This window comes from Antechinus flavipes, chromosome 3 (assembly GCF_016432865.1).
Source record: "Antechinus flavipes isolate AdamAnt ecotype Samford, QLD, Australia chromosome 3, AdamAnt_v2, whole genome shotgun sequence".
NCBI classification, from domain to species: Eukaryota; Metazoa; Chordata; class Mammalia; order Dasyuromorphia; family Dasyuridae; genus Antechinus; species Antechinus flavipes.
Genome location: NC_067400.1, coordinates 523687892 through 523759980, shown reverse-complemented (window position 1 = coordinate 523759980; position 72089 = coordinate 523687892). Strand labels below are relative to the sequence as shown.

Below are 72089 nucleotides of genomic sequence, written 5' to 3'. Positions count from 1 at the left end.
ATATAGTCTGGACAACCATAAATATGATGTGGTCTTCAACAATGAAAGAAATGCTCACATCTATTTGAGTATTTGACTGTTTTTATTTTATTTGAGCAAAGTTTAGTGAGAAATACTACCAGAGGACTTAGCACAGAAAATGGGGGTTAATAATGGTAGATATAGATATAGATATAGATATAGATATAGATATGGATATATCAAAGCTTTCTCTTAACTTAGTGAAAGAGAATCTTGGGGTTGAAGTTTATCTCAGTAGAAGAATGTCCTCTGTAAAAGAGTTCCTTAACAATAAGCCTTTCCTATATATGTCCCTCCCTGGGTATTCCCTGGTCACATATGTTCTCTACATATGCACTCTTCCCCATTGATAGTATAGTACCCATGGGAGAGTATATCCACATGTGCAAGAAAGGAAATACTTTCAAAGAAAGTCTTTTGTTTCTAATTAGCATATCTTCTGGTTAGCAAGCTAAAGTAAACACAGAGGTTGGGGGCTTATGATAGATAGTGAATAATTGCTCTTTGGCCAACTATCTACTATCAGTCAGCAACAAACATTATTAAGCCCTTACTGTTTTCCATGTGCTAAGCTTTGGGGGATACAAACAAAGACAAAAACAGGAACGGAATCAAAATGGTAGAGAAAAGGCAGGAATATGTCTTATCTATCTCCTAAACTCCTTCCAACAATGAAGTTGTTTTAACTTTTAAATAATTCAGAGTAGGACTCACAAAAGGATGGGGTGAAGCAATTTTCCAGCCTGAGACAACTAAGAAAGTGGCAGGAAAGGTATGTTGCACTGCAGAGAGAAGGGAGCACAGTCTAACACAGGCTGAGTCCCAGCAAAATTATAGGAGTGGCTAAATCGATGGTGGCAATGGTGGTTTCCAGACTCTTCAACCCATACATTGTAGGGTCACAGCCCACACATATGGAGTCAGACAACTTGTCAGAAAGAGATCACAGGGATCCCTATGTTAACACCACAGGCAAGTCTCTGTGGCACTATCTATACTCAGATGTAGATCATAATCCTGGATCACTCCTGGGCTGGGTGGGTGAGGAGGAGCACTAGCCCACCAGAACTTGGGTTACAGAGGAACAGAAAAGAGTGCTTGTGCTCACTCACAGACCAGAGCATAGGCCAGGAGAGTGGTAAACATAACTCCTCCAAGGTTGTAATACTTCAAAAGAAGCAAAATCTTACAGGTTCCCAGAATGATCTCTGAAATAGCTGCACAAACAACAACAAAACCCTGAAGCTTAGGGCATTGTCACCCCCACACCAGAAGCAGAGCCCCGTTTTAGCATAAAGTTGAAAGTCAAGAAATAGCCTGGAAAAATGAGTAAATAGCAAGAAAAAAATCCTAACTAGAGAAAGTTATTATGGTTACAGGGGAAATCAAAAGACAAATTGAGAAGGTGACAACAAAACACAAACTGCTACATTCAAATCCGGAAAGAAAAATAGGAATTGATCTCAGGTCATGGAAGAGCTTGAAAAAGATTTTTAAAATGAAGTAAGAGACACAGAGGGAAAATTGGGAAGACAGATGAAAGTGATGTCAGAAAATCATGAAAAAAGAATCAACCACTTGGTAAAGGACACACAAAAACCACTGAAGAAAATTGCACCTTTAAAAATAGAATAGGACAAATGGTTAAAAAATAAAAAAAGGACACAAAAATCTAATGAAGAGATGAACTGAATAAATGGTTAAAGATTTGCAAAAATTCACTGAATAAAAATTCATTAAAAAACAAAATTGGATAAATGGGGGGAAAGGTATAAAAATTCACTAAAGAAAAGAAATTAAAAAGTAGTATTAAACAAATGGAATTTAATGACTTCATGAGACATTAAGAAACAATAAAACATTTAAAATAACAAAAAAATAAAAGAAAATGTGAAACATCTCATAGGAAAAACAACTGACCTGGAAAATAGGTCAAGGAGAAATGATTTAAGAATTTAAATCAAAAAAGGATCCTAGATATTATCTTTCAATAAATTATCAGAAAAACTGTCCTGATATTCCAGAACCAGAGGGTAAATGAGAAATTGAAAGAATTCACTAATCATCTCCTAAAAGAGATTCCAAAATGAAACTCACAAGAATATGATAGCCAAATTCCAAAACTCACAAGTCAAAGAAAAAATATTACAATAAGCCAAAAAGAAACAATTAAAACAGGGTAAGAAGAGAACGAATGTTAGATAAAACAGGGGGAAATGGGAAGGAGAGAAAGACATAGTAATAATAACTGAAAAAACATTTACAGCAAGATTCTCTGATAAAGACAAAGAATTAAGTCAAATTTGTAGAAATGAGAGCCATTCCTCAATTGATAAATGGTTAAAGGATATGAATAGGCACTTTTCAGACAAAGTAATCAAACATAGGTATAATCATATGAAAAAAATGCTCTAAATTGCTATTATTTTAGAGAAATGTAAATTAAAACAACTTTGAGCTGCCACACTTATCAGGGTGGCTAAAAACCTTTTTTTGGAAAAAAAAAAAAAGGAAAATGGCAAATGTTGGGGGCATGTGGGAAAATTAGGACACTAATGCATTGTTGGTTAAGTAGTATACTGATTCAACCATTCTGTATGGATCTGTAATCAAAGGACTATATAACTATGCATACCTTTTCACCCAACAAAACCACTACTAGATCTGCATTCCAAAGAGTCAAAAAAGAAAAAGGAAAAGGACTTATATGTACAAAAATTTTTATAATTGCTCTTATAGTAGTAGCAAAACATTGGAAATTGAAGAAATGTCCATCAATTGGGGAATGGCTAAACAGATTATTGTGTATAATTGGGATAGACTACTATTGTGCTATAAGAAATGACGAGCAGGATGCTCTTAGAAAAAGCTGGAAAGACTTAACAAGAACTGGTTCAAAGCGATATGAACAGAACCAGAACATTGTAGATTCTAACAACAATGTCATATGATCAATGGTGAATGACTTAACTATTTTCAGCAATACAATGATTCAAAATAATTCTGAAAGATTTATGAAAAAGAATTTTGTCCAACTCCAGAGAAAGAACTGGTAGAGTCTGAATGCAGATTGAAACATACTTTTCCTTTAATTTCTTTATTTTTCTTGGAAATTAAATTTAAAAAATATTAAAAATTGCTTCCACATATAATTGGGGGAAAATTTCAAATTTAAATTTAAGAAAGACAAAAACACTCTCAGCTTTCTTGTAGTTCACATTCAAATAAGGGAGACAACATACAAATACCAATGCATAAAAGATATATTCAGAATAGATGGAAAGTAATATCAGAAAAGGGAATGAATGTACAAAGGTAGAGATAAGGTCTACTGAAGAAAATGGCAATTAAACTGATTCTTCAGAGAAGTCTATAAGTGGGAAATCATGCCAATGCAAAGGCATTGAGTCAAGAGATAGAGAATGCTGTGAAAAGAGCAACAAATTGGCTCCTCCACAGCATATAAACACCATCTTGTCTATTTCATCCATGATCTAGAAAAGAAATGACATTGCCTATGGAAGACATTATGGTCATAGTTTTAAACAAAACTAGGAAGTGAAGGTTCTTGTCCAGGGAGAGGTGTATTAGGAAACCACAAAGTATAATAAAACAATCTTATCTTTGGATGGATGGGGGCAAAAATATGCTGGTAAATATTTAACAACCAGCTCTTCATGGGAAAAAATGCATGCATGACATACTTTTAAGTTTAATCTGCACTATTAATATTTTCTTCATCACTTTTTAAAGTGCAGATAGTCAAAAAAGCAATAAGTTTGAATCCTAGTTTGAATCACCACTTTCTGAGGTATAAATACTCACTCTGAAAATATGACAATCAAATCTTGAATAAGCTAGTTCTAGCACAAAACCTAGTTTGGGGAAGGAACTGCATGCTATCCTGTGCACATGAAATAATTCCATTCCTTATCTGATCACCAACCATTATGATCATTTTTGTGTTGACAAAGCAGTTGCGTTCCATGTGGAAACTTTGGCAGAAGTAGAACTGCAGTGAATGGTTTTCTACCTTTCTACTTCAATCAATGTGCTGATAAATCACATTAATAAAATCATAATAAATCATTACTGTTATACTTAAATTAACATTACATTCTCAAGATTCCATTTCCTTTCTCTAAAGATATAGTAGTATTTTCCAAAATCTCTGTGAAAATGGTTATTTAAACTGAGATTATATTTATATATCATATTTTATAGTTCTTTATAGTTATAAAGCACTTTATATCCATTCATTATCCTCCCAACAAAGCTGTGAGATAGTGAAAGAATGGGTGCTTCTATTTTATAAGTAGGCAAATTGAGGCTATGGGTTTGACTTGGTTGGGCAAATAGGAGTATTGGGTGGTTGTTGTCAAGGGGAAGATTTAGACTCTTTTTAAGGAAATAATTAGATCAATTCCAAACAAAGTCCCTGTTGAGGTCATCTTTTAAGAGCTCAAAGCATATGAGCCCTTTGATCTCAGAGGCGGGAAACTCATAGAGTATGAAAAAGAGCTCCAGTTTATTATGCCATACACTTGCTGATACACATTTTTGCAAGCATGATCAGCGCGTGGACAGTAGGCAATCCCCAATCACCATTCAGAGAAGTAGCTCAAGGGCTTTGCTATGCATGGTATCTGCCAATGGAGGAGAGCCATTCCAACAATTTAGCAGCTCACTCACAGGTGAGAGGCCCTGTTCAGGCATCCCTGTTCACAGTCACTAGCTGTGACCCTTTGGCTTACACTCATTCCCAGGATCACAAATCACTTCTCCTTGCTCAACAAGGGCGTTTCTGCAAAGCAGCACAAAACCTATTGTGCACAAAGGCCAAGGTGGCCTTGGTACTCCCTCTCAGCAGGGTCCCATAACTCAGCAAGTCCCAAACTTCCTAATAATTAGTATATCTCAACGAGAAATGGATTGCCCTAAGAAATTGAGTTCTCTCTCACTATTGGTCAAACAAGACAGATGCAATCTGTCAGTCACAAGAATTCAAATAATTTAAAGATAGTTATCATATCCCCCACCAATTTTCTCTCCTAAAGACTAAACATCCCCAGTTCCTCAAATGATTCTAAAGGGTTAATTGTATAAGGAGTCCTTTCTTTAGAATCCAAGGTGACTTTTATGGTGTGCACTAATATGCAAAAGCTGAGCTGCAGTGAGAACAGAATCTGTTCCATGGATGGGAAGAGGAGGAAGAAGACAATTTTCAGGGTAAATGCTATTCGCTAAACCTCAGAGACTCTTCTAATGCCTTTGAGTCTTTCTGTTCAGGCTCTAGCTGAAGAAATTTGAGGTGAACATTTAGTCTCTTTGTGAACAATGCAGTTACCAGGAAATGCCTGTCTTTTCTGCTCTTGGCAACCTCAGGCTCCCTCCTTCCATGTGCATCAGCTGCCTACTCATTCATCCTCCAGAAAATCTTCCCTATTTTGATAGGATCTTCCCCCATTCTTCATGTAACACTTTGCTTGCCTTTCTCTAATGTACATATCACATATAGCAATAGCAATAACCATTTTAGTGGGAAACTCGGCTGCTCTGTGGATAAGGTGCTGGCCTTGGAGTCAGGAATCCTACTTAAATGTTTACTAGCTGTGTGAATTCTAGGTGATTCTCTTATTTTTATTTTGCTGGAGACTCTTGGGACTAAGTAACGTGCCCATAGTCACACAGCTGGGGAGTGTGAGGGGGCCAGATTTGAACTCGGGTTCTGCTGCCACCGGGGCCTGAGCTCTATCTGCTGCCGCATCTCTAAACTTCAGTTGCCTCACTTTACAGTAAGAGCAACAATTAGCACCTACCTTATTGGGTTGTTGTAAGCATCAAATAAGATAATTTATGTTAATGACTTTGCAAAGCATCCTATAAATATTAACTGCTATTATTAGAGAGGAAGATGATGATGATAATAGAGTACTTTATGGATGGCCAAGAGTTTTCCATAACTTCTCTCTTTCTACTCTACCATAACACCTTCATTCAGTCATTTATAGGATCTCAGAATCAGAAGGAAAATAAATGATTACCTCGTCAAGTCCCAAGTTGAATAGGAATTTCCTCAACAATATCCTGGACAGCTGATTGTCCAGTTTTTGTTGGATCCATTGCAGTAATTCAGGCAAGAATCAATGCAGCCCTGAATTAGGCTGCATGACTGGAGAACAGGGTATGTATAGAAGAGATGTTATAATGGTAGAAACAAAACCTGACAACAAATTAGATTTGTGGGTGAGTGGAAATGAGGACTCAAGAATGACACCGGGGTTTTGAGCCTAGATGATTGTTAAAGATTAGGTTTCCCTCAGTAGTAACAGGAAAATTGGGGAAAAGAAAGGGTTTAGAGGGAAAGATAACTTTTTACAAGGAAATAGTGAAAAATGTTAAGGAAAAGATTTTTATAGTACCAGATGTCAAACTATACTACAAAGCAGTAAACTTCAAAAACTACTTGGTACTGCTTAAGAAATAGATATGCTGTTCAGTGGAATGGATAGGTACTTAACATAGAGAAGTAAATGAACATCTAGCCTGGTATTTGTTAAACCCAAAGACCCCAAATACTAAGGTAAGAGCTTACTATTAGACAAAAAAATTGGGAAAACTACAAAATATGATAGAAACTACAAATACACCAACTTCTCATACCACATTCCAAGATAAGCTCCAAATGGGTATATGATTTAAACCAAAAGGGTGATCTAATAAACAAAAGGAGTGAGAAAAATTACCTTTCATAACTATGTGAAAATAAGCACTGTTGAGCTGTGTGTTGATCAGCCATTTTGGAAAGCAATGTGAAACTATGCCCTCAAAGTTACTCAATTTTACACATTCTTTCACCTACTGATACTACTAGTAGGCCTACATCACCAAAGAGACTGCCCCCCCCCAAAAAAAGTATCTACATATACTCAAATATTTATATTGGTTCCTTCTGTGGTGGTGGCAGGAGTGAACCCTGAAATTAGATCTCAGACTCCAAAAAGTCTGGGAGAAAAAGCATATTTTCCAGACAAGCTGTTTCTAAACTAAGTGGCACCATTTAATTGGAGATTTTGGTCAAAGCATCCTACATTAATCTTTTGGGGTGGCCCCAGATCTTCAGGAAATTCCAGAGTCTGAGGAAAAGCTTTCAAAATGATTTTATTTGATTGGAAATCTTAGTCAAATCATCCTCCATTGATCTTTTGAAGGTAGCCCAGACCCTCTTCAGAAAATTCCAAATTCTGGAAAAAAGTCTTCAAAGTTATTTCATTCATTTGGGAGATCTTGGTCTGATAATCAGCTCAAACTGCCCCCAATCTCTGGCCATGATTTGCTCATAAAATAGGTTGCTGTTCACATACTCTTTGTAAATCTCTTCATTAAGAATTTGCCCACTAAGGGAATTCCCTCTTAGCCAACAATAAAACTTCCTTTTGCCCGCAAACAGATTTCAGGTTCATGAATTCTTTCACAATTGACCTGTCTCTGAGCAGAGGGGATCTTTCCTCCTTATTCCCACACCTCAACAATGGTAAATAAATTATAAACCAAGAGGGTGCTCATCAACTGGGAAATGTCTGAATCGGTTATGGTATATGAATATGGTATGTGGGACACTGTTTGCTTTAAAAAATGATGACTGCGATGATTTCAGGGGAATCTAGAAAGACTTTAGGAATTGATGCAGAGAGAAGGAAGCAGAACTAGAACAACCTGCACAATGCTAAAAACAACACTGTTAAGAGAAATAACTTAGAAAGATTTAAGAACTTTGACCAAATATGATTTCAGAAGCCCAAGGATGATGCCTGCTATCCACTTTCTAAGAGGTGATGATGTATATTTTTGAACAGACCAATGTGGGAATTTGTTTTATTGGACTATATTTATCATTACAAAGTTTATGCCCCCAATGGGAGAGGGGAAGGAGAGAAAAAAAGCACTTGTTAATTTTACTAAATGTAATTTAACAAATTAGCGTATATGAATATAATGGGATACTAATGTGCTATAACAGTCTCAGAAAAGTCATGAATCCAAAAAAATTGATGATGATGCATGCTACCCACCTCTTGAAAAGAGGTGATAGAGTAAGAATGCAGAATGAGACATATCATTTGGACATGACCAATGTCTTGCTTGACTATGTATATTTGTTACAAGGACTTTGCTTTCCTTTTTTTCTCCAATGGGAAGAAAATGGGGGAAGAGATAAAAATGGATTTTTATTAATTTAAAAAAAGAAAGATAATAAATTTTGGTTTGGATATGTTAAGTTTGAGATGCCTATGGGTTAAAAGATCCCAAAGAAGCAGTCAGACCATTAAAAGAACTAAGAGTAGAGAGAGCATCCAACAGGAGATGGTGACCAACAGTGTCACAGGCTGCAGAGAGGTCAAAAAGGCTGAGTGGGGCTTGAGAAAAAGCCACTGATTTTGACTATTGAGGGACCACTGGGAGCTCTGAAGGGAACAGTTTCAGTTGAATGATGAGGTCAGAAGTAGAATCACAGGGGGTTTAGAATGAAATGAAAGGACAGGAACTGGTGCAGTTGGATTTCTCAATTGTAGCTGAAATGTCACCTCTCTTCTGAGAGACTGTCAGGATGATAGCAAGCAGGAACTGTCAGATCAAATGAGTTTCTTAGGAGACATGGGTTTCACTAAGGAGGAAAAAAAGCAATAATAGATAGAAGAGATTGGAGATAAAAGATAGAGTGGGATGACAGTAGGAACAGTCTGCTACAGAAGATAGTGAGAGAAAATGTATAAGGAGAGAAATTTTAATCTGTTTCTCTCCCCAAAATCCTTTAGATGCTTGGAGGTAACTTCAAATTCAAAATCCTACATCTTTTCCTCTACAAGCAAACATCTATAGTTTCCCCAACAATCTTTAAATGGAATGATCTTAATGTCCTTTATCATTCTGTGATCTGTACTGGACAGAGTTGTTAACTGAATTAGGCTCAATTTATCAAAATATCCCAATAACCTCCTTAAATGTTCTTTTAATGAATATCTCTAGCATTCTAGTTACTCTCCTCTAAACACTGTTCATCTTGCCAATATCCTCCCCACACTGTGACTTAATAAAATATTCCAGTTATGGTTTTAGGTTTTAGGACACTGTCTCTCTGAACGTAGCATGGACAGCTTTAGCTTTGAGAGCTACTATGTGAAGTCAACACATTTTGAGCTTATGACCCACTTATATCTCCAGATTTTTTTTTATACAAACTTATTTAGCTATCTCCTCCATCTTGTACTTGAAGCTAGTGTTTTGAATCTTAGCATAAAGCTTTACTTTTTTGCTATTAAATTTAATTGGAATTTTTTTCCTGCTGAGATTTTTTCAGATCTTGGTACTTTTGAACTGATTTAATTATCCCATTCAGTTTCACATCATCTTTAAGAATTTACTGAGCCTTTTCAAGGACAAAATTGACTTTGGTCCATACAAAGAAAATAATCTCTAACCTCAGGAAGAGGGTATATTTTACAGTATACTATGAGGTTACTCCCTCTTTTTAGGCAGTTACTCCTACTGCAAGACATAATCAGGGCCTTGATTATAGCTCACCTCTCTATATTGACAATTTGATTTTCTCACAGCTCTTTGAATATTGACAATACAATTATTATTATCATTCCTATTTTGCAAGTGAACTAATTTTAAATGACTTAATTAGGGTTATGTAATAAACATTAGAGTCAGTTTGCAAATTTAGGTGTTTTGCCTACAATATCAATGCATTTTCTGCTATGTCTCTCAGAGGGACACTTTCAGAAATTGCTCAAATTATCTTGAACCATTTCATATCAACAACTGCTGATAATCACTCCTACTTCCCCCCAGACACACACAAATCAACTGGCTTCCACTAAGAACCCATGTTCTTCTGAGCTCACAAAGGATGATATGTTAGACTAGTTTCCCAGACTGGAAAAAATACACTAAAAGAACAAAGAGAGGGCAGGGCAAACCAATGCATATTTCAAGGATAGAATTTCTCTGAACACATTTTGTTATTAATAATACTATTATTATTAAATAAATACTATATATTAATATGTAACATAATAAATAAGTAAATAAGTAAATAAAATAAAAACAGCTTCCAGGAATGAGATGCTAGTCTCTTTGTACTCTCTTCAGATCAAATTATATCTAAAGTATAATGTTTAATTCTGAACGCCACATTTTAGGAAGGCCCCTAATCAGGTGAACTTTTAGAAAGGGCAACTAGGAAAACGATTGGCTTTGAATTTATGTCATTAAAAATTTTAGATGAAAAAAACTAAGTATGTTCATTCTAGAGGAAAGAAGATAGGGAAAGTAAAGAACTTTCTTTCAGTATTCAATAGACTATCTTATGGAAGGATTTTGTTTTGTTTTGTCCCAAAGGTCAGATCAAGGAGTAAATCCCTTGATGTTGATAGAAGGTAAGTTAGGTTCAATCTCAGGACATGTTCCTAAAAATTGATTTGAAAAAATATTGATTTTTTTCCCTTCCTTTCCTAGTTGTCTTTGGACAAAAGCTGAATGATCTCTCATCTCTTTAATTCAATTCTAATAAGTCTTTTTTAAGGATCTACTCTGTACCAAGCCCTGTATTTGATGCTAAAAATACAAAGATGAAAATAATATAATTCTTGACCTTGAAGGGTGTACAATTGACCAGGAGGTATAAAACCATGAATACAAATGGGTAAGATAAATGATAGAATGCAATAGTGGCAAGAGGAGAGAGATGCAGACAAAGTACTGGAGGTTTTAATGGACCATAAGCTGAACATGATTCAGCATGGTGCTTTGACTGCCAAAAAATGTGAATTCTATGCTAGGCTGCAAAATGAGGGAGGGGGAACCAGTAATCATCTTCCTGCATCTTCTTTAAATCATATCATGAGTACTTTATTCAGTGTCTGGTGCCACATTTTTTGGAAGAATATTGGTGAATTGTAAGAGGATGTCTAGGGCACCAGAAATTATGAATCACTTGAAGGAACTATGTATGCTTAAGTAAAAAAGATTAAAAGATTTTAAAAATTTAAGATTTAATTTAAAGATTTTAATAGTTGTCTATAAGTATTTGAAGAATAATATATAGAAGTTTTCCTTAGCCCCATATGAAAGAACTAATAATGGTGGGTAGAAATTGCAGCAACAAATATTGACTCAAAATAAGAAAAAAAAATCCTAATAATTAGAGCTACTCCAAAGTAGAGCAAATTATGTCAGGATGTAGTAAGTTCTTCGGCTTCTTCATGTAAAGCTTGGATGACTTCTTGTAAGGGATTTTGTTGTTCAGTTGTATCCAACTCTTTTGTGAGCACATTTAGGGTTTTCTTGGCAAAGAGATTAGAGTGGTTTGCGTTTTCTTTTCCAGCTCATTTTACAGATGAGAAAACTGAGGCAAAAAAGGTTAAATGACTTTTCCAGAATCACCCAGCTAGTAAGTATCTGTGACTGAATTTGAACTCAGTGTTCTGGAGAACAATTTGGAACTATGCCCAAAAAGCTATAAAACTGCATGCCCTTTGATCAAGCAGTGTCATTACTGGGTCTGTTTCCCAAAGAGATAATAAAAAATGGAAAAGGAACCATCTGTGAAAAAATGTTTGTACCAGCTCTTTGTGTAGTGGCAAGGAGCTGAAAATCGAGTGGATGCCCACCAGCTAGGGAATGGCTGAATAAGTTATGGTATATGAAGATAACGGAATATTATTGTTCCATAAGAAGTGATCATCAGGCTGATTTCAGAAAAGCCTGGAAAGACTTAGATGAACTGTTGCTGAATGAAATAAGCAGAATCAACAGAACATTATACACAGTAACAAGATTATGTGGTGATCAACAGTTTTGGGCTTGGCTCTTTTCAACAATGAGTGATTCAATGAGTAATTTTCAACAATGAGTAATTCCAATAGACTTGTGATGGAAAGTATCATACACATCCAGAGACAGAACTATGGAGACTCAATGTGGATCAAAACGGTATTTTCACCTTTTGTTTTTTTGATGTTTTTTTCTTTCTCGTAAACGCCCCTTTTAGTCTGATTTTTCTTGCATAACATGATGAATATTGAAACACATTTAGAAGGATTGTACATAATTAACCTTACTGTCTTTGCAAAGGAGAGAAGTAAGTGGAGGAGGAAGAAAAATTTGGAACACAAACAAAAATGAATATTGAAAACTATATTTACATATGCTTGAAAAAACAAAATACCATAAAAAAGGGGGAAAAAAGAAATCTTCCCTCAAAATTTTTAGATTGCTTTTGAATGATACCTTTACTATATGGGATTTGAAAGTTTCGGTGGATTTATCCTTCTTATTCCACCTTAACATTGAATCATCTTTTAAATTTTATTTGCTTTTAATTCTGGTTCTCCTCACTTCACCTAGCATCAGTTCATGTCAGTCTTTCCAGGTCTCTCTGAAATCATCCTGCTAGTCGTTTCTTACAGAACAATAATATTCCATAACATTCATATACCAGAACTTATTCAGTCATTCTCCAACTGATGGACATCCACAATTTCCAGTTTCTGCCACGAACATTTTTGCACATGTGGGTTCCTTTCCCTTCTTTAAGATTTCTTTGGGATATAAACCCAGCAGTAACACTGCTGGATCAAAGGGTATGCACAATTTTATAGCCCTCTGGGAATAGTTCCAAATTGCTCTCCAAAATAAATCATTTCACAACTCCACCAACAATGTATCAGTATCTCAGTTTTCCCACATCCCCTCCAACAATTATCATTATATTTTCCTGTCATCACAGCCAGTCTGAGAGGTGTATACTGATACCTCAGAGTTGTCTTAATTTGCACTTCTCTAATCAATAAAGATTTAGAGCATTTTTTCATATGACTATACATGGTTTTAATTTCTTCATCTGAAAATTGTTCATATTCTTTGACCATTTGTCAGTTGGATAATGCCTTGAATTCTTATAAATTTGACTCAATTATCTATCTAAATAAGAAATAAGCCCTTTATTAGAACTCTTGGATGTTAAAAAAAATTTTTTTTTCTCCAATTTATTGCTTCCCTTCTAATCTTATCTGTATTGGTTTAGTTTGCGCAAAATCTTTTTAATTTAATATACTCAAAATTATCCATTTTGTATTCCATAGAACTCTAGTTCTTCTTTGGCTACAAACTCCTTCCTTCTCCACAGATCTGAGAGGTAGACTATCCTTTCTTCTTCTAATTTGCTTAAATATTTAAATAAATTAAATAATTTGTGGCTAAATCATGAACCCATAGGATGATAAATGTAGATCAATGTCTAGTTTATCATACTAATTTCCAGTTTTCCCAATAATTTTTGTCAAATAGAGAGTTCTTACCCCAAAATCTGGGATTTTTGACTTATCAAACACTAGATTACTATAGTCACTGATTATACAATACAATTGACAGTACAATATTGCTCTTACTGCATACAATGTTCTCCTGATTCTGCTCACTTCATTCTGCATCAGTTCATGTCTTTCATAGTCTTTCTGAAAATATCCAGTTCATCATTTCTTATAGCACAATAGTATTCCATCATTATCACATAGCACAACTTGTTCAGCATTTCCCAATTGGTAGACATCCCTTCAATTTCTAATTTTTTACCATAACCACAAAAAGAAAAATTGTTTAAACACTTTTGTATAAATGGGAGACCAATAACTCATTTTCTGGAGCTTTATGCTACCCTACTACTTCCTCATTTTGCATCTGCTCTTTTGCCTGATTTCATTTTCACAGACCAAGACATCCCCATATTAGGTATCCCCTTAAATTTCCCCCACCCTATTTTCCTCCCTTCTTTTATATATTATTTCCCCTATCATTAGATTATAAGCTCCTTTAGGACAAGGATAGTCTTTTTATTAATTTGTTTCCTTAGCACAGTACCTGGCACATAGTAGGTGTTTAATTTTTTTGGATTGTCCTCTAGCAGTGTTGCTTTGGTTCATATCAATCTGAGGTCTCCTTTCAGTTTTGTTATTTTAACATTTTGCTTCATTCTTTATCCACTTCTGTATTTTTTCATTCTGCCTGACCAGGCTATTCCTAATTGTTCCCCTGAGTCATTGATTTCTTTCCACTGTTTTCTACTTTGCCAATTATCAAGTTCATCTTCTTGAATTTTTCCTTCATCAATATTACTTGTTACCTTATAAATACTAGGTTTTTATTTCTCATTATAATTTTAAATCACTCTGTAGATTCTTGAAATCTGTACATTATCTTTTCTGGAAACGTAGCTGTTGACAGTCTTGTCTTTTCCTTCTAAATATTTCTCCTTGGGGAAACTAGTTGGCACAGTGGATATGCTGTGGTACAGTGGGACCCCCCAAATATATTAGAGCTCTAGATTAGTGTTGCAAGTATAATTTCTAGGTCAAGAGGCAAAGTTTTACTATAATTGTAATGCTAATTAAAGTGAGCTAAATGCCAAAAGAGGCAGATAGCAAAGAGCGGAGGGCAAACAAGTAAATCTATATGAAGAACTATTAGCAGTGGAGTTGGGGAGTACAGAACAAAGAACAGAGTTGGGTAAATGACATCATAGGGTTGGGGTTCATATGACTGGTGAGAAATTTGGTAATGGGGGCTAACAACAATCCCCTTTCTTCTTTCAGGAGACTAAGAAGTATTCATTGTGTAAGTCCAGGTGAGAGATAGCAAGCCAGATTCTTGGATGACAAATCAGGCCTCCTTGAATATGACTTAGTGAAGTAAAAGCTATCCGGCCCACTCCCTTTCTGTCATACACATTCTTCAAGGTTGTGCCTTATCACTCCCACTACCTACATTGCTAAAGTGGCTACATCATTCCCAAGACTTGAAAAGTAATGGGATCTCTATACTATTGAGGTTTCTACTATATCATTACCTAGACCAAGTAACCTGAAAGTTATTACTGCAATATTCCTAAGCACTGCATCTCTAATAGAGCTGGGCCTGAAGTTAGGAAGACCTGAGCTCAAATGTGACTTTACATTCTTATCAGCTCTTCAATCTCTTAAACTCATTTACTTCAGTTTCCTCATCTATAAAATAGAAATAATAATAGCGCCTACCTGGAAAGATTGTTGTGGGAATCAATTGAGATAATAATTACAAAGCATTCAGCACAATGAATGGCATATAATAAACACTATATAAATATTAGCTATTTCTGGTATTTTCTTTTACTCCAAAATAGTTATTGACTCGCTATTGATCAGAGAAACACAAAGTAAGACAACTCTGAGATACCACCACACACCTGTCAGATTGGCTAGGATGACAGGGAAAGATAATGCAGAATGTTGGAGGGAATGCGGGGAAAACTGGGACACTGATACATTATTAGTGGAATTGTGAACAAATCCAACCATTCTAGAGAGCAATTTGGAACTATGCCCAAAGGGTTATCAAACTGTGCACCCTTTGATCCACCATTGTTTCTACTGGGCCTATACCCCAAAGAGATCTTAAAGGAGGGAAACGGATCCACATGTGCAAAAATGTTTGTGGCAGCTCTTTTTGTAGTGACTAGAAACTGGAAATTAAATGAATGCCCATCAATTAGGGAATGGCTGAATAAGTTGTGGTAAGTTAATGTTATGGAATGTGATTGTTGTATAAGAAATGATCAACAGGAGGATTTTAGAGAAGCCTGGAGAGATTTACATGAAACGATACTAAGTGAAATGAGCAGAACCAGTCTGCAAATATGTATTGTATCTAGGATATACTGCAACATATTTAACATATATAGGACTGCTTGCCATCTTGGGGGGGGGGGGTGTGGAGGGAGGGAGGGGAAAAATCGAAACATAAGCGAGTGCAAGGGATAATGTTGTAAAAAATTACCCTGGCATGGATTCTGTGAATACAAAGTTATTATTAAATAAAATAAAATTTAAATTTAAAAAAAAATGAGCAGAACCAGGAGATCATTATACACAGCAACAACAAGATTATACAATGATCAATTCTGATGAACGTGACTCTTTCCAACAATGATATGACTGATGCCAATTCCAATGATTATGGTGAGAGTCAACTACACCCAGAGAGAGAGGACTGTGGGAACTGAGTGTGGATCACAAGAGAGCATTTTCATTCTTTTTGTTGTTGTTTACTTGCATTTTGTTTTTCTATTCATTTACTTTCTTTTTTTAATCTGATTTCTCTGTTGCAGGAAGAGAATTGTATAAACATGTTTATACATATTGGAGTTAACATATATTTTAACATGTTTAACTATATTGAATTGCTTGCCATCTGGGGAGGGAGTAAAGGGAAGGAAAAGAAAATCTGAAACACAAGGCTATGCAAGGGTCAATGTTGTCAAATTATCTCTGCATATATTTTGAAAATAAAAAGTTTAAAAATAATTTTTTTAATTTAAAAAATTGGGGGGCAGCTAGGTGGTACAATGGATAAAGCACAAATCCTGAAATCAGGAAGACCTGAGTTCAAATTTGACCTCAGACATTTAACACTTCCTAACTATGTGACCTTAGGCAAGTAACTTAATCCTAATTGCTTCAGCCAAAAAAATAAATAAATAAAAATTTAAAAAATAATAGTTATTGACTACTGGAGCCTCTTTTAATGACTAAATTAAATTTTTTTCTATTAAATTTCTTGCAAAATGTTTCTTCTTTACTTTATTCTTCTTTCTTTTATGAATACTATTTCATTCTTCAAAGAATTTTGTTACTGTTTTGAAATGATGTAGAAAAACTGGATTTATGACCAATGATTATTATAAGTTTTAGTCAGATGGTCCAGTTTCCTGGAATTTGAGTTAAGAAATATGAATTTGAATCATAGTATTGTTACTCAGGTGATGTTAAGCAGGTTACTCAACTTGCCTCAAGCATGATTTTGTCATCTGTAATATGAGAATAACATCCTCTATATTCCCTATCTTATTGAGTTCTTGGGGAGGGGAAGGAAGAGGGAATTGGGAGATGTAGCTTTGGGCAATCCTTAAATGAAAATCTTCATCATAAAAGCCATTACCCTAAATTATCTGATGATACTGCAAATGTCATCTTTGTATCCCCATAGCGTCCAGCACTGATTTGTACCTGGTAGGTGCTCAGTAAATAATTGCTAAATGATGGGAAGCTGACATTAATTAGATGCACTGGAAACATATCAAGGATAACTTTCAAGCAGTCTCATTTCTAATTTTTCAATAAATACTGGAGAAGGCTTGGGAAAATTATTGTACAGACTAAATAGCTTAGAGCCAAATCCTTAAAACAAAAATCTCTATGTGATGAAGGACCTTGGACAGTGAGGGCTTTAAAGCATGTTCACTAGGCTTTGTATGGTATCAACCCACAGGATGGTTTGGGATGCCTGCTTTCAGAAGTAGGTGATGTCAGGGCCCTTTCCCTCCCAGCTTCAGACACTGCACAAGTATTCTTTGTTTTTTGTTGGTTCAGTGAATGCTGTCTGAGCAGAGAGGGAGGAGTATGTAGGTTGAAGCCTTTCATATGCAGCCAGTTAGAAGGGTTTTCATCACCAAGTAGTATACCCAAAGGAAATATGATGTCAGAGGGGATCTGCACATGCTCTGAAGCCAGCTGAACAGGGCCCTTCCATTACCCATTTCCAGAAGTAGATTCACTAACACAAAGATTCATCTTAGGCAGCTTATCACACATATAAGAATGAAACCTACATTGGCTCATGCTCCCCAATGCATATAAAAATGATTCCATGCTTTTGTAATAGAGTTATAAGTAGCCATAACTGCACCAAAGTCAAGGATGGAAGCACACAGGAAAGTTCCATTGCAGGTGCAATCGTGCTGGAAAATTATTGCCTTCAACTCCAAAGTTCTTATGGAGGAAGACGGGCCTGGAGAAGGACACTAGTGGTTGGTGGTCAATGCTCTAAATGAGGGGTGACAAAAGGCAGGGATTGGCAGTTACTATAGTTAGGAAGCATTTTGTCCAAACTTTTCTTTACTATAGTGATGAGATACCCAGCCTGTCACATATAGACCAAGGTTTGATTCCTTGAAGGGAGGTATTTAGTTAAGAGTCTTGGTCCTAGAGGAAGACCTGACTTCATATCCGGCCTCAGATACTTATCTAGCTGAATGACCCTAGACAAGACTTTGAATCTCTGTTTGTTTCAGCTTCTTCAACTATAAAATGAAAATAATAATAGAATTTATCCTTCAGGGGATATTGTATGAAATTATGTATTATGCACCATAGGTAAAAGTAGAATCTTTATCTGAATAAAATGTCCATTTCATCTTTGGGCTTTGCACTTTTCTTCTGTAAAACAAAAAGTTTGGACTTTTGAGATTCCTTCTAGCCTCAATATTTGTTTCTTGATTTCTAGCTCTTTCTTTCTGGCTCTTTTTAAACATGAAGACTGCTGGCAGAAAACTATTACTAGACTACTTGGTTCTTCACAAAGGAACACTGAACTGAATGAATGAGCACCTCTTAAGTGCATATTATATGCCAAGCACTGCACTAAAGGCTGAGGATACAATAGAAAAGAATATACCAGTGCCGGCTTTCATGGAGCTCACACTCAAATTGGGGGATATGATACATTAAAAAAAAAAAAGTTCAGTGTGAATGAGAGAGAGCCCAGATAAACTAAGGGATCAGCAGTGGGGCAAATGACAAGGCTCCAGAACATCTGTGAGTCAGATAACAGTTCCAGGACAAATGGGCATAAACATTGGGGAGACAGTAAGGCCTGGAGGACCTGAGGAGGAAGAATAGTAGGGCAGATGGCAGATATGATGGTCTTCCATGCCACTGGAAAGAATAGAGCTGCCACATCAGCTTTTAAGTAGTCTGGGGCAGTCCCAATCAGGGGAGCAGAGAAGACCAAAAGGGAAGTCCCTCAATGTGGAAGCCAGTGTTACCACTAATGGACAACTCAAATGGAATCATGGTGTTTTGTCAAAAGCCTAAAACTTATATATTAAATAGTCCCATTTTCCTGGGGCTTTAAGGTTTACAAAGCTCTTTTACTTATAATAATACACTATGGAAGATTAGTGCAAGCATCATTATCACCATTTTACATATGAAAAAACTGTGACTCTGAGAGGGAAAGTGATTTCCCCACAATCACACAGCTAGTGATAGAAACAGGATTCAAGCACAAATTTCTTTAACCCTGAGTCTTGTATAGTCTTTGGTACACAACAAAGCAATAGGAGTATGAGTACAACATGCTCTAATTGGAAAGATTCTTGTATCTGAAGTCAGGAAATTTGGGCTTGAAACCTGAATCCGTCATTTACTATCAAGACTCTGCCCTGCTATGAGCTTCAGACTCTCATGTGTAAAAGGAAAATAATAATGCATGACCTACATCCTTCCGTCATTTTGAGAAAAGAATTTCAGAAACCTTTAAGCACTGGGAAATGGGAGCTACTTATGAAGGTTTTTAACAATCTGCAGCTTCAATAGAAATGCCAGCCCGCCTCCTTAAAATGATGTCATATTCTTGAGTATGTTATCCAAAGGGACTTAGAGGAAGCTAGAATTCGAACTTTCCATTTGCTGTGTTCCTTTGAGATCAATCCATCACACTGAAAGCATGTCCAATATTGACCTTCTATCCAAATACTGCTAAGGACTATCCCATCTTGTAGGCTATTATCTTAAGATAGTTATTTCACACAAAGTATATTTTTTTTCTCTCTGGCTCTTTTAAAAGCAAGTTTCTTGAAATCTGGGAGCACATTTTTGGGACCCCTATAGTACAGTTGCTGTGCCATAACATTTAATAAACATTCCTGGAGTTGAATAAATGGAAATGTTATATGTCAAGGGCATCTAGGTTTTTCAATTTTTGGACTGTGTGATCAGAAATTAAATATTTTTTTTAAATTGTTAAATGCTTGTTCTGTGCAAAGCTCTATGCTATGTTTTGGAGGAAAAATAAAATTTTAATTAAAACATAGCACCTACTTTATGGAGTTCATAGCCTAGGAGAGCTATAACCAAGAAAAGGTGACTGGGGCTTTGTTGCACAGTACCATCATCTACAAAATTATACCAGGAAGCTAGTGGAAAATTATATAGTACAAAGATCCACCTCAAGAAAGAATATACAATATTATAATCCCAATGCATTAAAGAGGTGCAAAAAAATGTCTGGGGAGGTACAAAGGAGATGGATCATTGAGGACATTACTGACATATATGATCAGAGGAAAATATATTTGGACTACATGAATTTAATTATATAATTATATTCGGCTTTAATTACAATTTTTTATTGTGTTTGTATATGGGTTGTGTTTCTAACTCTACAGCCTTCTCTTGGGGCATTCCTCCACCATGACACGGCCTCCTTCTTCCAGTGATGAGTTCTTTGGGGAAAGAAGAGTCCATCTTGGGATGAACTCAGGCTAGTCATGCTTCATTCCTCTCCCTACAGCATCTCCGACTCTGGACTTGGCCTCTGGGCCCTGGGGCATCTTCACCCACCTCCCATTTCAGACCCCTTTTATGTGCTGACTTCCCCTTTAGAGTATAAGCTCCTTGAAGGCAGGGACTATTGTTATTATTTGTATCCTTAATACTTGCACAATGCCTAGTATTGCCTGCCCATTACTAACTGATCTAAGCCTTCCATTGCCCGGAAGCAGTCCATGACATAATGGAAGCTTCCAGAAAGTGGCTAGACCTCCATCTAATATAGTCCTTTTGGGGATAGCTACGTCTTCCTGGCCGTGCGACCCCGAGGCAGCCCCTTCGCCACGTTGACCTCACCTGTCCAATGAGATGGAGAAGGAAATGGCAAACCGCTCTGCCAAGAAAATCCCCAGTGGGGCGTGAAGAGTCCGGTACGACTGAAAACATACAACAGCGAGGCGGTGCTTTATGTGCGCCAGCTTATTAAGTAAAAACAAATTGGCAGGAATTGGAGCCCTGAGCACATGCTGACGTCAAAGAGGAATATTAGGAGCTCAGGCTTCAGCCTCCCATCCTCTGCATGAATGCCTTTGGTTTGAGTATTGAATGGTCACCTCCGAGAATTTTCCCGAATTTGCAACCATCTATCAGTCAGCCTATAAGTCAGTCGGTAAGCATTTAGTAAGCGCCTGCTGAGTGCCTGCACCGTACGAGTCACGGTAGATACGAAGAAATACAAAGGCACGTTTGTGGGCACTGGGGTGAAGGGTAAAGTCCCAACTACCCCGCATCTCCCTTCTACAAGAAAGGAGGAAGCGCTTTCTCGGACAAAGAGCCGACGAGGGAGGGGTCAGGACCGAGAGGCAGGAGCTTTTCTCCTCACTCTCTGTGTGACCTTGGGCAAGCAGGGCCTGGGTGTCCTCACGTGTAAAATCAGGTGTTTGGCCCAATCGGGCGCTAAAGACACTTCCAGATCTAAACCTATGATGCTGTAAGGGTGGGGATGAGTGAGTAGATCGAAGGGAATCGGGAGCATAGTCAGAGAACACTGAAAGGACTCAGTTAACGTCAGCAGTTTCCCAGAGACAGCGCAAGCGCAGTGAAGCCCTTCTCTGACATGGAAGTAGGGGCTGGGGGCAGGATAGAAGGGAGGAAGAAGGCAGGGCAACGCGGGAAATTCGAAGCAGCCCATCCCCCTCTCCTCCCCACACCCGCTAAGAATGGTTTTGCGCATGCGTTCACGAAGTTGCCTAGATTCCTGTTTGTGTTCTTGGGTGGTGCTGATAAAGTTGATTGAAAGCGGGCCATTATGGCGGCGTCCGGAGCCGCTGTCGGAGGCGTCGGCCGTAGCGGCGGTGGGCTGGGTTTCTTGTCGTTGGCGCTCGGGGTGTCCCTGCTCAAATGCCTCCTCATACCCGCCTAGTAAGGGGCTCGGAGGGAGATCGGGCGGGAAGGCTGGGATTAGGGGGCGGCCCGCGAGGGGGAGAGACATCTAGATGTAGGGACGGAGACCCTCGAACCGGTTCTGCCCTAGTGTCTGCACTAGTGTCTGCACTCGGGGATCCCGGCCTCACTTGCCCAGGAGATCTTGGGTTCAGATCAGAGGCTGTGGAGTCTTAAGTCTTAGATTTACAGGAAGGAAAACCGAGACAGGAAGGCGACGTAACTCATTCACTCCGCTCCTGAGGGACTGAGGCCGCGTTCAATGCGGGTCTTCCTGACTCCAAGTTCCGCCACATTGCAACTGTTCTGTCCCATGCTATCTGCAGGCATCAATGAAGGCCTGGGCACAGATGAAATTAGCTCTTGACAGTCCTCCCACTTCTGACCTCCTGTGTTCTAAGGGCACTCCCGGCTCTGACCTCTCTGACATTCTGTGTTCTAAGGGCCCTTCCGGCTCTGACCTCCTGTGTTCTAAGGGCCCTTCCAGCTCTGACATCCTGTGTTCTAAAGGACCTCCCAGCTCTGACATCCTGTGTTCTAAGGACCCTCCCGGCTCTGACACTCTGTGTTCTAAGGGCCCTCCCAGCTCTGACATCCTGTGTTCTAAGGACCCTCCCGGCTCTGACATCCTGTGTTCTAAGGCCCTTCCAGCTCTGACATCCTGTGTTCTAAAGGACCTCCCAGCTCTGACATCCTGTGTTCTAAGGGCCCTTCCATCTGTGACATTCTGTGTTCTAAGGCCCTCCCAGCTCTGACCTCCTGTGTTCTAAGGCCCTCCCAGCTCTGACACTCTGTGTTCTAAGGACCCTCCCGGCTCTGACATCCTGTGTTCTAAGGGCCCTTCCATCTCTGACATCCTGTGTTCTAAGGGCCCTCCCGGCTCTGACCTCCTGTGTTCTAAGGGCCCTCCCAGCTCTGACATCCTGTGTTCTAAGGACCCTCCCGGCTCTGACATCCTGTGTTCTAAGGGCCCTTCCATCTCTGACCTCCTGTGTTCTAAGGATCCTTCCAGTTCTGACATTTTGAGTTCTTTTTTTTTTTTTAATAGTTTTTTATTTACAAGATATATGCATGGGTAGTTTTTCAGCACTGACAATTGCAAAACCTTTTGTTCCAACTTTTCCCCTCCTTCTCCCCCCCTCCTTCCCCCAAATGGCCCATTGACCAATACATGATATTTTGTTTTCTAAGGGCCTTCTGAGCTTTCACATTCCATGTTCTTAATCCCCTCCCAGCTCTCACACTGTATTCAGAAGACCCTTCCAGCTCTGTCCAATCAGTCAACAAATATTTATCAAACACCTTTGTTAAATGATTGCAGAGTGTAGGTGGGAGTAATGTATTAATTAGCCTTAAATGATAGATTAGAGCCAGACCATCAGGAGCTTTAAATGCCAACTAGAATAGTTCATGTTTGGCCTTAAAGCCAACCCACATATATGGTTAACCTCATTAGGCCACGATTTCTTTTGTAAAATGTGTTGACTTAGATGATCTTTTGCATCATCCATGACTTTTCTCTTTCTATTAGCCTCCACATCTAATGAGTTGTCAAATCTTTTCCATGTCTTTTGCATCCATATATTTCACTTAAACATCCACCACCATCCTAGCTGGTTTCTTCATCATCTCTAGCTACTGCAGTAGCATCCTAATTGGATTCCATGATATCTGTCATATCTATCACACTCATATTCCTAAAACCATATCTGACTATGTCACATCTCTCGCCCCCCAGAATAAAATAGAAGTCTCTTGTTCTGGCATATTTTAAAGGCTTCCACAATCTATCATACCCTGCCTTTGTAGTTGTATTTCACATTATTCCCCATTAGTTCCAGTCAGACTGACTTGCTAGGTAATTCTCTTGTACCAAGTTCTATCTCCTACTTTCATAACTGAACAAACAATTCTCCATATCTCCATCTCCACTCCTTTCTAATATCTTTCTTTTAGAATCCCTAACTTCCTTAAAAACACAGCTGAGGCATTATTTCCTATTTTAAACCTTATACAACTTTATTCATCTTGTAAATATGTCTCCAGAGTTTTTTGAAGTGCCTACTTGCCCCAACATGAAGATAACCCCAGAGTGCTATGCTTTCGGTTCTTACATCTAATTTTACAATCCTCTTTCCTATCCATTTATTGTCATCTGACACTTCTCTGTGCAGCAATTTTTTTCCCCTAGTTTACTGTATACTAAAAAAATAAACTTGTAAGAATTGTATGTAAAATAGTGTACTAGCCTTTGAGTAAAAACCCTTCACTTAATATGCAATGCCTTGGATTTATGTTAGTTATTTTGTCTGGATAGAGGCCTTTTCTCTTTACTCTTGGGTTTATGGTTAGGTTTTAGAATGTTGGCATTGCCTCATGTCTGACCTTTATATAAGTGAGTTAAGTTATATTGCAAAACTATATTTATTTAATGCCTTTCTTATAGGAGAATAAATTTTGTATTAGGAAATATTCAGTTCCTTAAGAATGGAAATATGAAACAAAGTACAATCCAAGATAATTTATTATAATGAAAGGGTTTTGATTTGTTGGTTTTCTTTTTTGGTAGTTATTCTACAGATTTTGAAGTACACAGGAACTGGCTTGCTATCACCCACAGTTTACCAGTATCACAATGGTATTATGAGGTAAATATGTTTTATTTTGTTTTTAATGTTAAGCATACAGTATCTTTCTTTACAGTATCTAGTGGGGAATTTGATTCAAATATATGTATCAATAAGGAGAAAATAGTTTCCAGGAATATCTAATTCAGTTACAGAACTTGACAATTTCTGAGTGAAAGGGATTTCTAGTTGACATCTGAATGAAAATATTCACAAGTGGCCATCTAGGAACTACTTGAAAACTTCCAGTGATGGAAAACCCCTTTACTCCAAAGACAGCCCATTCTACTTTTGACAGATTTTTAGAAAATTCTTCTTAACATCAAGCCCAATTTTGCCTCCATGCAACTTTTATATGTAGCTCCTAGTTCTGTACTTTGGGACCAAAAGAGCAGTTCCAATTTCTCCATACCAGCTTTTCAAATATTTGTAAGTAAATCTAAACATGGAAAAGTCCTTTTCCTTAAAATAATCAGTAACATCTATTTAAAACCAACAGTAAGCGTCATATGTAACAGGGACAAACTGCAACCATTCCCAATAAGATCAGGAGTAAAACAAGGTTGCCCACTATCACTGTTACTATTTAATATTGTATTAGAAATGCTAGCTTTGGCAATAAGAGTTGAGAAAGAGATTAAAGGAAGAATAGGCAATGAGGAAACCAAATTATCACTCTTTGCTGATGATATGATGGTATACTTAGAGAACCCCAGAGACTCTACCAAAAAGTTATTAGAAACAATCCACACCTTCAGCAAAGTTGCAGGATATAAAATAAACCCACATAAGTCATCAGCATTCTTATATATCACTAACAAAACCCAACAGTTAAGAGTTACAAAAAGAAATTCCATTTAAAGTAACTACTGATTGTATAAAATATTTAGGAATCAGAAACTTTATGAGCAAAACTACAAAACACTTTCCACACAAATTAAGTCTGATCCGACCAACTGGAAAAATATTAAATGCTCTTGGATTGGGTGAGCAAATATAATAAAGATGACAATACTACCTAAACTAATCTATTTATTTAGCGCTATACCAATCAGACTCCCAAAAAACTACTTCGATGAACTAGAAAAAATAACAACAAAGTTCATATGGAAAAACAAAAGGTCAAGAATTTCAAGGGAATTAATGAAAAAAAAATCAAATGAAGGTGGCCTAGCTGTACCAGATCTAAAATTATATTATAAAGAAGCAGTTACTAAAACCATCTGGTATTGGCTAAGAAATAGACTAGTTGATCAAGGGAATAGGTTAGGTTCAAAGGACAAAACAGCCAATAACTTTAATAATATAGTGTTTGACAAACCCAAAGACACCAGTTTCTGGGATAAGAATGCATTATTTGACAAAAATTGCTGGGAAAATTGGAAATCATTGTGGCAGAAGCTAGGCATTGACTCACTCTTAACACCGTATACCAAGATAAGGTCAAAATGGGTTCATGACCTAGGCATAAAGAATGAGATGATAAATAAATTGGAAGAGCATAGGATAGTTTACCTTGCAGACCTGTGGAAGAGGGAGGAATTTATGACCAAAGAAGAACTAGAGATCACTATTGACCACAAAATAGAAAATTTTGATTACATCAAATTGAAAAGTTTTTGTACAAACAAAACAAATGCAGACAAGATTAGAAGGGAAACAATAAACTGGGAAAACATTTTTACAATCAAAGGTTCTGATAAAGGCCTCATTTCCAAAGTATATAGAGAATTGACTCTAATCTATAAGAAATCAAACCATTCTTCAATTGATAAATGGTCAAAGGACATGAACAGACAATTCTCAGACGAAGAAATTGACATTTATTTATAGACATATGAAAATATGCTCCAAATCATTATTAATCAGAGAAATGCAAATTAAGACAACTCTGAGATACCCCTACACACCTGTCAGATTGGCTAGAATGACAGGGAAAGATAATATGGAATGTTGGAGGGGATGTGTGAAAACAGGGACACTGATACATTGTTGGTGGAATTGTGAACACATCCAGCCATTCTGGAGAACAATTTGGAACTATGCTCAAAAAGTTATCAAACTGTGCATAGCCTTTGATCCAGCAGTGTTTCTACTGGGTTTCCCTTCTAATCTTGTCTGCATTTGTTTTGTTTGTACAAAAACTTTTCAATTTGATATAATCAAAAGAGATACTAAAGAAGGGAAAGGGACCTGTATGTGCCAAAATGTTTGTGGCAGCCCTGTTTGTAGTGGCTAGAAGCTGGAAAATGAATGGATGCCCATCAATTGGAGAATGGTTGAGTAAATTGTGGTATATGAATGTTATGGAATATTATTGTTCTGTAAGGAATGACCAGCAGGATGAATACAGAGAGGACTGGCAAGACTTACATGAACTGATGCTAAGTGAAATGAGCAGAACCAGGAGATCATTATATATCTCAACAACGATACTGTTTGAGGATGTATTCTGATGGAAGTGGATCTCTTCGATAAAGAGAGCTTTAATTGATCAAAGATGGACAGAAGCAGCTACACCCAAAGAAAGAACACTGGGAAATGAATATAAACTGCTTGCATTTTTGTTTTTCTTCCCAGGTTATTTATACCTTCTGAATTTAATTCTCCCTGTGCAACAAGAAAACTGTTTGGTTCTGCACACATATATTGTATCTAGGATATACTGTAACTTATTCAACATATAAAGGACTGCTTGCTATCTGGGGGAGGGGGTGGAGGGAGGGAGGGGAAAAATCGGAATAGAAGTGAATGCAAGGGATAATTCTGATATGGGTTCTATCAATAAAAAGTTATTAAAAAAAAGTCCTTAGAATCTAGTTTAGTTGCTTCATTTTACACATGAGAAAACACATGAGAAGGCTAGAAAAACAAACTTGAAAAAAAATGCATTATGATATGTATAGTATTCAAAACAAATTCCTGTATTAGCCATATCCAAAAAAAAGAAAAAAAACAAAATATGGTTTTATCTTTTCTGTGTCCATTATCTTTCTATCTAGAAATGGATAGCATGTTTCATTAGGAGTCCTTTGAAGTTGCTGATGGTTATTTTCTTTCACAGACTCAATGTTGATTATCTTTTTGTCTAAGTTCACGTAAGTCCTCCTAGGTTTCTCTGAAACCATTTTTCCATCATTTCTTACAGCACCCATAGAATTCTAACACATTCCTATGCCATAATTTATTCAGCTATTCCCCAAATGGTGGATATCCTTTCAATTTTCAGTTCTTTGGTACTCAAAAAAGAGGCATAATAAATATTTTTGTACATGTCACTCTTTTTCTGATCTCTTTGGGGCATAGACTTAGTAGCATTTTCATGGGATTTAAGTGTACACAATTCAATAATATTTTCAATACATTTCCAAATTGATGAAATGACTGGACTAGTTCACAATTCCACCAACAGTGAATTAGTGACATGCATTTTTGAATATGAACAGTATGGGAATTTTTTTTACTTGACTGTGTATATTTGTTAAAAGAATTTTGTTTTTTATGCTTTTTCAAAGAGGGAAGGTGAGTAGTAGAAAAAATAAATTCTTGATCATTGAAAAAAAATTCAATTTAAAAAAATGTTACTATAATTTTGAATTCTAGCAAATTCTGAATAAGACATATTCTCTATTTTCAGGGACTTTATAATGTAATAAGGCATATAAGAAAATGTAGTATAATGGAAAGAGCTGGACTAAGTCAGGAGAACTAAGTTTAAGGCCTGCTTCAAATACTTAGCAGCTCTGTGACAGTAGATAATTCATATAGCCTTAGTTCTTTCACTTGTAATATGAGAAAAATACTGTTTATACTAGTTACTAAACAAAGGTGTGAGGAAAATATTGCTTGCCAAGTCTTAGAGTGCCCTATGTTGTAGACATGTAGAACCATTATAATTGAAATGTGCATTGGTTATAAACAAGTATTCTCTGGTGCTTAAAAGGGAAGATGTCACCAAGTGAGATCAGGAAAACCTTCCTAGAGCAGTAGTGCTCAAACTTTAGTTCTTAGTTTCTTTATTATATTAAAAAGTTGATTAAAAATAAAAAAAATTGAGGCTCTGTCCAAAGAGTTTTTGTTTATGTGGGTTATAATTTTAGGTATTTGCCATATTAGTAGTAAAAATTTTATTTTGAATTTGTAAACCCTTTGAAAGAGTTTGAGACCCCCCCAGGATTTTCTGGACCACACTTTGAGAACCATGTCCTGGCATTTGCATTTACTTTATGAGGAGCTTGCATTATATTGGTTTATATACTACTTAAAGGTAGTTTGATTTTCACTTAACCCCAAATGCCTCAGCAAAAAAGAAAAAATAAGATGTTTTGATTTAAATTTGCTTTCTAAAAAGTGATGTTTTTTAAAGATTTTTACTTTATTTTTATCGCTTTCATCTATGACTTTGGGTGTTTATGTTTCTGTGTGTTCTCTCTCCTTTGTTCTTAGGCAACTTCAGAGTGGACTTTGGATTACCCTCCATTTTTTGCATGGTTTGAATATGCATTGTCACACATTGCCAAAGTTTTTGATCCAGAGATGCTGAATATACAAAACTTGAATTATGCCAGTCCTAGAACTGTACTTTTCCAGAGATTTTCTGTCATCTTTACAGATGTCCTTTTTATATATGCAGTCTATGAGTAAGTTAAAGTATTATCTACTTGTGTGGTAGAGGGGAAAATAGTGTTTCCCAGTTTAATTTGTTCTCATGTTTTATTTTTTAATAACAAAGTTCCTGTGGCATCAAGGGCTCCAGAAATTCTAAATTGTATGATGCATGTTGAAGTAAATATTTTTGGGGGGGTTCTGTTTTTGTTTTTTGGTGAAGCCTTCAGTATGTATTTGGTGTAGGGCCCTGTTCTGGGTATCGGGCTAGAAGCCTGGATGTATCAGATGTAAGTGAAAGTAACAACCTACTGAAAGATGTGACACAAACTTGAATAATATTCAAAATAAGAAATCACAGGGACTTAAAAGAAATAGAGGAGAAACGTGCTGTGTAAAGTCCAAGACAGGAAAATTATTATAGTGTTTGATCTTAACTTGGAGTTCCTAGAGCTGAAACGGACCTCAGAAAACATCTAGTATATTCCCATCACCCCCTTTTTGCATAGAAGAAAACAGAGACCCAGAAAAGGGAAACTGCCCATGGTCCAGCCCCTGGACACATAGTAAATAACATAGATAAAATTTGAACCTATGTTGGAATTCTAAACACATTGCCCTTTTAAGTATTCCATACAACTTCTTCCTGGGGAAGTGGGGAGAGAGGTGGAGAATGTTTTTTTGGAGAACTGGAGTGAAAAGGACCAAAAAAAAAAAAAAAAACACAAAGGAAAATAAAAAGTCAAGTATAGTCAGCTTTGGCTAATAGCATCATCTGTTTTTTTAGAGAGAAATCTTCCTTTCAATTTACGTCTCAATTTACAACCTCTCAGTAGCTGGAAGAGAGTGGAGTTGGAACTTTTTTTCTTCATTCAAATGAGATTGAGGCAGCTAGGTACAGTGGAGAGAGCCTTAGGCCTGAAACCAAGATGAATTGAGTTCAAATTCAGCCTCAGATGCTTACTAGCGATGTGAGTCACTTAATTTCCAATTGCCTCTTTTTCTCATCTGTAAAATGGGTGTGATACTAATAATATCTTCTATCTCCCAGGGTTATTTTGAGGATCAAATGAGATTTATAAAGAGTTTAGCATCGTGCCTGGCATATAGTAAGTGCTATATAAATGCTAGCTATTAATATTTTAATCAAGTATGTATGATGCTTTACAAATCTTTAAAACACCACATAAATAAAAGCTATTATTTTTTTAAATCAGAGATCTTGATTACCTACTTGAGAAATTGTACATCAGACAGTAAATTCTCATTCATTTTCATTCAACAGGTATTTTTAAAAGCTTACTATGTGTGAGATCCTATACTAGACATTGAAGAAGAAAATAAGATAAATAAGATATGGTATCTGTCTTCCAGGGTCATATAATCTAGAAGGAAGATAAAAGAGAGACACAGATAGCTATAATGCAAAGTAGAATATGATTGTACTAGGAAATTACAAAAGGGGGAATGAAGGGTCATATGCTCCTACTAACTAGAGGAATCTAGGCAAGGCTTTTATGGAGAAGGTAGCAACCTTTGTTCCCTGAATAACTTTAAATGTTGTTGGGTAAAAACTACCCAACAGTTAGGATGAATTAAGCAAGGGAGAAAGTGGAAATAATTAAACTAATGAATAGTCATATTATTTTGTTTGAAATATGTAAGTTTCTGGAATGTACAAGTACAAAAATCCATTCTACTTTCAAGTATGTAAATTGGATATTATTCAGGTAATCAAGAGTTGACAGTTTGTCCTATTCTTAATTTGGTTAATATAACCATAAAGTAGCCTGTGTTAGCCAATTTTTCCACATTTTCACTTTTAAGAAGATATGAAACATACTGTGCCCTCCAAATTCTCAGAATTTTATGGTTAGCCTAAAAATAAAAAGGTCTAAAATGAAGATGTTCATTAGAAGTAGCATAGCTTAGAAAATAAAGTAGAACTCTTTCTGAGGTTTTTTTCAGGCTCCATTATGACTAATTATGACGTTAGGTCATCTTTTCATATCATCCTGGAGACTCCATGTGTCCAATCTGTAGAGTAAAAGAATGAAAGAGTTAATTTTAAAGAAGTAATTCACTTAGATAATAGTATTTATTGCTGTTAAATACCTTAGAAACCACCTAGTTCACTTTCCAGATCAGGAAATTGAAGCTTCATGATAAGAATGATTTGTGACAGATCATACAAGTAGAAAATAGCAGACCTAACATTTGAATCTAAGTACCAGGACTTAGGTATCCATAAATCTTCTTGAAATCTCTCCAAACTATCACTAAAGAGCAGAGCTGCTTATAAATGTGTAACTTACCTTGAGGATAATTTTACTTTTCAAAAGGTAGAGGAATCAACAAGACCTACTCTTCACTAACAAGAAGCTAAACTTGTTGTTGAAATAGGAATTGTTAATAGAGCACCAGCCCTGAAGTCAAGAGGACCTGAGTTCAAATCTGGCCTCAGACACTTAATACTTCCTAACTGTGTGATCCTGGGCAAGTCACTTAGCCCCAGTTGCCTCAGCAAAAAAGAAAAAAAAAAAAGAAATAGGAATTGTTGAATATATGAATTTTGGAAGCAAGTGACCACTCTATCATAGATTTCATAATAGAAAAAGAATAGAATTGATTTTCAAGGATTCAAAGAAATGATAAGGAAAGCTTAGTAGCTTTATACAGTGGTGTCAAACCTAAAAGTATTCAGGGACCATACCATAAATTTGGATCCCTGCTAAGTGCTTATTAATTTAGAAAATGATTATATTAATATTATTTGCATTTTCTTATTTATTGCTCCTATCCCCATTACTTTTGAATCTGGTGTGGGTTACATGTGGAAGTATTGTACATTATATGTAATTTATGGGCCACTTTTTGACACCTCTAGCCTAGTATTTTCTTTTTTTTTTAAATGAGAACAATTTTTTTCAATAGTATTTTATTTTTCCAAATGCATATAAAGGTAGTTTTTCAACATTCATTTTTGTAAAACTTTATGTTCCAATTTTTTATTCTTTCCTTTCTTACCTTTCCCCTCCCCAAAATGGCAAGGAAGCAATCTGATATAGGTTAAATATGTATAATTCTTTTAAACATGTTTCCATTTTTGTCATGTTGTAGAAGAAAAATCAGATCAAAAGGGAAAAAATCATGAGAATGAAAAAATAAAATGAGCAAACAACAAAAAAAGGTGAAAACACTATACTTTGACCTATGTTTGGTCTCCAGTTCTCCCTTTGGATGTGGCTAGCATTTTCCATCCCAAGTTTATTGGTATTGTGTGGACTAATATTTTCACAAGAAGTTCTCCCAAGTGGAATAGGAAACTCTCTTAAACTGAAACTCTGACTTCACAAGCAGAAATTACTCTATTGAAGAGAGAAAAGGATGAATTCTCTAAAGAAACTAATGGGGATGTACAGGAGAATCCATCAACAAACTTGGATTTTAAAAATATAAAGATATAAATCTTTTTAAAAGATTTAATCTAAAAAAGATATAAAGATAAAATATAAAAATATTTAAAAATATAAAGTAACAAAGAATGAATACAAGTAACCTTGTAAGAATTATATGAATGCTAAACAGAAAAAGCAAAAGCTGGTAACAATTCCACCAATAAGGGTTGGTTTGGGGATTTTTTTTTACTTCTATTAAAAGTAAAAGAAAAATCAAAAAGAACAGGATAACTGCTTTAGATAGACAATAAATAATAGAAAACAGTGAGACAGAAATATATATTTATTCTCTGTTTTTTCTTCTAAGGAAATTAATCCTTATTCTAGAAAGAACAGAACAAAAATAGTTAAGAGATAATGAACACCCACTAGTGTTCATATACAGTTCATATGCTGCCTTATATGCATTAGGCCCAGATAAACAGATGGGATTGCTAAGCTAGTTGGTAATTGCTAAATTTTTGAAAATGACACATTACAATATTTAAGAAAGACAAATGTCCCATTTCTCAAAAGAGGAATAAAAAGTGAACTCTATAAATTAGAGAACTGTGAGTTTGCCTTTTTAAAAAAATGTAGTGATATCTTTAGTTTTTACTTTATCTTTATTTCTCAGTCTGTCATTCTTCCCTTACCCAGACTCATAGCCTCTAACAAAGAATTAAAAAAAAAAAAAAACTTTGACAGAATTAACTAAAGCATCATTAGAGCATTTTATCTTAGATTGAGAACTTCAAGAGACAATCTGATAGTACATTCAGTGTTAAACTCATAGACCCTACATATTGAACAAAGAAGGGATGACGATACTTTTTCTTTTTTCTTCATTGGTCAAAGGTTGACTTTTTCCTAGTAGAATTCCAGAATACAGTATTATGATGATTTGTGAGTACTTAGAAACAGAGGAATCAGTGGTCATTAAAAGTAGTATATAGCTTTATCAAGAATTAATCAAACCAAACTAATCTCATTTCTACTTTGGAATAGGTAATCCAACTGTTGTAAATCAGTAAAATGCTGTAGATATTGGTTAAATGCTTAGATCTTTGCAAGATATTTTATACAGTCTTACTATTCATATGGATTAAATGGAGATATATGAGCTAAATGGGAATATAAAGAAGCAAATTTTAAAAAACTTTACTAGCTCATCACTGAAAATCATGGAGAGTGGGAGAAATGCTATAGGCCTAAAAAGAACAAATGTCCTGGGAAGAGAGTTGAGTCTAAATTTTAAACCAAAAAGCTTGATTTCAATTTCCAGAATTGACTGAAAGAACTAAATATATTTAACCGAAGACTCAGAGGGGAAATAATAATAGTTTTTTTAAGTGTTTAAAGGAATATTGGGTAGAATTGTAGAAAGGTAAAACTAGGTTTAATATAAGGAAAAACTTAGAATTTAATATAATAACAAATGTAATAAATATATATAATAATTTACATAATAAATAGATAAATATAATAAAATTTAGGTTTAATATAAGGAAAAACTAAAAATTAAGTCAATCCAAAATTGAAATGGACCCCCTCAGAAGTAGTAAATTTCTCCTCATTGAAAGTCTTCAAGCAAAGACTAAATAATTTCTTCTTGGGTTGTAGAAGTAATTCTTAGTCAAGTACAGATTAGACTAGGTAACCTCTAAATCCCTTATCACTCTTAGATTCTTTGATTTTTTTTAATACTCAATTTCAGTGCCTTTTTTGCTAGACTACCATTTAAGCATTTATGGTTCCATATAAGCATTTGTATCTTAATTAATTAAAGGTTGGTTGTCTCCTTGTTCACAATTCATGATTTGGATATAGGTTGAACTGGAAAATCTCTTGAGAGTTAATGTGGTAAAAGACCTAATACAAAAAAGACCTAGAGTTGAGAGTCAGGAGACTTGAGACTCTGGATTTGAACATTTCTGTACTCTATTGATTGCCTTAGACAAATCACTCAGTTTTTTCATCTGCAAAATAGGAATAATAATATTTGTACTGTTTATACAGAATTTTTGAGAGGAAATAAATTTCAAAAGCTCTTCAGAAATATGAGTTATTTGTTTTTACTTATAATTCTAAAATTCTATTATCCTGTAAATTCTAAAATGTCTATTTTTATAAGTCATTGATATTTCTGCTTTATTCCTTCCAAATATTTCCCTATAGGTGCTGCAAATGCATAGAGGAGAAAAAAGCTGGAAAAGAACTTACAGAGAAGCCAACATTTATTCTTTCTGTTTTACTTCTATGGAATTTTGGATTGCTAATTGTGGACCGTATCCTTTTAATTTTGTATATGTTTTCTTCTTTTATCTTACATACATACTGGACACAAGATTAATATTTTCTGTTAATGATTGTGGTGAAATTTGAGTTTTTTCTGCTGAATTATTTAGGTTTAGTAGGATTGAATAAATTTCAGTTTTCTCTCATCATTATGTTTATGTCCAAAATTTTATTGCCAAAATCTAATGCAAATCTAGCAAATATGTTTTCTTCCTGTCATTAAGTTGCATGAGGAAGTCCAATGTCAAAACTTCTGATATAATGGAGCATAGTGAATAGAGTACCGTGTGGAAGTGTGTGACTCTGGGCAGGCTACTTAAAATTATTCAGAATCTCACTTTTCTCATCTGTAAAATGGAGATAAACAGTTCCTGCCTCCCAAGGTTGTCATGAGGATCAATTAAAATAACACATAAAAAGCCTTGCAAACTTTCAGTATTACATAAATGTTAGCTTAATAAGTTATTATTATGGTTAGCTATTAGCAGGAATAATACTGCATTTGATTTCAGTTGATCTGAATTGAATTCTGATTTAGTTGCTATATAACCCTGGGCAAATTGCCTTAGATTTGTCCCTTGCACAAAGATAATGAATACTTGTACTACTTCTCAGGACTGTCATGAGGATAGTATAGGTATGAAGTGCTATCTCAATGTAAGCTATTAATAATTTCTCTCAAATTCCTAGGCCTGCTGGTGTTCCCATTGCATCGTCCTTCTCGGTTGATTGGTGACAGGGTCAAAGTGGAGTCATCCTGTTGTAATTCTGTGTTGTCTTGTTGGAGCAGAGTTATTCACAAATTTCTCTTCTCTGTCAATCTTTAAATTTTAAGAATGAAGAGTAGTTGACCTATGAGAAGGAATACACAACAAATATTTTTCCTCTTTCAATAAAAAATATGCAAGGTAGCATTAGGAGCATTGTATCCCTCCTGCATGGCCCTTTACATGAGGTTTAAGGCCAGAATACTAACTTTCACATCTAATTCCAGCTGTGACACTTACTGACTGGTTGATCATTGGCAACTCAGCCAAAAATGGGGACAATAATATCTGAACTCTCCACCTAAGTTATGAAGAATGCTTTTGATATAAATATTAAAGTGAAATAGAAACATGAGCTATATAAAGAATGTGTGGTAAGGCCAAAGTCTAATTCTATAGCAAGCAAAATTTCAGTATCCAAATGCAGAGCTCGTATGTGTGATTTCCTATGTTAGCCAAAATTTTGCAATGAACAGAGCTGTTTTTTTTTTCATTTAGCTGTGCCACGAGCACTAACTAGCTATGTGAGTCTGGACAAATCATTTAACCCTGTTTGCTTCAGTTTCTTCATATGTAAAATGAACTGGAGAAGAAAATTGCCAACATAACCCCAGATGGGATCATAAAGAGTCAGATATGATTGAAAAATGACTGGATTCTTGCTTAGCAGAGAAAGGTCTTCATGAATTGCTGTGCCTGACCCTTCTTTGGTTAGGCGCTTATTTGTGATTATGTAGGCTACTCCTCAAACAACAGATTAAAACCATTTTGGTTAAGACATCCTGGTCCTCATGAATTATCATTATTAGATCAGCTCAAAGGAGAGGGAAAAGCTAAGTAATTTATCCAAAAGAGTGATCAGTGTGACAAGAGGTTAATTGCTATTTACCATCTGTTTTATCTGGGGCCAAGGTAATTCTTAAACTCAGGTTCTTTCATCCCAAGTTCAGTTCTTTCTATTACATTGTAAGGCTTTGGTCATGGTCCACCCTGTAATCTCAAAACTGAATGACAAATAGAATGATCACTCAGATCAAATCAATCAAGCTAGAAGGAAGCAGTAAATTTAGAAACAGTTGATGGAGGTCATAAATGATGATATAAATTTAAGCATCTGAAGAGGCTGTTTAAATAGAAAGTTAAAACCAGATTACGCCCAAACATATATTAAAAGCTTATTATGAATCAAAAAAAATTTTTAAACTTTGACAAATCATAATGTATTGATGCTGAATTTTAAAAAGTCAAAATTTCAACTTTTTTCTTCTCTGAACTGAAATCTAAGATAATTGACCATAATTCAAAATGCTTTTCAAGGAAATTAATAAAGTAAAGTTAGTCTTAGCTCACATTTAAATAGTATTTACAGTTGACAGAGCATCACCCGCACTACAGTCCTGTGATATAGATTATTTAATTATTGTCCTCATGTTGGAAAACAACAACAACAACAACTAGGATTCAAGAAATCATAGGAATTAGAGGTGAAGGACCTTAGTAATCATCATCTAGTCCAAACCCTTTCATTTTAAATTAAATGACCTTCCCATGACTTTACTGTTTGGGGTTTATTTATGAGGAGAAGAATAAGCATTTAAACTTTGGTCCAAATCTAGTATGTTTTCTTCTGATTCTTATGATAAAACACAAACTAGTCAATCAGGATTCAAAGTCAAGTGTTTCTGTAATTAGTCTAATGCTAATGGTTTTGTGTTTAAGATCATCTTAAAAAGCATTTTTAATTACTGTTCATATTCCTCTCCATTATTTTAGGCATAATGGCATAATGGCATGATTCATTTTGAATTTAAGATCTCCCTCGCTCTTTCCTTCACCCAAAATTCAGATATTCACTTTCAATACAATGGTTTTTTATTTGGATTAATGCTGCTTTCAATTGCTCGATTATTTCAGGTAACCACAAAATGGACAGGAAAATGGATTTTTCTTCTTTTAAATACACATAAGCCTTTTTTAACTCTTAGAGGCTCCAGAATGGAAGATGCTCAAAAAATTTAGTCAGTGGATTCAAGCAAATTTGCAGAACTCTTGATGGGCTATCCTTCGCAGTGTTCAGTTTCGCACAAATTCCTCATTTTTGAGAATAGGAACTTGAACTATAAAGAGTTTTCATGCCAGAGTAGGAATACCATTGGGTTTGTACTTCTTTTGCATTCAATATCTTCAGGAGATATTGAACACTGGAAGAAACCAAGACCTGGGTTGTTTGTTATCCAAATCCCCTAGATATTATTCTTCTTATGAGCTATCTTTTTAAAGTTGTTTTTATAAGTATGTCATTTTGTCTCTAAAACTAAGTTATTAGTCTAAATCATAAAATTAGTGAAAAGAGACATGGAAGCTTCCCATTTTCTTCTCTTTGTACTTCTCTATCTTATTTTGGTCAAATTGACAGAAGAATGAGAATAAATAAGAAATCTCATTGTTTGTTTTAGAACTGTTGAATTCCAGGATTCACCTCTTTTTTAGAAACCTGGGAGGAGGGATACTTTTCAGCTCACTCCCAGCATAGCAAGGTACCAAGCTAGTACTTGATTACTTGAGGTAATTATAGAAATTGTCCAGTATATTTTCTGCTTCTTGAGTCCATGCTATAAAGCAAACATCAAATATCATCTTTGCCCTGATAGAATTTATAATCTCAAAAATGAGATATGACCCCACCCAGTTGTAATAGAAAACATAACCTGATAAGGACATGAACAAGGCACAGAATACTGTGGGAGGAATAAGGAAAAAATTATTTCTGTTTGAGGAAATCTGGAAAAACTCCATAGAAGACAGGGCATTTCAGAAGGAGGAAGAGAATGATAAATACATTCGGGAACACTTAGAGCAGAAGGCAGATTATGGAAAGGCAGAGTTTGGAGTCAGGTCCCAGCAGATGGTATGTAGAACAGGAAAGAAAAAAGGAAAGAATGTAATGGGTTCTTAATAATACAATTTTATATATGACCTCACCCTGAACCTTTTCACTCCCCTACATCCAAGACCTTCTCTGTTGGCTGGGCCACTTGTATGCCCCCAACCATCAAAATAATCATGCTTCTCTCTGTTTCTGTCTCTGTCTCTCTGATTCCCTCTCCTTCTCTTTCTCTCTCTCCCATTCTCCCTCCCTCTTTCTCTCTTCCTCCCCTTTCTCTGTCTCCCCCCATTTTCCCTTTTTCTTCCTTCCTTCCTCCCTTCCTCCCTTCCTTCCTCCCTCTTTCTCTTTTTCTTCTCTTCTCCCTTCCTTCCTCTTTCCCTTCCTCTCTCTCCTTCCCTCCCTCTCTTCCTTCCTTTCTATTTCTCTCTCTCTCTGTCTCCATGTATCTTTTTCTCTCCCTTTCTCTCTTTCTCTTTCACCTATTCCCCCCCCAGACTTGACACCACAGTGATATGCAGTACAAAATAAACTTTGCTAGGCTATGAAGAAGGAGTGAGGAGGATTGCATTCTCGGAACTACTGAGAGGGTATTTATCAAAATTGCACCCACTAAATTCAGTACATAAAACTAGCTAAAATTGCACAGCACCAACCACTCCTATACATTCAGGTGATTTTTTTTTTCTTTTAAATCTCCCAGAAAAGGCATTTGGAAGGAGCATTTCTCTTTGCCATTCTCCTGCATTTTAAGCACATCTACCTTTATGTGGCCCCAGCTTATGGAATCTATTTGCTGAGATCTTACTGTTTCACTACAGATAAACCAGGCAAGTTTCAGAGTCATCAACATTGTTTTTTGGTTTCTTTGTTTTTTACTGACTTTCTGTGATTGGTTGAGTAGTTGTTGTTCTTAGTTCTCAAAGAGGACCAAAATGAATGTTCCGATTGTGGTTGATCAGACCAGTATAAACCCAAAATTCTGCCACAGTTCAGACACAAAGAATCCAGATGAACATTTGAGATAGCTTCTCTAATTCTTGCACATCGCATCTTCTGAGCTAATTCAACTCTGCTTTGTTCATAGAGCACAGCCCCTTCTCTGATTAGGGCATGCCATGCTGGATGGCTCTGTGCCAGTGTGTCTCCCATGTCAAACAATTGATTTTAAAGTTCTCTTAAGAACTTTATCTCTTAAGATACCTTGAGAGTGTCCTTGTATCACTTTTTCTAACCACCTTGGGAGCACTTACTCTTTGTGAGTGGTTTATAAAATAATTTTTTTGGCAAGCATACATTTAGCATTCAAACAGTGTGATCATTCCGACAGAATATATTAATACATTAATACAGTAGAGTCAGAATGCTTGGCAGTTTAGTTTGAGAAAGGACTTCAGTGTGTCTTATCTCATCCTGCCAGGAGATCTTCAGAATCTTCTAAGACAATTCAAATGGAAGCAATTTAGTTTCCCAGCATGGCTGTCATTTCATGGACATGAAATCTTGTCAGGTTTCACAGGATACAACAAGGTCAGCACAACAGCTCTGTTGTTACATGTGATAGTCAATCTAATTCCTCTCCTCTCCCACACTTTCCTTCAGAGTCTCCAAAACACTGAGCTAGCTCTGACTATGTGTGTGTCAACCTCATTATCAATGTGAGCATTCCTGGAAAGCATAACGCCAAAGTAAGAGAACTTCTCCACAGCATTCAGAACTCTCCATCTGCTCTAACTGATGGTTCCACATACGGATGGTGAGATGCTGGCTGATGGAGCACCTGTATTTTCTTGTGTTAATTCTCAGGCCAAAATTAGCACAAGCAGCAGAGAATCAGTTCATACTTTGTGGCATCTGAGCTTCAGAGACTGCATGGAGTGCACCCATCACTTGCAAACAAAAGCTCCCTCCACTTTAGTTTGGCTTGTAGCCTTTTCAGGTTGAAGAATTTACCATCAGTGCCGTAGCTGACTTTGATTCCATGTTTGTCCTCATTGAAGGCGTTTGGCAACATGGCTGAAAACATCAAGCTAAAAAGTATAAAGACCTAGGAATTAAACTCTACCCTGAGCTAGACTTCATCTTCTAACTTGTAACTCAATCTACTCTTTGCTCTTTTCATCTGCTTGTTCTTCCTTCTATTGTCTCTACATCATGGTAGCTGTGTCAAATGGCGGCTTTCTCTAGTGTGGGTTTGGGAGAGAAGAAAGAAGATAGACAATTTGGAATTTAAAATGTATCCCACAAAAATACATTAAAGAAGAAGAAAATGGATGAACAACTCCTATGTAAGCCTTCATCACTACATAATAAATATAACTTCCAGCTATTATTATTATTGATTAAAAACTAAGATAAAATTTGAGGCTTCCCCTCATAAAAGGGGAATAAGACACAGGGAGCAAAGTGATACAAAATTACACATCAGATCTATGATTGGGGTCCTCCGGAAAATCCTAATAACTGGATGGAAGAGTGGATACTTAGCCATATGACTGAGCAAGCTACTAACTTCTCTCAATCTTAGTTTCCTTATCTATATAATGGGAATAATAGCACCTACTTCATACTGTTATTGTGAGGATCAAATGCACTACTACATGCAAAGCATTTTGCCACCCTTAAAATAACTTTAAAAAATTATCATCTCAATTCCAATGGAAGTGGCTCCTTTCAACAATGAGATGATTCAGACCAGTTCCAATGATTTTGTGATGGAGAGCCATCTGCACCCAGAGAAAGGTCTGTGGGAACTGAGTGTGGATCACAACATAGGATTTTCACTCTTCTTTTTGTTTGCTTGTGTTTTGTTTTCTTTTTCATTTTTTCCCCTTTTGATCTGATTTTTTTTGTGCATCATGATAATTGTGTAAATATGTATAGAAGAATTGCACACGTTTAACCTATATTGGATTACTTGCTCTCTAGGAGAAGGGAGGGAAAAAAAATTTGGAACACAAGGTTTTGCAAAGGTGAATATTGAAAACTATACATGTATTTTGAAAATAAAAATATATATTAATAATAAAATACATATTTAATATAATAATTATTTTAATAATTCAATAATAACTAAAACTGTTTTAATAATAAATTTAATTATAATTAATAATTGTAAATTTAATTTAATAATAGAAATATATTTTAAATAATGTAAAAAAAATAGCATCATCTCATCTATGTGGCTTATAAGCAGTGTGACCCTACTCATTACTTAACATCTCTGAGCTCAGTTTCCTTCTCTGTAAAACAAAGAGGTTAGACTAGATTGCCTCAAATATCTCTTCCAGTTCTAAGTTATAAAATTCTATATTGTAATTGTATTATAAAGTGTAGAACATAGCACTGCAGTGGAAAGTCCTTGGCAATCTTCTTTCCCCCCCTCTATTCTGTTTCATTTGGTGACCTCATTATCATTAGCTCCTGTGGTTTCAGTGATTATCTCTATGCTACTAATTCTCAAATCTACTTATCCAGTCCTGCTCATCTCTAGACTTGCATCTTTCCTAATGACAATGGCACATTTTAAAGTCTTAGATTCAAAATGCACAAAACAGAACTCCTGTTTACCCCAACCTTCCATTCTTCCATACTCCCCTATTACTGTCAAGGCACACAAGCTTGAAACCCAATTGTCATCCTTAACTCTTCACTGTCTCATACCCCCATACCCAGTCTTTTGCCAAGCCCTATCAGTTTTTACCTTTGGGACATCTTTTGTAGATGCCCTTCTCTCCTCTAACACTATGAGTTTAGATCTTCATATTTCATGTCTATATTACTACAATAGACTTTTGTTGGTCTTTGGTTTTGTCTCAAGCCTTTCTCTCTTCCAATCTGATTTCCTTTCAGATGTCAAATTGATTTTCTAAAAGCTCAGTTCTTAGCATGCCATCCTTTTATTAAATAGATTCCAGTGGCTCCCTAAAACTTCTAGGATTGCATATAAAATCCTCTTTTGGGCATTTAAAGCCCTGCACAGCCTGCCCTTTCTAGTCATCTTAAATCTTACTTGTACCCCAAGTACTTTATATGCAGTGACACTGGGCTCCTTGTTGCTCCTCCCACAATACACTCATCTCCCAAGTGGAAGTAAAGTTTCTACTATAACAAAGATAAATAAAAGTGTCTGTCTTCCCTTAATAGAGTGTTCTCATCTCTATCTCCTGGCTCCCTATTTTCTATGCGATGTCTCTTCTAATCCCCTTTAATGCTGGTGACCTCCTATTGATTATCTCATTTATCCTGTTTTATATTTGTTTGTTCATAGTTATTTGCCTTTTGTCTGCCCTATTAACCTGATGACTCGGAGGACAGGGACTATTTTTTGTTTTCCTTTATACTCTCCACCCTTAATACAGTGCTTGATACAAGTAGGTACTTAAATGTTTATTGACTCAAGTGAGATATGGGGAAAAGCTTCATGAAGATGTTTAAGTTTCTACTATAACAAAGATAAATAAAAGTGGCTCTCACCTGCAAGAAGCTTTCAGGCTAGTTGGAGAGATAAGATGAGCTCACAGATCATTTTAATACCAATTTCAGCGTTGACATCCCTTCTTCTTTGTTAATGATAATGTTTCTTTTTCATAGATGGCTCTGTCAGATGGAGCAGTTTCAGTTTTCACCGACTAATTGCCCTGGGTTTCATAGTTTGCTTTGTTTCTGCCCTTTCTTTGGGTCCTTTTATAGCCTTGGTAAGTATCTTCCTTATCTTGTTTTTAAACCACACATATATACATATACATATAAATACAGAGAGAAAAATTTGCATATTACACATATTAGTACATTGTGTGTAGAAAGCTAAGAAGAGACTTTAGAGATCAAGTAGATGACACTGCATGGCATGCTGGGCCTGAAGTCAGGAAGACCAGAGTTCAAAGTTGATGTCAGACACTTCAGCTATGTACTGAAAGAAGTTACTTACCCTCTGCTTGCTTCGGTTTCCTCAATTGGAAAATGAGGATCCTAACAGCACCTTCTTTGCAGGATTATTGTGAGGAACAAATGAGATAATATTTATAAAACACTAGGCTCAGTGCCTGGCACTGGTAGGTATTACATAAATGCTTATTACATTGGGAAATATTAAACAAAATAAATTAAAATCCAATACAGTATAAACACTGCCAACTATATGGCCCTGTTTCTAATTGTGATACCATTGATCTAGGTAAATCCCTTATTTGGGCTTCTACAGGAGAAATAGCAGAGCTGGGATTAAAGCCTAGTTTTCTGACTCCAAATCAGAAAGACCAAAAGGCCTTTCCATTGCTCTAACATAACAAAGTTTCACAAATGAGGATCCTATTGTGAGCCCCTAAACTCTCAAACTTGATGGCAAGGATCCAGATTTTTTTTGGTTGTTTGTTTGTTTTTTGTTTTGTTTTATTATTGCTTTTTATTTACAAAATATGCATGGGTAATTTTTCAGCACTGACCTTTGCAAATTTTCCTCTTCTTCCCCCCATCCCCTGTCCTAGATGGCAGGTAGTCCTATACATGTTAAATATGTTAAAGTATATGTTAAATACAATATATGTGTACATATTTATACAGTTATCTTGCTGCAACAAAAAAAAATCAAGATCCAGATGTTGATGTCATTTCTGCCCACTGCATGTAGGCAGATATCTCTCACATTTTCCTTACACCTACACTAGACAAGTGCAAAGAAATATTTGATTTCCATTTTAAAAATGAGGAAAACTGAGGTACAGTAATTTGTCAGAATTTTGAATCTAGCTCTGGGATCCATGTTCCTTTTTTCTATAGCAACATGTTGAAAATAGGTCTTTGGACTGGTGATTTCTACTTTTTACAACTTGATATGTCAGTTTGACATAAAGAGCAATTACAATTAGCCTCTATATATACAGGCCATTGACTCCAGCTCCTTAATTTAAATATGTAGAAAGGAAGCACAGAGTGTCACAGTAAGGCAACTTAACCCAGGCTCACACAGCTATAAGTATCTGAGAAAGGATTTGAACTTAGATTTTCCTAAGCTCAGGGCTCTACCCACCATGCCATTTAGAAGCCATCCTACCAACCTGGAAGAAGCTTTGGACTAAGCTGAGAGCAGGTTTGTGTGTGTCTTGTTGGTCACACTAAATGCAGAGTGGCTAATCAAAAAGGTTGAAGGTTTTTTGACCAAAGATCTTATTTGCTCATTTTCCCAGCCTTGTTAAAGTAGGGCTTTATTTCCAGAATGGAGGGGGTAGTGTCCCATGCTTCAGGATTTTTGTATGGCTGTTTTCAGAATTACTTCTAGGCATTGCAACCCAAATCTGAATATGGGTAAAGCAACCGAGTCCTGCCTTTGTGCAAGAAAAGAGATCCCTGTCATGTTCTGCCCAGCTGTTCGCCCTCCTCTTCTATGGGCTGGGACCTCCAGAAGCTGCTGCTGTCACTACTGCCACTATTGCTATTGATTCAGGGGTTCCCAAAGCTATCTCCTGGTTTGCGGGGGCCAAGACTATGCTGGTTGTCTTCAGCTGGAAAACTGTTCCTCTCAGTCTTTTTAGATTGTGACATTCTAAAATTTGTTTAGAGTCATTACTTAAAGGTATTTGAAGGATTTGGGGGAGAGCTCGGGTGAATCCCTGCCTTTACTCCATCTTGGTTCTGTCTCACCAGTGGTAATTTTTTCAACCAAAACATTTTATAAAGACAGTAATGAAAGGATGGAAGCGCTTTGATCTGCATTTATGGAGGAAGCACTATAGCAGTGAAATCCCTGTGATTCGTCACTACTCCAGTGTTGGTGGGTCCAATGCCCTATTGAATGCAAGAACTGTGAGAAGGGTTATTGCATGTCAGAGGGGTTAGATTGGACCCCAGAAGGCAGAGCTAGAAACTATAGAGATAAGTTGTAAAGAAGCACATTTAGGCTTCATGTCAGTATATGTTCCTCGTAGCGAGAGCCATCTCAAAGGGGACCAGATACCTGAGAAACAGTTTAGCTTCCCTTCCTCACAAGGTTCTGCCTCAAGCAGAACCTAGAAGACTACCTGGCAGGCAGGCCATGCTGAGGATTTCAGCCTCAGGGTTGGCTTAGGGACATTCCAATCAGGCATTATCCTTGATTTTTTTTTGGTTGTTGTCTTTATTGCTGAGTTATAAGCTGAGTATTATCTTTTCAGCATTTGTGTGCTTGTCCCATTCTCATAGACTATAGCACCGTGCACATTGCTCACTGATTATTCCTCCCTTGAGAAAACAGGCATCTTGGGAATACCAATGGCAATGGCATTTTGCTTCTTTTGCCTTCTCAGCCCCAACTTTGAGGGACTGTGGACACTGAGTCCTTATTTTGATGACCCCAAAGTTCAGGGAAGAGGAATGAGCCTTTACTTTTTCATAGCACTTACTCTTTAGAAAATTCCCATATCAAGTCATTGCAGTGTCAGAAGAACACTGTCTCCTTCTGACTTCATCTTCGTGGCACTAGAAGGAAACTCCCTCTCAGCAGTCCAGTGACTATCATCCTAGAGTACAGAGAAGGAGACTGAGACAGCAGCTCCCATAGTCACATGGTGCATAAGTCATGACATGAGTTGGCTCTCCCAGCTCCCTGTCCAGCTCTCTTCCCTTTACTTCCTGATTCTCTTCAACTCAAGGAATAGGCAAGGCAAGTACTGTTGTCGGCGCTCAAAAGAAGAAGAAACTGAGGCAAAAGGAGGTTAAGGTATACGCCTAAAGTATAGCCAAGATTTCCTAACTTTTTGCTTCATCATCCTGTCAACAGTCTCCACGTTGCTTCCCCGTTTTTAATGAATTTCTTATTCCTTTTCACAGAACCAGCTGCCTCAAATAGTTTTGAGGCTTTTCCCTTTCAAGAGGGGCCTCTGCCATGCCTATTGGGCTCCAAACTTCTGGGCTTTGTACAATGCTTTGGACAAGATGCTCTCCATTATTGGTATGGTTCGCTTAACAGTCTTGCTGCTTAGTTTGTGCCTATGCTGTGGGAGAAATGCTGTGGTTTGGGAGAGGATGCCAGCCATTTATTTCCTGGCATCATACAGGAGCATGAACCAAATTACAAATGTCCAGACAGAGCTATTAGATTATCAGAGGAAATGACTCCTAGAATTGAGAACTGAAAAGGGTGTGCAGTAAGCAACATATTGAGAAATATCCCTGCTAAAACTTGATAGAAGTGAGGCTATTGATTTTCTACTTGGGAGATAAAAGCATTTTTAACATTCTTTTAAAAGTCAATTTTTGGTCGAAAAAACATATATTTAGAATAAGTGTGCTCTGGTTCTAAGTCTTAATAAATTGTGCTTCTGTGTAATTTTCTTAAACATGTAGAGGATTTTAGCTATCCTAAAGCATGAAACAAGAAGAATCAGGAAAGTTGAGTGATATGCTTCAATTTGGATTTCTTAGATAAAATTATACTTGATAAGGATGCATTGACTAGATATCTTCTAGCAGTTGCATACATAGTATTCAGCCTTTACATAACATAATAATATATAAATAAGTTGTTTTTTTTTTAATTTACTACCACCAGAAAATTTCTGCTAGCCAACACAATGAATCAGGACAGCAATAAGCTATTGAGTCAAGAAGTATTAATTGTTTTTAAAATAAAATTTAAAAAACTCAAATGAAAGAGATAATACCAATTTGTCTGAATGATCTGCATTGATTCAGGCAGCTGGGTTGTGCATGGCATAGAGCACTAGGCCTGAAGTCAAATAGACATGAGTTCAAATCCATCCTCAGATACTTTCTGGCTACTTGACCCCAAGCAAGTCACTTGACTTGTCTGCCTCAGTTTCTTCAACTGTAAATTGGGTATAGTAATAGCATATGTCTCCAAGGGTTGTTGTGATGTATGAAATGGGGTAATATTTGTAAAGCACTAAGCACAGTGTATGACTAGTAGGAAATACTTAATAAGTGCTTATTTCCTTCTTTCTTTTATCCACATATTCATGTGTAGTCATTGATGTGGTTGCCCCTGTTCCTGATGAAGCAAAGGCAACCCTATCTTCAATAAATTTTGGTGGAATACTTTAGAACACTTCCACAGTGACAGTTCCTAATAATCACAAAACCTGCGTTTGAAGTGACCCAAGAGGTCAGTCACCTAGTCCAACTCATGCAGAATAAGAATCCCCTTTCTATGCCATATTCAACAAATGATCTTACAGCTTTTGTTTGTACACCTCCTGTGTGAAAGGAACCTACTGCTTCCCAAGGTAGCCTGTTACACTTTTGGATAGTTCTCTTGGAAGGGAAAGAGAAAGGAAGGGAGGGAAGAAGGAAGGAGGAAAGAAGTGAAGGGAGAAAAGAAAGAGAAAAGTGAGGGAAAAAGTGAGGAAGGAAGGAAGGAAGAGATAGAGAGGGAACAAAGGAAAAAGAGAAGGAAGAAACTATTAAGTCTTTACTGTTTGCATAGGAACTCACATTCTAGATGGAAGCAACACATATAGGAGCCAGATGGAGAGATTCCATTGGTCTTGCAGTGTATTGATAAAGCAAGTGATTATGCATTTTTATTATTACTTCTACTGATAAAAAGCCATATCCATTTCTGGTGTTGAGCTATTTGCCTTGCTTCATCTTGGGAATCCTTGTAATTTTCTACGTGGTAACTCTTCTAAGTTATCTGAATTCTGAGTTGACATTGATTTGTTGACAATTACATTGGGATCTAGTCATTCAATATGATTTTAGTTTATTTAACTACTATTAATTAGTCCATACATTCTTCTTTGTTTTGGAGGAAAACATGAGAGATTATATCAAATGTTTTACTATATTGCATATACAACATCCCCCTGTTCTGTGTCTAGTTACTTAGTCACAAAAGGAAATGAGGTTAGTCTGCCATGATCATTGCTGGCTGGTTTACAACTCCAGTGATCAAAGCAAGTCCTAGGGTTTACCCTATATCCTGAGCTTTGATGGAGATTCTTATTATTCAGTCAAGCATGATCTTGGATAATACTGTCTTCTGCCAAATTCAGTAACTCTTCCACAGCCACACATTAAAAAGCTCCCCTTCGTGTGTTTAATCATTCCTCCATACTGATTCCCATACTCTCTTGTAGATTAGATGCATTGAATTTATCCTCAGGATCTAGTTTTCATACATTAATGTTCAACATAACATCTTAAATTTATGAGACTTATTCATAATTACTGTTAGGATCTTCATTTGTAGGAATCCTGATTTTTCAAGCCTATTTTATTCTGCATCTTCAAGAAGTTTGCGAGATGTTGCTATAAAGAAGGTTAGACAACCTTCAGGTTCAGGTTTCAATTCAGGGAAAGAGTGGAGTGTTGAGGACACTGTGACCAGGGGAAAGAGCCCTAAAATTCTTGAACCGGGGTTCAAGTCCTAATTTTCTGACCCTGGTGCTAGTCATTTATCTTTGGATTTCAATTCTCCCTGTGCAACAAGAGAACTGTTCGGTTCTGCAAACATATACTGTATCTAGGATATACTGCAACATATCAAACATATATAGGACTGCTTGCCATCTAGGGGAGGGGGTGGAGGGAGGGAGGGGAAAAATTGAAACAGAAGCAAGTGCAAGGGATAATGTTGTAAAAAATTACCCTGGCATGGATTCTGTCAATATAAAGTTATTATTAAATAAAATAAAATTTAAAAAAATTATCTATGGATTTTAGTTTCCTCTTTTATAAAACATAGGTACTATGCTACAAACCTCACAGAGCTATGGCACTTTGTGAATTGTCAAGTATTGTGGAAATTATGCTACTATTCTCTTATTAGTAGTCTAAGTTTTTCTGATTTATTTCTGCTTTTCATTTCTATAGGCAGGAGAGCCAAACAGGTTTATAAACTGTCCAAGATTCTCCTGTCTTTCCCCTTATGTTGTTAGTTTGCCTGGAATGAGGCAGAAAGAAGTTCTGTTTTCCTAAGCTTTGGTTTTAGGAATGGGTGTTAGAAAAGTTTGTAACAAGTAATGACTTGGGTAGATTGCCATTCATTCATCCAGTTTCCTGGCGTCTACTATGGATACCTGGGCAGCCTATGTTTTACATTACTCTATTCCATGTGTGTTCACCATAGTGATGATACAGTTAACTAGGCAATGTAGTTTCAGATTCAGTTATCTGTGAAATCTTGACTGTAGCATCATTAAGAAATAAAATTGTTTCTTCAGGGAACTGATGGTTTTCTTTGATACTGTGATGTCTGTTTTCAGCAAAATGCCTTATATCCTTCACAGGTTTGAAGTTTAATCTTCTTGATCCCAAGAAGATTCCCAAGGCCTCAATGACAAGTGGTTTGGTTCAGCAATTCCAACACACAGTCCTCCCCTCTGTGACTCCATTAGCAACTCTCCTTTGCACTGTGATAGCCATGTTGGTAAGCATTTAACAGATAATAATAATAATAATTTCTTGAGTTTTTTATTTTTCTTTTATTTATTTGATTAAACTTCAACTTTAAGACACTTATTTGTTTTTGCTTCTGAAACTAGATCTTTGTATGGATCTGTCTTGCTTTCTATCTGAAGCAGATACCCTAGCAATTGTTTGTAGAGGAAAATAACTTAAGGATAACATACTTTTGCTACATTTCATTTGTAATATATGCAAAAAAGGTTTTCAATGAAAGTAACATGTAGTATCTGGCAATTGTTAGTAGTATTTCATAAGTATATATTAATTGATAGCAGAAAAGTTCTATCCCAATGTCATAGTGTGAAAGAAAGGTGATCCTGAGATCTTGAAGTCTATGGCTATAGAGTACAAGCTATTACATGATCTATCAAGCTAGAGTGGTTTGGGCGTGGACCAATTTATGTACAGAGAAGTTTATCTCCTGTATGATCAGCCATCAAATGATGAATTCTTTTGGCCATGACATCCACGAAACACAGACAAAAAAATTAAAATATTCTTCAGTCCTATGGAGCTCCTTCCATCTCTACAATAATAATAATAGCAGCAGGGGACAGAGGATTCTTAAAATTCCATCCTGAGGGATAACCATGAAGGTAGTTAAACCTTATGTGCCAAAATCTAACATAGGAAAAGAAGCAGTAGAGGAATTCACAAAGAATTCAGTAAAATACTTCAAACTATCAAAGATGGACATAGTGGAAGATAGTGAAAAATGTTTAAAAGTGTATTTCAGGATTAAGAGACCACAGAGTCCAAAGTTTTATAGATTATACAAAAACTTCATACCTGTATATCTTGAATACTTTTCTTTTTCAGAAGAAAGTAAGAAGGCACTGGACAAATCAAATTACACACAAAAAATTGAAATTAACTATTTTAACAGAACAAATTACAGCAGTCATTTCTAAAGAACTTTTTACATTTAATACTGTTGACTTTCATCTTATTAGATTTAGCTTAATTTCTAGCCTTTCATGATCTTTTTGAATTCTGTCATACGGTTAGTTAACTATTTCTCCTAGATTTATGTCAGCAAAAAATTTGATGAACTTGTCATTTATGCCTTTATCTATGCCTTTGATTATGTTAAATAGCACAGGTTCCTAAGCACTCTATTAGAGATTTTCTGCCAAATTAACATTGAGCATTAACAGCAGTAACTAGCCACTGTCATGATTTCTAATGAAAATTTAACTGAATATAAAGCAGTTGCTATGGGCAGAACAAAAAATGCCAGAAGCTTCCTTTGCTGGAAACACTTGATATCTTTGCCAGGCAGGAGATGGCAGCCAGATTCAGTTATTGTTTAGAACAGAGGTGGGGAATATCAAACCTGTAAACCATATAAAACCCAAAGAATCCTTTGTCATGCCAATTAGAGTCAATAAAAAGCTGAAATCTAGGTACAACCACCTCCTACTGCTTGAGTTCTTTAAGTTGATAATTTTGTATAATCTGCGAATTTTGTTATAAATATTGAAATAGTCCTTGGCAGAAAAAATGATTCTCCATCCCTGATTTAGAACAGAAAGACATTTTTCAAAACTTTATCAAAGTTTGTGAAAGTATTACCCCATGAAACAGTGCAAAGCCATGGAAAGGAAAAAAAAGAGTTTTCAGAAAGCTTACCATTAGGACAAAAACAAGATCATCCCAAGAGCTTTTCAAGATAATGTTGGAAAAAAACAATGGATGAAAAATCTAATAGGTCTATTAGCATCATCTATGATAAACTTATTATCTTCATCAATGATAACAGGAACTCTCTATTTGATCTATAATCTCTGTTACTGTTGGAAGCGTAAGTATGAGAAAGTGGAAATGATCATAAAAACAAGCTAGGAGGAGTAACAAGATAAGACCAGCTATATACAAAGGCAGTCTGTAATGAATGTGACAAAATTTTAAAGTCATTGAGGGATCAGTTCTCAGAAAGAATGAGAAAACAGTACCTACCAACCCATATTTCTACTTTTTATCTCTACAAAATTTGAGAATGAAGATATTGAAGTCAACCTTGATGAAAATATTAGGAAGGAATAATATGACTTTTTAAAAATCTTCCAGAACAGATTGTATCTTCACAATTACACAATTCAGTCAATCAACAAGCATTTATCAAATTCTATGATATGCCAGACATTTTAACAAGCACTGGAAATCCAAGTACAAAGACTGAAACAAGCCCTACTCTGAAGGAGCTCCCATTATGATGAGGGAGACAACATGGGCATATAGACAGATATAGATAGCCATCGAAAATATAGAGTGAATATATACCAAGTTAAATATAAGGTAATTTGGGAGGGATGACACTAGCAGTTAGGGTGATGAGGGAAAGAGGGATCCTCTGAGACAAAAGTGAAGAGAAAGTATGTGCCACCCATTGAGGCAGTAAGTATGAAGCAGGGGAGAAAGAACATGGGAATCAAGAACAGAGAAAAGACCAGTCTTTATTGGGGGGAAGAGGAGGAAGAAAAACATCCAGTGGCAATAAAAAGATAGATTGAGTTCGGTTTTAAGAAATAAACAAAGGAGTTTCTATTTGATCCTAGAAGTAATAGGAAGCCTAAAATTGATTGTGTGGAGGAATCATATGGTCATATCTGAATCACTTTGGCAATGGTGTATTGAACGGACTGAAAAATAGGTAGAGAATTAGGAGACCAGTTTGGAAGCTGTTGTAATAATGTAGACCAGAGGTGATACAGGCCACAATGCGTTACTGCTCACAGAACATTAAAAGATCTAGAGGAAGATCTCCCACATATTGCATGAGCCCCTGTGAGTAATCTGAGAAAACGCAAATAAAAGCTTCTTGGTATAAAAAGATACAGAAGACTTGTGAACTATATTGTTAGAAGAAAATCATAGTTTAAGATAGGAAAAACTGATCAGAATCTGCCCAATAGTTAAGCCTGTCTTTATTGTTTTGATTTGTTTTTTTTTTTGTTTTTTGATTTCCAAATTCTTTCCCTCCCCCCCAAAATGGTAAGCAGTCCAATATGCATGTGCAGTCATATAAAAAAATTCCCTTAGTCATTTTGTTAAATATAGCTTTAATTGTGATATAATAAAATACTTTTGTACTGGTAACTTGGGAATGAGGAATATTAACAAGATGTAATATATGAGAAAAAACTCTAGATTTGACATCAGGATCTGAATTCAAATCCCAGTTCTGCTACTTAGTAGCTTCCAGCAAATCACTTAACCTTTATTGCCTGTTTTCTCTGTAAAATGAGGATAATTATACTTTCACCATCTATTACACTAGTTAGTGGAAGCAAGCTTTCTGTAAACTATAAAGGGTTATATAAATGCATTCTTTTATTATTTTGAAAAAAATGAAAGGAAGTAAGTTTGTGGTATTGATACATTTGTTTATGTAAGTTCCCTAATAATTTTTGCATTACCTTGTGCTATGTATTGGAGCTGGGGGGAAGGAGGTGGAGAGTGGTCAGAGAAAGAGATAAATAAGATACTGTTTGACCTCAAAAAGCTTAAGACTCAATAGAGGAATAATTGCACAGATAATTGTAATACAAGTGGAAAATGATAAATACTTAAAGAATAATACAAAAGTATATAAGGGAGATAGTTCTCTAGTCATAGTGACTGAAGATATTTCTTTTCTAACCCACAAAACTAGAAACTCAATTATATAGAATCAAAGTGTCTTAGGAAAGGAGCTAAGAAACAGTAAATGGAACACTAGCCTGGGAGTCAGAAAGACTTGAGTTAAAATCCAGACTCACACACTGGGTCAGTGTCTGACCCTGGGCAAGTCACTTAAATCCCTGCTTGCCTCAGTTTCTTCATCTGTAAAGTGAGCTGAAATAGAAAATAGCAAACCACTCCAGTATCACTGTCAAGAAAAACCCAAAATGGGGTCACAAAGAGTCAGATATAATTGAAAAACAACTAAACAAAAAGTATTTTGAAGCTAGAAAAATCCTTTGAGATGATATAGTCCAACTCCCTAATTTTACAGATGAGAACATTTAGGCCCAGAGAGATTGTGACTTGCCCAGCACATAATTGGTGAATAATAGAGCTGAGATTTGAATCTAGATTTACCTACTTCCAATCTAGTATTCCTAAGTGATAAGTCCTCAGTAATTCTTACCCAACTAATTTTAAAATTCCTAAGGTTTCTTTCCTGCCTCTAACACTTTCTAATTGTGTGACCAAGGACAAGTCACTTTTCTGAACCTCAGTTCCTTCATTTAGAAAAATGGAGAATCATAAGTGGACATTATCTACCTTAAAGTGTTTTTATAAGGAAAGTGCTTAATGTATTCCTATATTGTTATTTCTTTAAGCTTCCCAGGAACTTTTGGGCTCTGATGAGATTTAATAAGTAAATTACAGTTGGAGATGTGGCAGAGACTTATACTAGATTTCTCAGATGTTAATGAGAGTAGATTATAATTGACTTTTGACAAGAAATATTTTGCATGGTGGGGTTTTTTTGGTAACAATTTGTTGAAACTGTATTCAATTCTTCCGGGAGGAGGGAAGGGAAGGGGGGATTGACAGTTGTCTGAATTATATAGTATCTTATTGATTATGCAAACATTTAACCAGCCTGAAAAATGTTACTTAAAAGTTTATTAAAAATGATACTGAAGTCTCATTTTTGCCTATTGTTTCTAGCCCTCTGTTTTCTGTCTTTGGTTTAAACCCCAAGGGCCCAGAGGTTTTCTTCGGTGTCTAATTGTTTGTGCGCTAAGTTCCTTCATGTTTGGGTGGCATGTTCATGAAAAAGCAATACTCCTAGCAATTCTCCCAATGAGGTAAGCACACTTCACATCTGTGCCCACCCTTTGTTCATATTTTTATTGCTAAAATTCATAATGAAACTATTATCCGTTTGATTTTCCCATTCCAAATATATGTGTTAGAAAGTACAAAGGTAGACTTCCTTCAATAGTTAGTCCCGGTTTATTCAATATTTCATTCAGCAAGTATTTATTGAGTCTTTACTCCATCCTAGAAATTTGGGAGGAAATATGGAGATGAAGTAGACATTATCCTTTCCCTTATATACCTAACAGCCTAATACAATGGATAAGATAATACAACTGTAAATTATAAGAGAAGTTTGCACAGTGCTGCAAGGAGTCAAAAAATACTCAGGGTTTCTGCGTTGAAGAAATATTCAGAAGGCATATTATTTTTATTCTTTCCTGAATAGGATCTCCTCAAGAGCATTTTTATCTAGTAATTTAGGCAGCAACTGGTTGAAGGCCTTCAGTGACAGATCTCCCCACTACTTCCTGGTGACAACTCATTATACTTTTTGACAACTGTTATTGCTTTTTTAAGCTAACATTACTGGTTTCTTTGGTAATCACTCAAATGAAATGATTTCTTGTCTTTTATCACTCTAATTACCTTCTTTAAGGCAGATTCCCATTTTCCCATCATTCCTAACAGGTAATCACCAGAACTAAAACCATTATTCCAGATATAGCTTAACCAAGGCAGAGTATGGTGGAATTATCAGCTCTCTTTTTTTGAATAATATGGTTGCCTTTATAAATTCTAAGATCACATTGATGTTTTTGACTGCTAGGTCCCACTGTTGACACATATAAAACTAACAGTAAGGAGGGCAAAACTGTCAGATCTTTTTTGCTTGAATTATTGTCTTTCTGTACTTACACCAATTAATTTTTGTGGGGAAAATAGGGGTGGGGTGGAGGCAGGAAGACCAAGTTATAGATTGATCTACCAGTATAGGAACCCTGACAAAAAATAAAATTCACTATCTGGTATGAAATGTTCTAGAATTCAAGCTGATTCTTCATCTATTTCCCATTCCACTATTAATAAGCTCTAGAATTTTACACTTCTCTTCTATACATTTTTGAAAGTCAGGATATTTCTCATTTTTAAATCCTGTAGTATCTCTCTTTATTCTCCATGATTTTGTAGAGGTCACTGGTGGAAGCCCAGAAATTGTGTCTACCAGTTTTTGATACCTTAAAATATATTTCATTCACTTCCAGTGAATTGAGCTTATTGAGGGAAATTTATCTTAGTTTCAATTCCTTCTTCATCTCAGACTGCTGAGCTCTCTATCTTTCGTCAAATCTCAGCAGAATTCTCACTTTCTACAAGAAACCTTTCTTGAATGTCCTTAATTTGTGTCTTCCCTCTGAAATTATCTCCAACTTGTCTTGTCTAGATCTTTTATGTACATGGTTTCTTGTAGCTTGTCTACATTAAACTGTGAACTCTATGAGAATGAGGACTGTCTTTTGCATTTGAGGCTGTGGCTTTTATTTCTAGGTATCTTCTTATATAGCTATTAACTACTGTGGATTACTGATCTTCCCTGTGGATGTTCTTCCTACATTGTGCCTGGTACTTTGTGTTACCTTCATTAATAGAAATGTATAGGCCATTTTCTACTTCCTCTTCTACTTTTAGTTTATATCTAATCCACCTTCTGCTCCTTCTAATGGGAAGATTCAGTAATTCTCAATATAGTTTTAGCTCTGTCATCAACTTTCTTTTTTTTTAAAAATAGTATTTTATTTTTCCAAATACATGCAAAGATAGTTTTCAACACGAATCTTTGTAAAACCTTGTGTTCCAAATTTTTCTCTCTGTCTCTCCTTCCCTCCCCCCTCTTCAAAACGGCAAGCAATCTAACATAAGTTAAATATGTGAAGTTCTTCTAAACATATTTCCATATTTGTTATGTTGCTTGTGCATGACAAGAGAAAGAAAAAAAAAGCAACAAAAAAGCTGAAAATACTATGCTTTGATCCACATTCAGTCTCTAAAGTTCTGTCTCTGCATGCAGGTGGCACTTTCCATCACAAATCTACTGGAATTATCTTGGATCACCTCATTTTTGTAGAGACAAGTTTATCACAATTGATCATCACATAATATTGTTACTGTGTACAATGTTCTTTTGGTTCTGTTTATTTCACTCATCATGAGTTCATGTAAGTCCAGGCTTTTCTGAAATCAGGCTTCTCATTATTTCTTATAAAACAATAATATTTCATTACATTCATATGCCCTAACTTATTCAGCCAGAAAGTGGATAATGGGCATCTACTCAATTTCTAGTTCTTTGCCACTACAAAAAGGGCCACTCCAAACATTTTTGTGCATGTGGGTCTTTTCCCCTCTTTTATGATCTCTTTGGGATGCAGACCCAATAGAGACACTGCTGTATCAAAGGATATTGCACAGTTTGATAATTTTTTGAGTATAGTTGCAAATTGCTCCCAGAATGGCTGGATGTACTCACAATTCCACCAACAATGCACTAGTATCCCAATTTTCCCACATCCCCTCCAACATTCATCATTATCTTTTCCTGTTATCTTAGCCTATCTGAGAGGTGTGAAGTAGTATCTCAGAGTTGTCTTAATTTGATTTTTCTAATCAATAGTGATTTAGAGCATTTTTTCATATGACTAGAAATGACTTTCCTCATCTGAAAATTATCTGTTCATATCCTTTGACCATTTATCAATTGGTAAATGTCTGCCATCCACTTTCCAAGATAAGTCACTTAGCCTTTCACTAACTCTAAAATTCAGGAACTAAATAGAAAATGGATATAAAAGTATTTTGACTACTATAAAATGTTATACTTCAGTAAGATGTTATTTTCTTTGAGTGCATGTGAATAAATAAGCTGTATTTAAGCACATGTTCAAAATATCTGAGACTTATTAAGAAAAAACATTGTCAATTTTATTATAGAAGCTTTGAACTCAGAGATTCTGAATGTTAAAGAGAGGTTCTATAGTGATTCATACTTTAGAGATAAATGATATCTGTGAGAACCGAAAATTCACTTGAGTTATTGACCTTAACATTCTGGAGAGGATTTGTTCTGTTTATTTCTCAGTTTGTCTTCCTTCTTCTCTTTACTTTGTCATACATTTCCTCTTTATTCCCTGGAACAGGCCCTTTGCTGCCTTCTTGCCTTGACTATTGCATCTTCCCACCTCTAAATTCTCTCCTGCAATTTTCAGAGGAGGGAAAAATCACATTTATCTTGTACCTGCTAAGCTGGCTGAAAACAGGAAATCTCAAAAGATCGAAGGGCTGTGTACTTTCATGTACCTTTATTTCTGTTCCACTAGGGCTTAAATTAGCCAATGTGACTATAATTTCAAGTCTCCCCTAGGGAGCTACTCCCTACATTGGGCTACTCGTGATCTAGAAGTAAATCTTCTATCCCCCTATATCACTTACTGCCATTGGAATGTTGCTTATCTTTCAGGGGCTCATATTTCTCATCATTAAAATGAGAGGATTGGACTAGATCCAGTCCCTCTAAGGTCCCTTACAGCTCTAGATCTATGATCCTATGGTAAAGGGGGGAGGTGCAACTTTCTCTTTATTTTATAGTTAGACAGTGATCATGAAATCAGCTGTCCTTCTGTTGATCTTTCATCTTGCCCATCCCCAATCCTGGGTAGCCCTACCCAGAAATGTCAACAACAGCAAGCATTCTCTGAATTCTTATGTAATTCTCTCATGAATCTATTACTCTCTGCCTTGTAGTATATTTGTATGGGTGGTTTATTTCCCTTGCTGGATGGTGAGTTCATCTTTGTGTCATCCTTGACTGTTCCCACCTCTACCACATCCAACATCTGAGAGAAGGTCTTTACTCAGCAAGGGTTTATTAAGTACTCTGTACAAAGCCCCATGCCTACGTGATTGGGGGTAATAGTGAATTCAATGAAATGGCATCTCTGCTCTCTGGTAGAGAGATTGGATGTAGCCTGGAACAGACAATATTATACAAGTGCATTACAGAGTTTAAAAAAACAAAGGTGCTTATTGGCCAAGGAGATCAGGAGAAGCTTCGTGGAAGAGGTGGAAAACACTCAATAATCAGTAAATGTTGAATAAATGAAAAATTAGTCTACTGAATTTGTCATGTTGAAAAAATGTTATCTATCTGCATGAACAAAAAATAATAACAGTTCACATTATTAGAGCACAACCACCATGTGAGGCAAGCATTATCATCTTCATTCTCCAGATGAGGAAGCCACAGATCTGAGAGTTTAAGTAAATTTCAGCTTAAGAGTTGGATCTTGTTGGTGCAGGGCCCAGACTCAAGCCCAGGTGACCTGACTGGGGTGTAGAACATTCGTTATTCATATTCTTTAAAAGAGATTGGGGGGGCAGGGATATTTAGGGGATAGTTAATCAACATGAGACTTTTTTATTCCAGTCTTTTGTCTGTGGGAAAGCCACAAGATGCTGGGATTTATCTGCTTCTGACCACAACCGGCCATTATTCCCTCTTCCCATTGCTCTTCACAGCCCCAGGTAAGTGGGCTTCCTACTTCTGGTGGTTTGACCAACCTCCACTTTGTAGTAAGACTCATTCTGGCTTAATGCTTTGTCTTCATTTAACATAAACGGTCGGTCCAGGGGCATTACAAGGAAGTCTGGCTGCTATCTTCAGCAATGAATCATCCTATGGTGCTAGCACACCCTCTAGTTCACCCCTAACCCTTAAAACCTTGTACTCCCACAGAAATGCATAATCAAAGTAACAGTCATTGCCTCTCTCCTGCACTGTGAAATGTACTTTATGAAAACCTTCCTTTTAGATTGCAGCTCTAGAGCTGGGTGGCATTTCAGGGACTGTTTCAGTACAACTTTCTGAGATGCAAAGAAGTTAAATATCCCAAATTTATCCCAAATCATACAAATAATGTCAGAGACAGTCTTTGAGCTCACATCCTCTTGACTCGAGAGAGAGTGCTCTTTCTACAATCTCATATTTTACATAAAACTACATTCTAGAGGATAATTAAACTAAAAGTTCCATTTCTTGGTGATGAAAATTTAAACTAAAAAAGCTTGGAGAAGAATGGAAAAATTGTGAGATTCTACCATGTTCAAACTCCTTTCGCAACCTCTTCTCTATGTGGGTGAAGAGAGGTAAAATCTCTATGTAGCATCCATTTTCTGATCAGACAGACTCCCCATTCTCTTCCATTCATCAAGACTTAGTGATAGCTAAAGGAGCCAGCTACCTTCCAGAGCAGTGTCCTAGGATATCAAAAAATCATGATGAATTTAACTTAGAATATAACTAAAATGATACTTATGATATATACTATACAGAACTCATAAAATTATGTTGGTAGGAATAGTGTTATTCAAGTTATAACTAATAGTATATCTATCTATAGGTTATCAAGAATATATCTAGATGTATATATCTCAGAATTCTTTACTGGGTTCTTGTCTCCAGAATAAAATTCCCATTTCCTTAGCTTTAAAATGAGGGCCCCTCATAGGCTAATTGTACAATATTTCAGAGTCTGATTCTTTTTGTACGCAAAATAACAGTTTGGTCATGTATATTTATTGTGTATCTAATTTATACTTTAATATATTTAACATCTGCTGGTCATCCTGCCACCTAGGGGAGGAGGTGAGGGGAAGGAGGGGAAAAATTGGAACAAAAGGTTTGGCAATTGTCAATGCTGTAAAATTACCCATACATATAACTTGTAAATAAAAAGCTATTAAAAAAATAAATAAGGGCAATGAGGTGGCACAGTATGGGGAGTTCCAGGCCTGGAGTCGATTAGATTTGAGTTCAAGTATGGCTTCAAACACTTCCTAGCTGAATGACTCTGGGCAAGTCACAGAATCTCTGATTGCCTGACAAAATGGATTCCCTGGAGAAGGAAATGGCAAACCACTCTCGTATCTTAGCCAAGAAAACCCTAAATAGAATCATAGAGAGTCAGACATAACTGAAATGACTGAGCAGCAGTTAGAAAAGCATTTAGAGCTTCTACAATTTGGTAGCCCCCTGACTTTTCAGCTTTCTCTTATCACTCTGCCAGAGTCCCATAGCCCAGCCAGAGGGATCAGTTCTATCCACCAAACATACCCTGTGTTTTCCCTGTTTCTAACCTTAGCACAGAACCAGTGCCTGCTTGGAATGCCTGCCTATTCTTTAAAACCCAATTCAAATGCTTCCTCCTCTAGGAAGCTTGTCCTGATTGACTCTCCTCCTACAGTTACAACCAATTTTTCTCTTTAAACCTCACATAACACTTTGTTATCTTTCTAATGCGCTTATAATAGTGTATTGTACATTATGCTTACATTTTTGTGTTTTATCTCTTCACTAGATTATAAATTCCTTAAGGATACAAATATTGCTTTTCTTATCTTTTCCTCTTTCCAAAAGTAGTGATATTTTATATATAGTAGACATTTAATAAATGCGTATTGATGAATGAATGTAATCTCTTGTTTTGTTTTGTTTTTTAGAATTGCCAATTAAAGTGTTACTCATGCTACTATTTACTGTTTATAGTTTTTCATCACTGAAAACTTTGTTCAGGTAATTAAAAAAAATTTAATTACTTAAAGTTAATTTTATAAAATATGCTACTTCTTAAATGATTAAATTTATCCTTGCCCAAAATCAGTACATTATGAATTAGAGCTATTTTTAAGCAGAGTTTGGAGGGAAGTGCTCTTTTAGTGAATCATAAACTCAGTTGTAACTCATATCTATCAAAATTCATATCTCTCTGAATAGGTAAGTGATTGTGAAATGGGTTGGTTAAGTCTGATCTAGTATCTCTAATAGATATTAGACTCCTCCATCTCCATAGCTCACAACCAACCCCTTACTAGTCTTTCAGCAGAATTATAATAAACTGGGCTTGGGTGATATGGGAATTAAATTGAGAGTGCTGAGGAGTGTTTATGGCTTACCATTGATATTATTCTGTCAACCATTTTTCCATATGTGAAACCAGAAGTAACTTGATGCTTTAGAGAATATTAGATTTGAAATGGGGAAAGCTAGGTTAGAGTCTTTGAACTAGTACTTATGTGGTGCTAGGCAAGTGCCTTTACTGAGCCTCGGTTTCCTTCTCTGTAAAATGGGAAACATAATGCTTATTTTACCTACTTTATAGAGCTGTTGTGAGGAAAGTGCTTTGTAAAACATTAATGTGTTATATAAATGTATATTGTTATTTTCACATTCCCACAGAAAAGGAAAGGAATCTCAGAGATTTAATCTAACATTTTCATTTTATAGAAGAGGAAATCGAGGCTGAAAGAAAGGAGGTAATTGACTTAAAGTGGTCTAGTGAGCCAAGGACAGAAGCAGCCTACCATAGAAGCTTGGCTCCTACCCTAGCAATTTTTGCCTCACGCCATACAGTTTCTCTTATTTTATTCCTCCAGACAGTGGAATTTGGAAATTTAAATTGGAAAAATATTCACTCAACTAAAGAAACAGCCCTAAACTAACTCTTTTTTTTTTCCTATAGAAAAGAAAAACTTCTTAATTGGATAGAAACCATCTACCTCCTTGGCTTGGGGCCTCTGGAAATCTGCTGTGAACTTGTATTTCCTTTCACCCCCTGGAAGCTAAAGTACCCCTTCGTTCCTTTGTTCCTGACTTCAGTATATTGTGCAGCAGGCATCACATATGCTTGGTTCAGACTGTCTATTTCAATGTTGCCTGGCCCTGCTGTCGGCAAGGCGAAGCTACAATGAATAAAGGGACTGCTTGGATGACTTCCAGGCAATTACCTCATGGAAAATTAACCAGCATTTGAAAAAGGTTGCTGGTGGCAGAAGCCATTCGTTTCAGTGGGTCCTGCTTTGAACATGTCTGCACCATTCTTCCAAACTACCCACTGATGTTTTTCATTCAGAGAGGCTCTATTTTCTTTCCTTTTTTTTTTTTAAATTTAAAAATACTGGTGTTGCCCACCACAGCAACCTGATTATCACCATGGTGAGAAGTCACTTGCCCTTCTAAAGCTATGAAACAGAAACCCTGCCTCCCTTAAAATTGTCTGTTGGAGAGATGCAGATTGCTGTGCTGAATATAAATCTTGCTCAAGATAAATAATAGGTTCAAATCCAAGCAGCTTAGTTATTTATAGCCCGCAAAATAATTACTGTCAGGATAGAAAATATAATTACAACCACACACTAGGGGCAGAGCTAAATAAAATACTACTTTATATTTCTATGTTAAAATTTTTGGCTCATTGACAGTTAGGTTTCCCATTGGGACATATATAAGCAGATGGTGGTCTAGTCACAGACCCCTCATTCTAGGAGTCCTTTAAATGAAACAATAGCATGATACAAATGAAGGAGGGATATGGTGGAAGGAGGAGGGCTTTCTTAAATAAACTGGTTAGCTAGGAAAAGAATGGCAAGAAATAAATCAGGTTAAGTTTGGCTTTCCGTTTGTGTAAAATCAAGAATACAGTTTGCTATTGGGTCATGCTGCCAGTAGAGGGAGCACACTGTGGAAACAGTTATTTTCTCAAACGTTTACATAGCACAGCCCATCAAAGATGGTCATTGAATCATAGAATGATAGAGCTAGAAGGAACTTGAGGACACAGTGTTAGGGCTGAAAGGTATCTATTTAAATTCTTCATTTTATAGAAGAGAAATCTGGAGAAGTTAAATGGCTTATCCAATGTAACACAGCTCTTCATTGACAAAGGGGGACACTAAAAACAGTCTGATCAAATCAACTGTGAAACAACTAAAGTTATGACATAGGATAATGAGGGGAGGATGTCACATCATTATTTCCTTTAAGCATTTGAAAGACCAGAATATGTAAGAGGGGTTCTCCTTGTCCCCAAGGGTAAAGGTAGGAGCAGCGATTAGAAAGTGTAAAGAGGCAGATTAGACTTGATGGGAACACTAACAAAGTTATTCCAAAATGATTGCCTTGAGATTTTGTATGTCCCCACTATGAAACTTGGAAATGATTGTACATGTATAACTTATATCAAATTGTTTGTTGTCTTGGGGAGGGGGAAGTAAGAGAGGGAGAGAGAAAAAATTTGGAACTCAAAATCTTACAAAAGTAAATGTTGAAATTTGGAAAACCATGTCAGGGAAGTAATATGTATTTCTGTCCTAGATGGTCTCTTCCTCAAATTCTGTGATATTGTCTTATCGTCTTTTCTACCTTCAGATTTTTTTTTCTTGAAGCTTTTGAATATCTCTGAATTTTTTCTTTCAGTCCAGATCTGTAATTTCATTCATATGGGACCCTTCTGATATAAAAACAATACATATACCCCAAAATCCTTGAAGAATGCCTGGAACTGTGAAAGATTTTCTAGTTTGCCTTTGGTCACATAACTAATATTTCAGTCCTTGAATCCAGGTCTGTTTAACTTCCTGGCACTCCCATCCACCACATTTCCTATCATATACCTTTGAAAGAGCATAGCCAAACTTTGCTTTATCTCACATTACACAAAGAGGTCACAGATTTCCAAGGACCCAAACCTATTAAAATATCCCAAATTACTTTTCTTGCTTATCAGCTATTAATGACATAAGGGCATTTTGCCAATTGGAGAAATTTGAACTTCAGTTTGAAGAGAATCAACCAGAATATATGGTTGTTCCTTAAATGTGAACCAGTGTGAACACTGTCAGGCAAGAGACTTTTGCCTATTTTAATTGGTCACATTTTGCCTGTAAATGTCCAGATGTCAAAACCTAACTGAAAAAGATGATTGTGTCATAAACTGCATCTGGATTCTCTTTCTGACAAGACCAAATTATAATTATGTTTTATAACTTATATTTGAGAAAAGTAACATAATATTGATGAATGCCTCATCATTCAGTCATTGCTGAAAAGAACAGATGGCTTTCAGCCTTCTTTCCTTTCTCCTTCCCCTCCCCCCAGAAAAAATAGTGAAAATGGTTAAACTAAGATGCTCATCTTCAATTTAGTTCAATTTGAACTTTATAGAGTTGGGAAAATCTAGAACAAGAAATCATTCCCACTTAGTGAAGCTGGGCCATTACATGTAAAATTTCTTCTTTAAAGAACAAAAAAGTATGGAGGTTTGACATCAAACAGCAGCTTTTGTTGCTAATTATGCTGGAGATGACCCCAGTGTCTGCTGAAATCCTGGCACTTAAGGCTCATTTCTGCCCAACAAAGGCAGACTAGACATGGTGATATTAAGTCATTTGGGTCTTGTCCAACTCTTTGTGACCCTATTTGGGGTTTTCTTGGCTAAGCTATTGGAGGGATTTGCCATTTCCTTCTCTGGCCCATTTCACAAATGAGGAAACTGAGGCAAACAGGGTGAAGTAACTTGCCCAAAATCATACAGCTAGCAAGTGTCTGAAGTCAGATTTGAACTTAGAAAGCTGAGTCTTCCTGATTCAACCTGGCACTCTTCATCTGCTGTCTAGCTGCCCCCAGGCTTGGTAGTTACCCTTAAATTGAAATACAGAAGATAAATAGACCAATGGTTCTCAAACTTGTTTTCAGCATTTTTTTACTATTAAATTTTATAGGAGGATCTGTCCAAAGAGTTTAGTTTACATGGGTTATATTAATAGATATTTATCTTATTAGAAGCAAAAACTAACTGAAAGGGTTTCAGAGACTTCAAAATCCTCTGAACCACTTTGAGAACCACTGATACAGACAACTTGGATAATTCTATCTGTCTTGTATGCATAAAATTGATTTGTAGATAATTTAGCTAGAGATACTTAATTCTTCTGGACAAGCTGATATAAAAGATAACAGTATGTTTCCAGCTTCTTTGTATTTATGGTGACATATTTAATGCAATTTTCTCTGATAGTCATTCCTGGATAAGAGAGATGTCTCACATTGCTTTTAAATCCTGAATTTAAATATCCCCTAGAAGTTAAAATTTCTCTGGTTCTGACACATACAAACATGATCCTTTATACTAACTTTTTTTTTTTTTTGGTCTGTCTATGTAATTTTCATCATTTTTACAATGGTGTATATTCCTGCTTATTTATACAGTCATAGTTAATAGATGTAGAGAATTTTTTTAAATATGGCTGGTGATAACTTGGATTTTTTCCTTTGAAAACTCATATCTTTTGATAATTTATTAGTCGACAAATTGCTATTTGCAATAAATTTGAATCTCTACCTTGTTAATTGTGTTTCAGTCATGTCTGAATCTTTGTGATCCCATTTGGTGTTTTCCTGGCCAAGATACTAAAGTGGTTTGCCATTTCCTTTTCAGGCTCATTTTACAAATGAGGAAACTGAGGCAAACAGGATTAAGTGACTTGCCCAGAATGACACATCTAATAACTAAGGCCACATTTAAACTCAGAAAGATGAATCTTTTTCCCAGATTTTTCCCAGTACTTATTTCCTTTCTAATTGTCCCTATTTTATTTGTGCAAAAATTTAAACTTTGTTATTAAAATTGTCTTTTATCATTATTGATGTTATAAGGATCAGGTGAGATATTTGTAAAGCACTTAGAACAGTACTTACCACATAGTAGGTAATTAATAAATTATTCTTCCTTTCCTCTCTCCACTATCTGTAATCTCTACCCCTTGCTTGCTTGTGAGTTTGTCATTTTTTCATTGATCTGACAGATAAATTCCTTGTTCTTCTAAAATGTTTCTCATATGACCTGTTCTAGCTAGGTCATGTATCCATCCATTTGGAATATATCTTGGTAAATTATGTGAGACATTGGTCTAAAACTAATTTCTGCCAAACTTCCTTCCAGCTATCCTACCAATATTAACACTGGTTAGAAGAGACAGAATATTATAGTGGAAATTTACTAGGTGTGTACATTGGGGCAAGTCACTTTTTTTTCTTTTTTCCAAATTGAAATATTTATTTTCAAAACATAAGCAAGGATAATTTTTCATCATTGACCCTTGCAAAACCTTGTGTTCCAATTTCTTCCTCTTTCCCTCCAATTCCTGTCCTAGATGGCAAGTAATCCAATATATGTTAAATATGGTAAAAATATATATATATATGTAAATCCAATATAGGCATATGTATTTGTACAATTATCTTGTACAAGAAGAAGCAGATCAAAAAGGAAAAAATGAGAAAGAAAACAAAATGCAAGTGAACAACAAAAAGAAGTGAAAATGCTATGTTGTGATTCACATGAAGTTCTACATTTGGGTGTAGATGGCTCTCTTCATCACAAGATCATTGTAACTGGCCTGAATTATCTCATTGCTGAGAAGAGCCACGTCCATCAGAATTGATCATCATATAATCTTCTTGTTGCCATGCACAATGATCTCCTGGTTCTCCTCACTTCACTCAGCATCAAATCACATAGGTCTCTCCAGGTCTCTCTGTATTCATTCTGCTGATCATTTCTTACAGAACAATAATGCTCCATAACATTCATATACCACAATTTATCTAGCCATTCTCCAACTGATGGGCATCCACTCAGTTTCCAGTTTCTTGCCACTACAAAGAGGGCCACCACAAACATTTTTGGGCAAGTCACTTTTCTCTGGACTTCAAGTTCCTCAGAAAAAAAGGAGGTTGAACAAGATTCTCTCTGACAATCCTTATAATTTTGTGACTTGTCTTGGCCCAATAACTTATTTAGATTTTACTTTCAAATAAAAAAAAAGTATTTACTATGAGCTCCCAAAATATGTATATTTGTTGTAAAATGTATACTGTCCATGTGGCATTGAGATGCTACCAATACTACGCAGATGGGCTGCAGGAGGTCAAGAAGTCCAGTGCCCATATGATGTTGAATCAATTGATACTTCTGTTGCATCATCTGGGCCAGTGATGTCTCTGTATCATAAGGTCCCTCTGTGTGAATTCCTGCATAGGCATAGTGAACTTCAGGTCTGTTAACGTTCAGGGGCTGTTTTATGGTTTTCTTGGAGGCAATGTGAATACCGTCATGCCCCTTTCAAATAATGCCCACTAGTTCTGGATGCCACAGATTAATAAGGATATTCATGAACTAGAGCTCATACAGAAGAGGGCCTGGCTTGAGTCCAGGTCTTAGAAGGATTATTTGAAGAAACTGGGAATGTTAAGCCTGGAGAAAACACCGGAGATATGGTCACTATTTTCAAGTATGCAAAGGCATGTTGTGTACAGGAGGAACTAGCCTTATTCTGTCTCGCTCTAGAGGGTACAATAGAAGCAAATTCAAGCTCAGCAAAACCTTCCTAGCAGTTGTTGTTTAGTCATTTTCGGTCATGTCCAACTCTTTGTGTTCCCATTTGGAGTTTTCTTGTAAAAAATACTGGAGTTGTTGGTCATTTCCTTCTGCTCATTTTATAGATGAAGAAACTGAGGCAAACAGGCTTAAGTGACTTGCCTATGGCAACAGAACTGGTAAGTGTCTGAGGCCAGATTTGATGAGTCTTCCTTACTCCTGCACTTACACTTTATGTGATCTTTCCTGGGAGGTTTCCTCTTCTTGAAGTCTTCAAATAGAATCTTCTTCAAGGCTTTGATGACTACTTGTTGAGTATTTCCTTTGTATATGAGTTGGACTAAATGGCCATTATAGTTCCTTCCAACTTAAAATCTGATTTATTACTTGATATTGTTGGAATTTATTCAGTCTGCCCTTTATCATGGTAAATATGTTCTGTTAGTTGACCAAAATGTTATTAGTAGGGCTTTGATCAATCAGGTTAAGAGACAGAATGATAAATGTATGGGTGAAATTCCTTCCATTGGATCAAATGAAAATTAAATGTTACAAAGAACACTATTGTATATTTCCCAGATTCAATTAGTTTATCTACCCAATATAATACTTTAATTCCAATTTCTTATGCAATGGATTTACACCTTGAAATCAGTCTGTATGAATGATATAACTTCACTATTGTCATCTCTAAAACTTGTCTCCTATCAATTAAAGAAATTAATTTCCTTGAAATTCTTGACCTTTTGTTCTTTCAGATGAACTTTGTTTTTTTTTTTTTTTAGATCTGTAAAATAATTTCTTGGGAGTTTGATTGGTATGACACTGAATAAGTAGATGAATTTACATACTATTGTCACTTTTATTATATTTGCTCAGCCTACCTATGAGCACTTGATATTTTTCCAGTTGATCAGATCTGACTTTATTTGTGTGGAAAGTGTTTTGTAGTTGTGTTCATATAGCTCCTGACTTTGCCTTGGCTGATAAATTCCCAAATATTTTATATTATTGACAGTTATTTTAAATGCAATTGCTCTCTGTATCTCTTGCTGTTGGATTTTGTTAGTGATATATAAAAATGCTGATGATTTATGTGGATTTATTTTGTATCCTGCAACTTTGCTAAAGTTGTGAATTGTTTCTAAGAGTTTTTTAGTTGATTCTCTAGGGTTCTCTAAGTGTACCATCATATCATTTGCAAAGAGTGATAATTTGGTTTCCTCATTGCCTTCTCTAATTCCTTTAATTTCTTTTTATTCTTTTATTGCCAAAGCTAACATTTCTAATACAATATTGAATGGTAATAGTGGGTAACCTTGTTAAACCCATGATCTTATTGGGAATGGTTCTAGTTTATCTCCATTACATATGATGCTTGATGATGGTTTTAAATAGATGCTACTGACTATTTTAAGGAAAAGTCCATTTATTCCTATATTCTCTAGTGTTTTTAATAAGAATGGGTGTTGGATTTTATCAAATGCTTAGAAATTTTCTAGATTCTGACACTCTATGTTCCCCCACCCCCCAAACCATTGCTGGCTTCCTCCCTAGATTATCCTGAAAACCAAATAACAAAGTATCTAAAGCACTTTGTAACCAGAAAGCATTAAAGGTTAGCTATTGTTATTAATGAAAACACTTGTGACCAGTACACTCTTCCAGGAGCAGGATGGAACAAAACTTTTTCAGTTGCCACCAACCACAATGGAAGTACGTTATTTCAACTGCTCTGGAGCTGTTATAGTGCCCACAACCTGGGAGATGTACTTGTTGGCACCCATCTGATTCTTTCTCCACCTTTAGAAATACAAGCAAACCCTCTTCCCCAGGCAATTAACCTATCGAATTCCCTTCTATTTACCACTTTTGGGATTTCTCCTCATCATCTGGCAATTACATTGGAGCTGTTTGCACTAGATATTGCCCTGTTGGGTTAAAAGGCCTGTATTCTTCCCAACTGTAATCCTGATTGCTTTTCTGTTGGTTGATCACATCAGAGTCCTGAACTTCTCTGGGTATAACCTCAGCTGCCATCATGCCCCACCCGTCTTTTGATTGATATCTTGGGGCTGGGCTCTGCCTCTCATTTCCCTGGGTCAATCTACATTCAGAGGCCCAGTGGAAGCTTTGGTTGCATTTTGGATGTGGGGTTTTAGGTCTTCTCTCACCCTGTCCTCTCACTCTATCTCTGTATCTGCATTGGGCTCTAAGATCTCCTATTTTTCCACACTGAAAACATCTACAATTTTCTCTAGAAATCCCTTGCCAAGAGGGACCCTGTCTTTCCATGTTCATCATAGTCTGAGTATAATAAGCATTTGTGCCCACTGTGGCACAGTGCCTTATGAGCTCCTCTAAAGGAGCATCTTTGTCTAGTCCCCATATAATTCTTTTGCAAACCTCATTGGCATTTTCCTTAGCCAGATGTCTGGTCATTATTTCTGTAGCAGCATTATCTCCAATGGTTCTTATTACAGCTGTTTGCAAATGTCCCACAAAATCAGCAAAAGGTTCATTGGGACCTTGCTCTATTTTTGTGAAGGCTTTACATCCATCTTTCTGTCCAGGGAGAGAATCCCAAACTTTTATTGCAGCCTTAGAAATTTGCTCAAGTGTTTCTACTGGGCTTATACCCCAAAGAGATACTAAAGAAGGGAAAGGGACCTGTATGTGCCAAAATGTTTGTGGCAGCCCTGTTTGTAATGGCTAGAAGCTGGAAAATGAATGGATGCCCATCAACTGGAGAATGGTTGAGTAAATTGTGGTATATGAATGTTATGGAATATTATTGTTCTGTAAGGAATGACCAGCAGGATGAATACAGAGAGGACTGGCGAGACTTACATGAACTGATGCTGAGTGAAATGAGCAGAACCAGGAGATCATTATATACCTCAACAAGGATATTGTTTGAGGATGTGTTCTGATGGAAGTGGATCTCTTCGATAAAGAGAGCTAATTCAGTTTCAATTGATCAAGCATGGACAGAAGCAGCTACACCCAAAGAAAGAACACTGGGAAATGAATATAAACTGCTTGCATTTTTGTTTTTCTTCCCGGGTTATTTATACCTTCTGAATCCAATTCTCCCTGTGCAACAAGAGAACTGTTTGGTTCTGCATACATATATTGTATCTAGGATATACTGTAACCTATTTAACATGTAAAGGACTGCTTGCCATCTGGGGGAGGGGGTGGAGGGAGGGAGGGGAAAAATCAGAACAGAAGTGAGTGCAAGGGATAATGCTGTAAAAAATTACCCTGGCATGGGTTCTGTCAATAAAAAGTTATTAAAAAAAAGAAAAGAAAAGAAATTTGCTCATACACTAGTATGGGATAATAAACCTGTTCTGAATTCTCTGCATACTGACCTTCATCAGCTAGATGGTCAAAAATGATTTATACAATAGCTCCTGTTTGCCTATTGCATTGGGCTTGAATCCTACATAATTCATGATACTCTGAAAGCCACAACAAATTTTGTCCCAGTTCTAAACATGTTCATGGATTTTTAATCATTTGGGGTTAAAATTTCATAAGACAAATTATCTAGTAACATCTTAACATAAGATGATGTAACCCCATAAAGAGTGCAACCCTTTTTTAAATCTTTGATTTTTTCCAAATTAAAAGGAGTGTATTTTCTCTCTTTTTGACCTGAAGAGTCAAGCTTTTCAATTACAGGATATGCATTTATAAAATCAGATATATCGTCTTCATTTTTTGCCATAAATAATGCCTTTTCTAATCTTGTCATAATCTGCTTCACAGGAGGCGCTGACTGTGTTTCTGTCTCTCTCCCTACTCCTTCTCCCTCCACCCATGAAGGGTTAATTGAGGGGGGAGGGTCATGAGATGTGGAATGATCTAATTTCTCCTTGCAACAAAAATGCTAGCAGTTTATATATCACACTCAAAATTGTACTTAACTCTATTCTTATCTGATTCTTCCTCCTTTTCACCTAGTTTAATTAGCACCTTCCCCTCCTGCTCTTTCTTCTTTTTCCTTATTCTAACACTTAAATAATTTCCTAAAGCCAGTTGTATTAAATTATATGTATTAAGTATGTCTTTGGAAATTGAGTCAGGTCCATTTTTATTGTAGAATTGACAAAGATCCTCTCCTATTAATTTCCACTCCTCTAAATC

At 36.1% G+C, this 72089-nt stretch overlaps 1 protein-coding gene across 1 annotated transcript; it reads left to right on the top strand.

Moving 5' to 3' along the window:
* Positions 1-21728: 21728 nt before the first annotated feature.
* On the top strand, positions 21729-66301 carry ALG8 (ALG8 alpha-1,3-glucosyltransferase). The gene is made up of 13 exons (XM_051987203.1): positions 21729-21872; positions 24463-24541; positions 28967-29160; positions 34741-34850; positions 37474-37541; positions 39215-39341; positions 43105-43208; positions 46315-46435; positions 49737-49876; positions 54577-54716; positions 59150-59247; positions 61222-61294; positions 62241-66301. Exons 1-13 carry the CDS (start codon positions 21760-21762, stop codon positions 62467-62469), a joined length of 1596 nt encoding a protein of 531 aa, XP_051843163.1. The 5' UTR covers positions 21729-21759; the 3' UTR covers positions 62470-66301.
* The last annotated feature ends 5788 nt before the right edge of the window (positions 66302-72089 follow it).

Excerpts from the sequence above, each read along its gene's own strand:
- ALG8 (XM_051987203.1), top strand. The coding sequence starts at position 21,760 with ATGGCGGCGTCCGGAGCCGCTGTCGGAGGCGTCGGCCGTAGCGGCGGT. Across the intron at positions 29,161-34,740 it reads TTTATATATGCAGTCTATGA|GTGCTGCAAATGCATAGAGG; the intron begins GTAAGTTAAAGT and ends ATTTCCCTATAG. Across the intron at positions 49,877-54,576 it reads GCACTGTGATAGCCATGTTG|CCCTCTGTTTTCTGTCTTTG; the intron begins GTAAGCATTTAA and ends TATTGTTTCTAG.